At 47.0% G+C, this 70,952-nt stretch overlaps 2 protein-coding genes across 2 annotated transcripts; one reads left to right on the forward strand and one right to left on the reverse strand.

Moving 5' to 3' along the window:
* Window positions 1-18,040: 18,040 nt before the first annotated feature.
* NIM1K (NIM1 serine/threonine protein kinase) lies at window positions 18,041-31,209 on the forward strand. Its single transcript, XM_054575282.1, has 3 exons — window positions 18,041-18,335; window positions 28,152-28,420; window positions 30,460-31,209. Exons 1-3 carry the CDS (start codon window positions 18,041-18,043, stop codon window positions 31,207-31,209), a joined length of 1,314 nt encoding a protein of 437 aa, XP_054431257.1.
* A 5,763-nt stretch (window positions 31,210-36,972) lies between these two features.
* Window positions 36,973-57,098, reverse strand: HMGCS1 (3-hydroxy-3-methylglutaryl-CoA synthase 1). The gene is made up of 11 exons (XM_054575312.1): window positions 56,951-57,098; window positions 51,776-51,834; window positions 45,734-46,191; window positions 45,298-45,423; window positions 44,595-44,759; window positions 42,487-42,652; window positions 41,483-41,653; window positions 40,936-41,042; window positions 40,007-40,132; window positions 39,607-39,770; window positions 36,973-38,692 (listed from the first exon to the last, which is right to left on the reverse strand). The coding sequence occupies exons 3-11, from the start codon at window positions 46,179-46,181 to the stop codon at window positions 38,603-38,605; spliced, it is 1,563 nt and encodes a 520-aa protein (XP_054431287.1). The 5' UTR covers window positions 46,182-46,191; window positions 51,776-51,834; window positions 56,951-57,098; the 3' UTR covers window positions 36,973-38,602.
* Window positions 57,099-70,952: the final 13,854 nt, after the last annotated feature.

Genomic DNA, 70,952 nt, shown 5'->3' on the forward strand with positions numbered 1-70,952 from the left:
GATAAGACAGCTCGTCACCTGCTTTCACCTGTCTCCCTGGGGGAATATTTTTCCAGCCAGAAGTACCAGGTCCATTAGCGAGCGCCACGGAACAGTGTGTAATTCTCGGAACTGGAGCCGGCAGCCTCTCGGCTGGCAGCGGACAGCTCGTAGCCTGCCTCTCCGACGTCAGGCAGTCACGCCTTCACTCAGCCCCGGGCGGGTTCCGCGCTGGGGGAGAATGCGGCAGCTCTAATGACTTTTGCCTTTCTCTTCGGTCACAAAGGTCACCCGTGCAGATGCCCAGCAGTTCTTGGAGCAGTAAAGGCACAGCCGGACTTGGGAAGGCCCTTTCTCTTCTGCAGAAGATCAATTTCTTTGGTTTTCCCAAGGCGGGGGAGCCTGCAAGACTGTGACTCCATGACTCATGTTCTTTAAGGGATTTGTGTCATTATTTACCAGGCTGCCTTTGGATGGAAGGCCAGTTGGGTTTTGACGTATTTTCCTTCATGTACAGTCTAGAAGGATTTAATTTTCTGCCACTATTTATTGATTAAAAAAGAAAACAATTCTTCGATCCTGGTACTCCTATAGGTATAAACCCATAAGGAAAAGTAAATACCCTTTGTTACCATTTTCTCCCCTGAGAGCGTTGGAAAGTATAGAGGTGCTTTATATTATATGCGCTAAATTGCTCTTTTTCTGAACACCTGAGGAATGGTTTTCTGGGAGGTGAGTGGAGGGAAACCAGGGAGTGTGCCCCATATTTGCCCCTGGCTGGTACTAAGCCAGCCTCCTGTGAATTTTGAATTGTTTGTAACAACAGAAGAAAAGAGGAAGCAGCTGAGACACGGAGATAAAAGGGCTGCTTTTTCCCCTCCAGGATGCAAGATTTGAGTTTAAAGGTGAATAGTGTCTTTAGATCAATGCATTTGATACCTTTAAGTGCTGCAATAAAGGTACCAAAGACCGAGCAGAAACGTTGGCCCTTAATGAACGAAGGCTTTCTAGGGGAGCTCAGCAAGGACAAAGTACGACGGGACCCTGGACCAGTCGTGCAACCCCTCGGGGCCCTTGTCTCCCAGTGCGTAAGGTGAAGAGGTGGGAGGAGAGAAGAGCTGAAGTGTCTTCTATTTCTAACATTCCACGATTGTGTCATTCTTTGTTCTGGTTGTTTTAGAGAGCCTGGTTAAAGGCCAGTAGGTGAGATCCCAATCAAGGTCTGAAAGGGGAGATAGCTGGAAAGAATGTGAGCTGGATGGAAGGTGTGGGCCTCTAGGGATGTGCCTAGGAGAGCGGGAACGCACCTGGTCTAGGATGAGGTTCTACTTAACTCAAAATCACGGTTAGGTGGCAGGAGAAAGATTTGGAGGCAGTTAGCGGGGTACTTTGCATCAAGTGACCATTTTCTAGTGTAACATTTTAATTCCTTTAATGATTTTAAATGAGTTTTAACAGCTTTATTGAGAGACGATTCAAATACCAAACAGTTCATACACTTAGAGAGTACAACCCAATGCTTTTAATGTATTCACAGAGTTATACATCCTTCACCACAGTCGATTTTAGAATATACTCACTTCACTAAAGAGAAATACTTTTCTGCTGAGTCAGCATTCCCAAATGCATCACTCCTAACCCCAGTAATCTATTTTCTGTTTATATAGATTTGCCTCTTTTGAACAATTCATGGAAATGGAATCATACGACAGGCAGCCCTTTGTGACTAGTTTCTTTGACTTGGCATATTTTCAAAGTTTGTCCATGTTGCAGGGTGTATCAGTGCTTCATTTCTTCTTATTGATGAATTGAATGAATCACCACATTTTATTTATCCATTCATCAGTTGATGGGCATTTGGGTTGTTTCTACTCTCTGCTATTATGAATTATGCTGCTATGAGCATCTGTACATAAGTTTTTGAGTTGATATGTATTTTCATTGCTCTTAGGTATTTACCTAGGAGTGAAATTGTTGGGTTATTTGATGACTGTATTCAACTATTTAAAAACTGACAGATTGTTTCTCAAGGTGCTGCACCATTTTACATTCCCACCATCAGTGTAGGAGGATTCCAGTTTGTCTGCGTGCTGGCTAACCCTTGCTGTTACCTACCTTTTCTACTCTACCCGTCCTACTGGTATGTCATTGTGGTTTTGCATTCCATGATGGCTAGCGATGTTGAGCATCTTTTCACATGTTTATTTGTCATTTGTATACTTTCTTTGGAGAAATGTCTATTCAGGTACTTTGCCCATTTTAAATTGGGTTGTCTTTTTATTATGAGTTGCTTTATTTATAGATTCTAGATACAAGTCCCTTATCAGATACACGATTTACAAAAATATTTTCCCAGTCTGTAGCTTTTCACTTTCTTGATGGTGTTCTCTGGAGTATAAATGTTTTTAAATTGGTGATATCCAGTTTCTTGATTTTTTTTTTTGGTTGCCTGTACTTTTGGTGTCACATCTAAGAAATTATTGCCTAACCCAATGTCATGAAGATTTATGCCTGTGTTTTCTTCCAAGGGTTTATAGTTTTAGTTCTTCCATTTGGGTCTTTGATGCATTTTGCGTTAACCTCTGTTTATGGTGGGGGTCTAACTGCATTCTTCTGCATGTGGCCAGCCCTTTCATTACTTTTTAACTCTATATCTCTACTTATATTCTGAGTGGTTGCTCTAAGGTTTAAAATATACATTTTAACTTACCGGAACCTAGTTAGATTTCTAACTGAATTCCAATGAGATCTAGAAAGTTTACTCTCTTACAGATCCATTGTCTTCTCCCCTTACTTGTGCTCTTGTTGTAAGCATTACATCTCTATACATTAAAAATATAACATGTTGTTGTAACTACGACTTTATATAATTTTATGTCTTTTAAAGAAGATGAGATAGGAAAGGACATCAAGTATAGATAGACTTGGGTTATTATAAGCCCTGTGAGTGCAGAATGCTCCTTGCTCGGCTCAACATCACGTCCCCAGCGCCTAGCACAGTGTTTGTCACACAGTAGGCACTTACTTAGGATGCAAATAAATTGATAATGAGCTCCACACAGATAATAAGTGAACTCCCAGGTGGATAGTCCTAATAAGATGTGGCGATGAATAAAGAAGAGATTAAGACAATTAGATTGTATGAGCTGCGGTGATGTTGAGGGAGATGTACAGTGATGGTATATAGCAGATGCTCAGCAAATGTTGAGTGAATGACTGAAGCATCCTATGGCTGGTGCAGATCTTGGAGGATGAAGCCAGAGAGTCTCTGTCTTGGAAGTCCCTGTGCCCCCCAAATGGACACACCCTCTGCCTCTTCTCCGGGTCTGTGGCTCGGGGCCGGTGCTTCTCTGGGGCTCTCACCTCATGCCCCGCATCCCCACTGGACTGCCCGCTCTCTCGGTGGGATCCAAGCAGGACGTCCAATCCCTGAGGGATGAGAAGTACAAGCCTGTTGGTTAGGACTGAGCAGGGAGAAGACAGGAGAGATTTAGCATTAACCAAATTAGTGGGGTGGAGGGTGGGCGGTGAGAAGAGGAAGATGAAAACTATTGGTGATACACTGAGGCACCTGAGAGACAACCTGGGCTAGTCCACATTTACTTCCGCACTTACTCACCTGCAACGTTTATGGAAAGCCTGCTTTGTACTAGGCTAGAGATGCATAGAACAAAGTGTTCAACCTTCCTTACGCCAAATATCATATCCTAGACATAAAAAAAATCACTTCATTCTTGAAAAAATATCCTGGAAATAATTACACAGCCCTCTGTGTTTGTTAAGCAGCTCAAGGCTGGAGCCTCCCTGCCTGGGCTTGGCTCCCGGCAGGGGAGGTGCCTGACCTCCCTGGGCTCATTCAAGCTGCCCTTTCTGTAAATCTGAGTTGTTAGGACCTGCCTCCCAGAATTCTTGGAAGGATTAAATAGTTAATACACATAAAGCACCGAGAACAGTGCCTACCCTATAGTATGCACTGTTATTATTAATATAATAATAATTAGTTTAAAAGACCAGAATTGTTCATTGAGATTACCCAGTAAATGTCAATGAAGTTTTAGGCTTCCCATTTTTTCATCCTACCTGCCTGTCTAAGCATCTTTTCGGTATAGATATGTGTATATGTATGCATTTATTTATTTTAGAGCTTGAGCCTTTAAGAAGCAACAACCTTCTTTTGATGTTTGTTTCATTTTGTTAAATGATTACCGTGATGAGGAGCTGTGTTCTAGCTTTGAAAAGGCAGCCCACCCCAGTGGTTACGGGGGCCGAGGAAGGCCCTGGATGGATAGTTCTGCAGGAAGGAAAACAGTTTCTTTTCTTTCAATTTCGGTTAATATGAGTGAATTTCTGCCTGAAATATCAACGCCGTGGCAGATCAATGGGCTCAGAAATCAAAAGCCCCGCAGGTGATGTGACTGACGGAAATGGAGGAGCCATTAGAAACACGCATCAAAGACTGTTCCCAAAGAGCAGTGTCATGAAAGACTCTTCTTGAGGCTTAAGAACAAAATGTTTCGAAAGCTAGAGTGGAAAGGTTGAATGTTTATTTCCATCACTGCATGCAAGCGCCTCTCCCCACGCCTCGCCCCGGTCACAGTGTTCTGTAACCCACGTGCATTGTCCACACGACTCACCCCGAGCGCACAACTCACTTACACAGTCAAGATTTGTGTTACTGCAGCTGCAGGTCCCCTCTTAGTCAATTTTCTTAGTCAAAACATAGAACATACTTCAAACATTGAACAGAGATGGATACTTACTATTTTTTTTTAACATTCAATATTATTTTGAATCAGTTTCAGGTGTACAGCGTAGTGGTTAGACAATCATATACTTTACAAAGAGTTCGCCCCGATATTTCTAGTACCCACCTGGCACCGTACATAGTTATCACAGTATCACTGACTCTATTCCCCAGGCTGTCCTTTCCATCCCCGGGACTGTTCTGTAGCTGCCAGTTTGTGCTCCTCAGCCCCTTGCCCTTTCCACCCAGCTGCCAGGGCACCTGCTGTTCTCACCCCAGGAGCCGACCGCCTCCTTTAAGTCCTGCCTGCACAGTGAGTGTTGGGGGCATTGGTGGGGCCCTCAATAAACTCGTCAAGCAAAGAGGGAGTTGATGGCACGTGATAGGCATTTATTAAATGTTTGCCAAATGAATGAGCGATGGCAGTGATGGCGAGTGAGAATAAATTGATCGTGAACAGGAGTGTCATCCAGATTTTCTACCATGAGGAGGCTCGACTCACACAAATCCGATAGAAACGATACGAAGAGTCGGATCGGGAGACACAGACCCGAGGTGCAGCGGTGCGGTCCGGGGTAGTCTGAGAACGCTCCTAGAAGGAAAGCCATCTTCACAGGACGGGGGCCACTGTCAGAGGGACAAGGGCCACATTGTGGGAATAAGCTGGAGCCGTTTAGGACGCAGGTATCCTGGCTGGAAGTTGTTGGAAGGATTTAAAAAATTGGCTCCTGGCGCATAAAAGGCACTTGCTAAACAACAGCTTATTATATTGGGGGAATTTGATGACGACAAAACTGTAAAGCTCTCCTGGATCCATCTCCTCCCCCATGTCAATACCTACTCCTTGGATACCCTTTGCCCTTCCTCCTTTACGGGGTCCTCTTCTAATACTTTTAATACTTCTAATTCTTCTACTATCAGAAAACCTCAGACCTGGCTTTCTAAACGGTTGGTGAAGGGAAAGGACTGGGCTGTAATATTTCAGCATGTGCATGGAGGCTATGGATTTTTAATAAGCTCATTCCCGTGAACACTGCAAAGGTCCAGAAGGGGGCAATGTGACACTTGAACTTCAGGAGGAGGTTCCTCACCTCTCCCCCGCCTCCTCCCTGCCACACACACCAATGTTTTGGAATCCCCCGTGTGTCATTACCATATTTTGCTGTGTAAAATGCTCACGTTTTTGCCCAAACTTTTGAAGGAAAAACGAGGATGCGCATTATACAAGAATAGTACCTCAAATACCTTGTATCTGCTCTTGTGTTTTGTAATTATTTGTTACATAAAATTTCTTGTACCATAATATGTTCAAAAATAAATGCTAAAAATATAAAAAACAAGTACCTAAATATAAATAAATAAATAATTGAATTTAAAAATCAAAATGAAAGATTTCCCTGAAAGCTTGGGTCAAAAACGTGTGTGTGCATTATACACAGCAAAATGCAGCACACAGAGACTCTCAGGGGCCAGGGCTGATGAGGTCTTCAGATGCTGTGCTGTCTAACACGCCCACTTGCCAGTAAAGGCGCCGAAGCCCAGAGGAGGAGGGACTTGCTTCAGATCACACAGCATTTAGTGGGAAGGCCGAACACCGACCCCATCCTGACTCTAAATCCGTCCTTATCCCACACCCCTATTCGGTGGTTTAATTTGGGAGACTCTCCCAGAAAAGCAGGGTTTCTCAAAGTCATGTTGTGTACCAGTAACTTTGAAAGGAATAGAATTGTCACAACTTTCTGAATCGATACGACTGACATTATTTTATTATAGACAAATGTAAATAAAAAGTCTTCATTAAAGACACTAAAATGCATACATAGGAAACTCTATTTAAATTGTTTTTCCTTTTGCTTGTATACATCTATTAAGCAAAACAAAGTTTACCAAGTTAAATACAAACAAAACTTCAAACCAGTGATATTTAGATTGATGGTATTACTTGAAAAGGAGGGATCATATGATTTATTGAAAATAACTTTTTACTCATAAGTAAATTAAGTAAATATGGTACTTCAGAAAACAATGATATATTCATTTGTATCACCTTAGTTTCTTTTGTATGACCAGTCCTCAATAAGTATTTGTAAATATGCTTTGTATGAAGTTATAAATAATTTGAAATATTTTGATATCAGAAAACCAAAATCTGAAGTTTCTTCAATTGTTAATCAATTGTTATTCTATCCTTGACCCATGCTCGTTCTTTCGTTTGTTCTTTCTTTCTTCCTACACATTTCTAATTTTAAAGTTATTATACATAAGACATTCAAACACTACATATACATATGAAGCAAATGTTCATGGTGTAAACATTATAAGCATCAGATAACACTGTGCTGCACAAATATTAGGTTGCTATAAAAAAGTCAAAACAGAAGCTTACAAAAGGTAGAGTCTCCTTCTCTCACATCATTAATACAGGTCAGCGACCAGGCCTGACCTGGTGGCTGTGACCTAATGGGGCACAGCCTCCTCCCCTCTCCTGGCTCTGCCCCTCCCCTCTGCATTCCTGCTCGCTTCCACCCCGGGCCAGTCTCAGAGGGCTAGCTGCCTTCACACAGCCGCTCCACCCAGCACCAAGAAAGAGGAGGTGGAGGCCACGCTTCTTTCCTTCAAGGGCACGACCTGGAAGTAGCATTTATCACTCTGGCTCACAGCCTGTGACCAGGACTCAGACACACGGCCAAACTAGAAGGGCGACTGGGGAATGCAGCAGTTGGATAGCCACGTGCCCAACCTGGCTACACAACAGATCCACCTGGGACACTTAAAAACAGGCCAAAAAGCAGGCCCTCCCCAAAACCAATTCAATCGGAGTGTTTGGAGGCAGAGCCTGGGCTTCCACAAACCTTCAGAGCTCCCTGGTGAGTTGATGCAGCTCAAGTCTGAGAAACTCTGCTGCAGAGAAAGAACAGCTAGAGGGAGGTAACTCACAACTGAACCCCACTCTGCACCCCCACCGAGTGTCGTCCACAGTTCAGGATCTATGAATTCTTCCCGGCCTTTGTGTGTGAATAAACAAATAAACACAGACGTACATATGCACATGTGCCAGCATCCAACGGTGGCTCCAGAATTCCTACACGGGTGGGTCTTGGCACAGCAATGATGCTGGAAAAGCGTGAGCCTCTCTGTTTGCATGGCACCTCACATCAGTTTAAGGTACTACGACTCATCTATATCAAAGGAGAAGACTCTGAGGGAGATGTGAGGTGGGGGGAGAGCTAAGGCCTACCGAAGGGTCAGCCCTGGCAAGCGTGGTCTCTGGAATCCCTTGTCTTTTGCCAGTGGTTGGAAAGGCCGTCTCTATTACTTATTAAATTGTCCATATCTCAAAGGTCTTTAAAAAAAAACCAACGTCTCCATTCTGTTAGCCCACATTGCTGTTGCCTGCTGTCCTTTGCCCGCTTTCTCACATGGAATAACTCCTCTCCTGTCTCCCGCCACCACACCTCACTCACCTCTGCCTGGGTAAATATTTAAGAACTCTCAGCTGTGTTGCTTCTCCTGCATGAAGGGACCGCTTGTGAGGCATGAGAGGCTCTGAATAAAGGTTCCAAGTTCCACTTGAACTTTTCTTGGTAGTCAAAGCAAGAGCGTTTGTTCTGCGGCACGGCTTTCCTCCACGTGACCGTGACCGTGACCGTGGCCTCCGGCCTCCCGCCGCGAGGCTGTCTTGGGTTCTGCTTGGGTGGAAAGAATGTCTTTCTAACACCCTCTCAGGCCGGCACTCAGAGAACGCACTGCACTGGAGTTGAAGAAAATTATAAGGCAGCAAAAGAGCGGTTTCTGCTTTGACTTGCAGATATTTTTAATCTCCTAAAAATAAACCATGAGCTGCAAATAGGCAAGACTGTTCCCTAAGGGTGTTTTCTAAGTTAGTTATGTCTGAGAAAGAATGCATTCTGCCTTCCTGCTCAGGGCCACCTGCATGTGACTCGCTCCGTGATTCCCCTCTGCTTCTTAGTGCCGGTCCCTGCTGGTTTGGAGGCGGGCACAGGCCCTCAGAGAAGATGGCAAGACTGGTGTTTGGAAGAGATATATAATTGAGATTAAAATCTTAATCGGGGAGGGCCTGAGTTTCTACCACGTCTCTATTGGAACATGACTCCATTCTCTCCTCCACATGTTTGACATGCCTAGTTTCATGTTTTGTCAAGTTTACTGAAATACCCAGTCTCCACCCTCATGAGGCTAATAATGGTCAAGACATCAAGGGCAACTTTTTAAAACCCTTTATTTTTAAATTATAGTTGACATACGGTGTTATATTAGCTTCGGGCATACGACAGTGCGACTGGACATTAAACACCTTTCCAAGTGACCACAGTAAGTGCAGTTACTGCCCGTCACGGCACATAGCTCGGCGCTACTGACTGTGTTCCCCGTGCTCCGCTGCATCCGCCTGGCTGTTCTGGGACTGGCATTCGTGCCTCTTGTTCCCCTCACCTGCTTCGCCATCCCCCGCCCCTCCCGTCGGGCAGCCATTAGTTTGTTCTCTGCATGTTTCTGTTTTGATTTCACGTATATGTGGAATCTAAAAAACAAAACAAATGAACAAACAAAACAAACCAAGGGCAACGTTCTTAACCTCAGTCGGTCTTAGTTTTTGTCCTTTGTTTTAACCTCCCCTCACAGGCCAACCGGTCACTCATTCATTCAATTATTCCTCCATCCACCTATTCATCAGGCACAGTTGCCTGTTGTAAAATACCTAGCATTGTAATCTTACAAATACTGTATTTCTTGATCCAGTACATTTTAATAATCATTTTTTAAAATTGCGTTATAGAAAATTTTAAACAGATACAAAAATGGTGCAAAGAATGTTACACTATAGACCCCCACGTGCTCATCACCCAGCATCAAAAATTACCGATTGACGGTCAGCCTTGCTTCTCTGCAATTCCCCTCCTTCCCTCTACTCCTGGTTATTTTGAAGCGCAGTCCAGCCTTCTCATTTTCAAAGATTAATGCCTGATTTCATTGAAAACAATTAAACCTTTTTAGCATGTTAAACTGCATGTATAATTTATTTCATTTATTTTTAAAGTACTTTGGTTAACAAAAAAACTTCCAAAGTGCTAACAACTTTTATAAATATAATGATTTAAACACATAAACAGGGTAAAACTTAGGTTCTCTTAAATACATTCCAATGCTATTTACAAACAAAATTTCAACTTAAAACTGTAAGTCTAAGTCAATTGTTCAATTCTTCATTTTAAATTAGAATCACAAAACTATTTTGTCTCTCTGTTATACCTAATTTTCTTCACATTACAAGTTTACAAAATACCAAATTTTACAGGCTCATCAAAACAAAGTATTGTGGGATTTGAGTTCCTTAAACACTTCTGTTTTTAATGCAAATCTCCCGAGGGTTAAAAGAGGCTAAGTCACCAGGAAACTATGCTGTCACCCCAGAACTCACAGAGCGGCAGCTCCCGCCCAGCTGGCCACACCGGTGAGTTAAACTCAACTGATCTGCTTTCTGCATCATTCTGCACTGCTGTTTTTGTAATCCTCCTCTTGGGACCCAAACTCTTACAGATTCTTAACTGGGTTTGAGTATTCGATAGCTTCTGTCTAGCTCTGAGGTCAGAGTTGTAAGAAAATGCCAATGACAAAAAGGTATTCTGAGAGAATTAATTAAATGGTTAAATACACGGGGAGAACACTGAAACAAAGAGCAGATTCTGTCTGTTTACCTGTGAGTGTTTTGAACACCACAAGACTGTAAGGTGTCATGCACAGGTCTCAGAGAGGTAGAATAGGCACCGTTCCCAGGCATATTTGACCTTGGGCCTACGCACGGCCCTCCCATTTTCCTGATGAAGCATCTAAGCCAGGAGCGGAGTCTGCAAACTGGCAACTGAAGGCCAAACCTGGCCTGATGGTTCAGTTCACTGGGCCATACAATGTTTTAAAAATCTATAATCCATTATTGAAAAATTGAAAGAGCTCACCAACAATTTCTTGATTTTCAGTTGCATTTAAAGAATTAAAAGGCCTGGCAGAAGAAAGCCTGCCTTCCAGCCCGGCCACCTGGCTGGGGTGGTGGGTGGGCTGCCTCAGAGACTCCGGGCTAGACCCCAAAGAACACCTGCCGGCCCTCCTTGGCGTAGAGTCTGTGACCTTGTCGGTCCAGGGAGCCTCTGGTGCGGTAGAACTGCGTGTGGCAAGGGCCGAGGCCGGTCCATCGGATGGGGCCGACTGACTGCGGGTTCTGTGGAATGAGGGAGCCCCGGGCTGGGGTGGCCAAGAAGATAGCCTGTGAGGTCAGGAGGGACAAGAGGTGGCAACAAGGAGCAGCGCTGCTGTTCATCTCTGGCCACATCCAGTTCACACTGGTTTCCATTTGCTTCAAAATTCCCAGCTGCCCCACCTCCTCCTGTGGGGATCTGGACAGGTGCGGTGAAGAATACAGTCAAGGTCAAAAGCTGAGATGGTGTAAATGATTTTTAAATGGTAAAAGTTGATTTTCAAATGAAGCTGTTTGCTAATAACTCCCCCTGGGGATGCACCTTTGCGGAGAATTTGGCGGTCACGGCATTCTTTTGCCAGGTCGCCTGAGAGCCTAGCCTGGAAGTTTTGTAATATAAACTCAGACAAAGAGAACAAAGGCGAGGTGGTTTTCTTTAATATTATTTTCACAGTGGGTTGCAAGTCAAGAAAATAAATTACCAAGCAAGCTCTGTGTTCTTTAATCTTATTTAATGCATTGCTATGCAGCAGCAGCAAGTTAATAATTAAGGGCTGCTTCGCCTCCGCGAGAGGTTTTGACCTACAGTGACCGGACTGCATAGTTTTGGCTGGCTGGGTCCCTGCGTTCTCATTAATGTCCGTAAACACTGATCAAAATCAAAGGGGCAAATGGCAACATGACAAGAAACCCCGCTTGCCTCTAAGAAACGGGGATTTCATCTGCAATTAGGTATCTCGTAATTTCCATTTTTTGCTTATTTTTCAGCCTGATGTATCTAGAACAGAAACAAAACATAAAAGTTTTATAGTACCTCTGCAACCCATAATCAAGGTTTCTATTTCCAGACATCCAAGAAAACTCTTTAGGAAAAAAAATGTGTTTTTTCCCCTAAAAATGAGTGTTTATACACCCACACAGGACTTATCTTTCCTGTTAGGATTTTTTTCATCTACTTTTTTAATTCTATTGGAATATGTGAGAACCCAGAGTCTTTCTTCACTTATTGTTGTTTTTGAAATCTCTGAGATCTGTTGGCAGTTCAAATACAATAGACAGTACCCGTCTTACTTTGTTGGGAGGACAGTAGTGTCACACTAGAAATCCTGATAATTAGATGTTGACTTTTTGAATTGATTACCTGGTTGTCTTTTTTTCCTCTCTCCTATTGTTTATCTCTTCTGGAATTTTTTTACAACCCTTCAATAAGTTCTTTAATTTCAATTTCCAAGACAGCTCTTTCTCCCTCCCTCTCTCGGTCAGGTTGCATTTTGTTCTGGCTTCCTGGATACACTATCTTATCATTGCCTCTGCTTCCTGCATTGCTGTTGTTTTAGTTGGGTGCGGTTTCTTTCTCTCATTTTGGAGGCTTCGCTCAGGAATCTGGTGCATCTTGACTGGCCGTTCCTTCTAAGTTGGGGGCACTAAACTCTGACTGGAAGCTCCCAGACTGCAGGTGAACCCGGCACCTGGAGGACCGGACAGTAGGTGAGCAGGCGGTTTTTGTGTTGGAGAACCTCCAACTGCTGGTTGCAGGAGGTCTTTTCTTGTTAGCTATCTAGTTTATCCGAAAGAGGAATCCCCCTCCTGGAAGATCAGATGCTGGTTTCCCTCCATTCTGGAAGGTCAGGGAACAGGGCTGCCGGCAAAAGCAGGCAAGGGGGTCCTGACACACTTCGAGCTCAGGTGGGGGTGGCAGAGAGAGGGACAGTCTGGCTTTGAGGAGGGACTGCTTCACCGTCAGGCGGTCCCCATGTTTCTGGTTGGCTTCATTCCTGCAGACTTTGAGGTCCTCAGTCTCCTGTGGTGTGAAATCTGGAGTGTGCGGGAAGGTGCGCGTCAGTGGCAGGCCGGCCCGCGGGAACGAGCTTGTAGTTCTCCTCGCTGACCCAGTCCCCACCCTCTGCTTCCCACCTTCCCCCAGTGTGCGGACTTCTTGCGTCTGCTGCTATGTCCTCTCTTGTTCTCTTTGTCCTGTGGGTTTATGCATTTTTTCCCCTCCTGTTCCTTTGGTGGATTTTTGGAAGGAAGTAGAGATAAATCAAAGTTAAAAATTCTCTAGTTAACTGAAGTTCCTAATTACCTTTTGATTTTAAAAACAACCCATTAGATATTAGAGAATCAGATGTGCTAACTTTCCTGGACCACCCAAAGTAAAACAAGCATAATATTGTGCACCAACTGGGTAAGAGGTGACACGTGACACATTTTTGTTTTCTTTCTTTAAGGTAAATACAAGTGTCGGGGGGAGGGGGATAAAACTCAGGTAAAAGTCAATAGTGAAAAATACACTTTTCACTCCAACGTCCAGTCCAGCAACTCTCCTGTCCCCAGATACAACAACTGTTGCCAGTTTCTTAGGTATACTGTCCGTTTTCTTACACTTCTGAGATCACATTATATATACTCTTCTGTTCTCTTAACAGTATATCTTGCATATTGTAACTCATTCTTTTTCAGAAGTGCATAGTAATTCATGATACACCATGCCCGTCCAGAAAAAATCAAGCCATTGTTAATATAACAAGAATGGTTTGTGACATTGATGTACCCTGGCAGCCAAGGAGAGGGGACTGGAATGCGCATCTGTGAACAATGAAGACTTCACTCTACTAGTCAGTGGGGGCGGTGGACGCCATTGAGTGAGCGCGTGTACTGTGTGGCCGTCTCATTCAAAATGACTGAGCCAGTAGAGCAACGAATCTGCATCAGATTTTGTTAAGCTTGACCATTTCTCCATGGAAACTATTTGGGTGATTCCGAAGGCTGCAGCTATGGGCAACTGGTGATTGGCAGCTTCATCATGACAATGTGCCTGCTCATGCATCATGTCTTATGCAGAATTTTTTGTGAAACGTCAAATTGCCGAGGTGACTCAGCTCTGCCACAACCCGATTTGGCACCCTGTGACTTGTGGCTTTTCCCAAAACTAAAATCACCTTTGAAAGGGGAGAGACTTCAGACCATTGATGAGATTCAGGAAAATACGACAGGGCAGCTGATGGCAATTGGGAGAACTATGTGAGGTCCCAAGGTGCCTATTTTGAAGGGGACAGAGGTGTCATTGTCCTATGTACAATGTTTCTTGTATCTTCTTCAACAACCCAATTTTTCATAGTACATGAACGGATACTTTCTGAGGGACCACATTTCGTGTGTGTGTATATACATATAGTAATTTATTTAACCGGTTTCCTACTTATGGGGAATTAAACAATTTCTAGTTTTTTTGCTACAAAACAAGGCAGCAGTGAATATCTATCTATCCATTTTTACATTAGAAATAGGTATATCTTTGTGCGTGCACGAGTCCCATAATTCCAGATGTGAAATCGCTGCGGCAAAGGCTGTGTGCACTTGCTCTTTGGGGGCCGCCACAGCCGAGCGCCCGCCAGGCCGCTGTGCTGATGCTGACTCTCAGTGACCGTGAGTGAGCATTCCCGTTCCCCGAACCCTCCGCATTATCACCAGTGCATTATCATTCTTTTGTAGTTTGCAAATCTGTTTGTAAAAACTCTAATTTCAGTGTAGTTTTTGTGTGTATTTTTTTTTCAGTTGTTAATGAGACTGAGCATCTTTTTATATAGTGTAGAGCCATTTGTACTTTCTGTGAAATGTCTACTCCTGTTCTTTAATTTTTCTTTTAAGAAATCGGTATTTTTCTCTGCGACTTGTGACAATTCTTTATCCAGGAGATTAACCCTTTTTCTGCCACGTTTATTGGAAATCTGTCTCTACCTGTTTACCGTTAAATTCTTTCATTTGTTTATGATATTTGTGGCAAACAGAAAGTTACTATTTTATGTAGTCAAATTTAATGTTTCCTTTTATGGCCTTCTCTGAGATCATTTTCAAAACCTGAGTTTTTCTAGTATTTTATGTCTTCACTTATTTTGCATTTCATTAGGTGATCTATTTGGCATTTATTTTGGAGTAGGCAGGAGAGAGAGGTTCAGTTTTTTCCAGTTGGCTGGTGAGCTTCCCAGAATTGCAGTTCTTTCTCAATCCAAACCCACAGCAACATTTTCAAAACTGTAAAAACTGCCTTATCTGATCTAGCCAGATTAACTGCCTCCCTGGTCATTAAGGCCAGACAATTGGTTTCAAAGCCACTGCACAGGAAATTTAATCTGTGGGTGTCAGGTGTGTAATCCAAGCACACCTAGCAGCCGTGCCTGACCCCCTCCTTCTGGAATTGGGAGGGGAGAGCAGGGTTCCTGGGGTGCCTGCAGATAGTCAGGGTAGCAAGTCCAAAACCTGATCGTGAACCGCAGGCTAGAGTGGAGCTGAAGACACAGAGCCCAGGACAGGAAGGGGGAGCCAGGAAAGCAGAGAAACAGTCCTGGCCGACCACTGCGCGGAGTCGGAGATTCCAGGACGCCGGAGGCCTGCGTGCCTGGGGGGGGGGGGGGGGGGGGGGGCGCCGGCCTTTCAGAAGCGACAAGGTCAAGGCCAGGGGAGACTTTGCTTTTCTGTCCTGTGTGAGCAGCCCCAGAGCAGTGCTCAGTCTGATGGTGGGATGTGGACTCAGCTGTCACCTGCACAGGAGGTGGGACCAGGAAACCTGATGGCCAGGAGAAGGTAGCCCACGCTGGGGACATGTGAACTGAAATAAGCTTTCTGAAAGAATTCGAGTAAATGCTGGGACAGTGTTATTAGTTTATCAATAAAGATATTTACATCGACTAAATCATGCCTCAGTGTAATGATCAATAAATTGCTAAGTTAATTCATTCCATCTTCACAAACTTCTGTTGACCGAGGGCCTGGTGCGGTGCTGAGTTCCAGGGGATAAAGGAGGAAGGGGCAGCTTCCTGCCCTCCAGGTGCTTCTCCCGTGGGGAGCAGGTGGGTCAGCGGCACAGGCCGCATGGCGCTGAGAGGCTCTGAGAGAGTCACGCCCGTGTCCTGTGAAAGGCCAGCAAAGACTCAGAGTCACGCAGCTCTTCACAGAGGCTGCTAGAGCAGGTGGTCCGCCCGCGTGTCCTGTCTAGCGTCCTTACTCTCCTTGCAGAGGTTAAGCTCAAGTTTCAGAATTACAAGTAAAGCTACCCTGCTTCTTATCTGCGCGGCCTCTTTCTGCCCAGGATCTGAGATCTAGGGCCAGAGAGATTCTTAATCTGAGGGACAGGACAGGGTTCCAGAGGGTCCGGGAACCCCTTAAAACTGTACACAAATGACATGCGCGTGCCTTTTTCCTGGGGGTGGGGTCATAGATTTCATTAGAATCTCAAAGGAGTCTGGGAACCTGGAAAGCTTAAGAACCCAACTTAGATTTCCCTCAACCTAATTAAGGCTCTTTTATCTTAAGAACAGCTTTTAAGACATCCTAAGCAGACTGCAACCTAGAGATATGTGTGGTTACTAACACCTGGTTCCTTTAAACCTCCTTTCTCCTCCCAGCCCCACAGGTCCCTCTTCCTGCCCTCGCTAGTCTTTACTCGACTCCCCGGTACTAATCACCACAACACAGGCCGCCGTGTGCGCAACCGTGATCTTGTGATCTTGTCAGATGGAATCGGTTCACATTTCCATGGCAGTCTCTCCTGTTTTGCTTTAGGTTTTTGGTTCAGAATGCTCAAATCCAAAAAGCCATTCAACACACAGTCTGCAAACACTTTCTTTATGCAGGACGCTGTGCTCCCAGTCGAGGGAGACAGGCAGGGAGCGGGACACGCAGACAAAGTCAACCCCGTTCCCATCTTCGGGAGATGAGACAGCTTGGAAAATGCTCCACACGCCGCGGGGACTTAGAGAGGAAGTGATTATTTCTCACCCTAGGGTGCAGGACAAAATGTCATGAAGATGGCCTCGCTGGGCAGTGTTTCTTATCACTTGTACCCTTGGTAACATTACCCTCTGTTTCTGCACCTTCAAAACGAGCTGCTGGGCCTGGAGGCTGACACATGATCAGAGACACCCAGGACGCAAGGCTGGGAGGAAAACAAGCCTTTGTCATAGAATGACAACAGCAAGGAAGGGTAGGGGCACAAAGTATAGAAAACGTTGTAGGAGAACATGCAACTGGAACTACATTGGAAATGTAACATTGTTATTCGAATTGATGTTAAGAACTTTTGAAAACTGATATTAAGAGAAAATCTTGATCATCATTACTATCAAGATTATAATATTAAAAGTCTGGCTTTAAAGCAAGCCAAGGCAATGTCTGTATTTTCCTAAACCTCGAAAATAGAAACACTGATTTGCTAGAAGTGTCTACAGGCTGTGAGGGCTTTTCTAAAACGTCGATTGAGGAACGTGCGTATGCACATTTTCTTCTTACTAGGTCACATATAATCAAGCATTTACTACTGGTGTGAGTCATAGCTGAAAATCGCGTGGTGCTTTCAGATCAGTGCTTACAAAGCAGTCCCGCCTCCGTTCCACATCCTGTGCAGTTCATTGGCCTTGCTGATGCATTTTCTTCCTCTTTGTTCTTAGGACAGACCAGCACCTGCCAAATTTTTGAGACAGCTCGCGGCTTAGAGGGAGGCTCATCTAAATAAAGGCCGGCTAAAGTGACATCGCAGGGATTTAATCCTTCTCCGGCTGCCGTGGGAGCATCAGGCTGACTTGCCGGTTTCTGCTTTCCTGGGTCCAGATGAGTAGGTCCCGGCGGCCCTGCCACTAGTGCCACCAAGGAAGGTCAGAGCCGATTGCCCGCCGCAGCGGGGGCCCGGGGCCTGCAGAGTGGACCAGCCGCTGACCATCAGAGGAAATAGCAACCTGGAGCCTCTGTCCTGGGACCCGGCCGCCTACCACAGAGCATCGGAGCACGCGGCCGGCCAGGAGGACCCTGCAGCCTGTCACGGAAGTGCCTATGGTGGCTGGCTGTGGGCCAATTGCACAGTGAGAGCCGGAACGTCCACCTTCAGGGAAGGTGTGAAATGTCTCGGGGAGGCAGGCCGCGGTGGGCGGGGCCGGGTGAGCTCCGCCGGCTCCGCTGACGGCCTCGGGCCGGCCCTGGGCTCTCCGGGCGGACGCGCGGCTCTGGCAGTCCCTACCTCCCATCTCCCGCCCGCCTGGCCTCTTCCGCTCCTCCCCACCCTGCCCTTGATCGGCGCCTCTGTGCTGAGATGGAGACGTGAGCCAGCAGTGACGGTGACGATGACAGCAGTGTACGTGAATGGAGGCGGCCTGGGGACCCCCCACTATGCCAGGTGGGATCGACGGGACAGCGTGGAAAGTGGCGGTCAGACAGAGTGCAACCAGGAGGAAGAGGAGGCGGGGCAGGCGCGCCAGCTGACCCCCTTTGAGAAGCTGACCCAGGACATGTCCCAAGATGAGAAGGTGGTGAGAGAGATCACGCTGGGGAAGCGGGTCGGCTTCTACCGAATCCGGGGCGAAATCGGCAGCGGCAACTTTTCCCAAGTCAAGCTTGGGATTCACTCCCTAACCAAAGGTAGGACCTGACCGCCCAAAGATGACCGGACCCCCCTCCCCTGCTGTGCGATCGGGACCCAGTGCAGGGTGGGTTGGGGTCCAGGACAAGGAAGCAAGTGAAGCGTTGTCACATAGGCCCTGTCCTGCCCTTGGCTATTTCAGTTAATCTTCACAGTAATGGGGTGAGGGTGCTGTTTTTATTTCCACTTTGCAGATAGGGAAACTATGATCCAAAGAAGTTAAGCGTGGCTTCGGCAGTTCAACCCTGGATCGTTCCGACTCCAAAAGCTCTCCCCCTGCACCATGTGGATGAACTCAGACACTGAGGGGCCTCTGTCTTGGAGAAGTGGACTGTGGCTTGGTTCCAAGGCAACTCATAGTCCAAGTCCTTGTTTATACTGCCTGTTTGGGTTTGTGTGTCAACACCAATGGCCCAGAATGGCCCAGGAGACCTCCCAGATCGCGCCGGTCAGTGGACAGCAGGTTCTAGTCTCCCCTCCTTACCCGAGGCTGCTGCTTCTGTTACATTTGGGGGAAAAGAGTTTGATCTCAGGACCTCCTGTGCGTCGGCCTCCCCTGCAGAGTTCTCGCTGTTGCTAGGTTCCTTGCTGCCTGTCGAAGCCCACACTGCTGGACGCCCGCCCCTCTGGGCTCTAGAGCGGCGACGCCCAGCATGCTGGCCGTGGGGAGGAGCTCTGCCGAGGGCCCAGCAGTGCGGGCACGTCCCCGGGTTACCTCTCACTGAGCTGAAGCCTGGACATTATCAAAGAGTTAAAAAAAAAAACCCCAAAAGGAACGCTTGCAACTCAGTACAGTTCTACGGACTTCCAAAGCCCATGGGCTCTGCCCGCTCCCTGGGAGCCCTGTTCTGACATGTTCTCTCCTAGGACCCGCCTGCCACGGTGCCTCCACGGCCTCTCTTTTCTTATACACATTGTCTTTCACTCATGTTTCTTTTCCAGCCCCGAGTCTCACGTTTCTCCCACCCCTGTGTTTGACCCCTATAGGAAAAATACCATAGCCCCTTACACCCATGTACACACACATGCGTTTACACACACACTCTCACGTCACTGGAGCTCCAGTTCCCCTTCCACGCAGCTCTGAGCCCACGTGCGTGGGTCCATGTCTTCATGTCTCGGCTGCTCACCTGCCTTAGCTGGGTGCATTACAGCCCTCCCGTGGGCCTCAGGTCCCTCACTTGTAAAATGCAGCCAATGACAGCGCTTACTCTGCTCAGAAAAGGGGATCTCGCACTGTAGCTCCTATCCTATCAGGGACAGGCGTCGCTTTTCAATGGTCTAGAACAACAATGAGAGAAAAAAGGTTGAACGTGGCGGGCGGGGGGGGGGGGGAACAGAGAGGGGCCAGAGAGTGAGACAGGAGACATGGTTAGGAAGCAGTGAGACGCTGGGTAAAGGCGAACCAGGAGAGGACTCTGGGAGGGGACGGTGTCCAGGATGGCGGAGAGGTCACCGAGGCAGCAGTCCGAGCAAGGCCTGCGGGACCGGGCCAGCTCCAAGCGTGGGTTCAGGTGGTAGAATCCAGGGCACAGACAGTGGGGACAGGGGGACGGTGGGAAGGACATGGGCTCGAGAATCAGACAAATTCGTGGCAAATCCTCGTTTGGTCACTTCGTAGACATCAGACTTTGTGCGTGTTCCTTAGGCTCTTTGGCCCTCGGTTGCCTCAGCTGTCAGGTGGAGATAATTCCTCCAAGTGTGGGAACATCAGAAATAACATATATGAAGTCCATGGCATGTGCTAGCCACTCAGTAGCTAGTAGCTCGCATTGGTGCAACTCTGCTTTTTACTTAACCTTATTTCAAAAGGAAGTTTAATGTTATGAAAACCCAAAATCACTTGCACTCTGAATAGAAGCTAATGGCAAAAATAAATACAATGCAAACACATTTAAACATTTTATTTATTTGTTTATTTATTTTCCCAGCTTTATTAAGATACAAGTGACATAGAACACCGTGTACATTCAGGGTGTACAACACAGTGATTTTATGTATGTATCTATTGTAAAACGATGACAGGAAGGTTAGCACGTCTATTCCCCTCGCACAGTTACAATATTTTTTACGTGTGGTGAGCTATTTTAAAATCTACTCTCTTAGCAACTTTCAAAAAGTTTTAAAGAAAAATGACCAAGTAATAGAAAGCAATTTAGGACAGGTCAACAACCAACCTGAGGCTTCCTCTTCGCCTCGATCGGAGAACCGCAGAGAGCCGACGTGTTGGCGGCCGCGAGCAGCACTATTTAAGGCCGCTCCCATGCACTAAAGTCATTTTGCGCCCCGAGTGTTAAAGGTTCCGCTTTGGGAAACGCTGACCTCATCCAGTCCTCCTGCATTTTATGGAGGGGCAAACAGGGGCCCAGAGGTGGCTGTCCTGGGGCACCACAGAGACGGGTCTAGAACTCAGCTTTTCTTTTCACCCTCTCACCCCGCCAAGCGAGCTCCAGCGCCGGTGCGCTGGGGAGGGGCACCTCTCATGCAGCGGCCCGGACGGCTGGCCCCACGGACCGCTGCCCTCCCCGGCACCAGACCCAGCCAGGCCCCCGCGCTCAGGGACCGTCCCTCTCCCGGTGGCAACACTCCAGAGAGGGGGCCTGCCCCCGAAGTGCCTGCAGAAGAGCCGAGGGAACAGGGGACAGTTAGGGAGAAACAGAGCGCACGGCCAGGACTCAGAGGAAGGCCGCTTCCCGCTTGCCCTTCTCTTGCCCAGACACAGTCTGAGGGAGACCTGCCACCATGTCTTTCAGTGGCAGAAGGTCATGCAATATTGTGGAAAGAGATTGGCTCTGAAGTCAGCCAGACCTGGGTGGAATTCCAGCTCTTTTTTCTCTAGCTGTGGGGCCTGAACAAGTTATTTTGCCATTCTGGCCCTCAGTGTCCTCGCGTACAAATGAGGGAAATATATCAGCTGCACAGGATTGTTAGGAGGGGGACTATTTTTAAATATAATATATTGACTCCCTGCCATGTGCCGGGACAGGGCCCACAGTAAGTGTTCATGGGAAGCTGTTATCGGTTTGCTTCGGCTGAAATCCTGCATCATTCCGTTCCCAGAGCGGAAGCCTAGTCAACCAGCTCACAGGGCAAGCGTGCCTCGTGTCCAGTGGACCCGCAGCAGGGCCGGGGGCCGGGTTTCAGCACGCGACTGTCTTTGCCCCTTCTCCTTCTCGGGGCCACACGGCTTCTCATCCCCACTTCCCTTGACGAACGTGTGCCGTCGTCCTTTCCTCTGCAGGGTGTCCTCTGCTCGCTTGTCAGGAGGCACGTGGCCAAAGCTGGCTGTGTTGGGTCCCGCAGCTGCATAGCCTCTGTGCTTTCTTGTCCATCTCCAGCGGCTGCTTGTTTCGTTCTATCTCAGCTCAGATGTGAAAGAAAGAGAATACAGGGGAGGGCACAAGAAGGTCTACAGGCGTGAGTATGTGAAACGCAGAGTTTATTCTTATTATTTATTTATTAATTATTGTAGTATTCATTATCAACCTACTCTTGCCTGCCCTTGTACGATTTCTCACTGGCCAGCTGATGACGGGCCACCCTTGAGTCAGGGCACGCCTGTGGCAAGTCAGCGGTCGCCCTTAGGGTCATCGGTCCTGTGACTCTCCCAGCAGAGCCCTCAGTCCAAACATGTGTCTTTGGGAAGGCGAGTAGAGAGCACAGCGAAGTGACTGGGACATATGCACTGTAGAGACAGGAGCCAGGTGAGCAAGCAATCTCCACAAGACAGCATCCAGTTCTGTAGGCAAGCTATGCGGTGGGGTGCGCAGAGACAGAGAAGCAACAACTATGGATATGTCTATAATGACTTCCTTCCTGAATTCTGAGGGTTTCTGTTGTATTACGAAATTAAGTCAATTCTAGTCCCTTGATGTTCAGAGAACGTGGCATTTTCCTGCTGTGCACTTGGGCACTTTGGTGGCTTCATTGACGTGAGATCCTCACTGCTAACCTGCCCTATTGTCAAGGGTTCAAGCCACCTTCTGTTTACCGGGTCCATGTGCTGAAGGGGAGGAAGGTCAAAGCAAGCCAGAAAATGTGCCGGCAGGTAACTGACCACATTAGACTAACGCAACAGAAAGAAGAAATCCCTGACCTCAGCCCATGACCGTAGGCCCTCCCATTAGGGCCTAAGCCTGACCTCGTGCCTCATCTCTCTTCTGGGGTTCTACCCTCCCGTAAGCCCCCGAGTGGAGGAAAGAGTAGGAAAATGAGAACAATGGGCCCCGAAAAGGGCCACAGTGGGGGACACCCAGTGCAAATCCATGTGAGGCAACACAGACAGCGAGGGCGTGCCGGTACCGGGAACCGAATCTCGGGGCAGTACGACAGAGTCAGGACGAAAAGACTGGCTTGTAAATAGAAAGGGGACATGTGGCTACTCTGAGCAGATGGGCATAGCAAGAAAGGGGAAATATTTCTCTGAGATCTTTACCTTTAAAAGAGGAAGCAGATCCATTCGCGAGTGGCTTAGGAGGCCTCCTTGGGCCTTCAAACACCCTGACCCATGGCCAGGCCATGTCAGATTACGTAATGTGGGAAGCGATTTCTATCAGTGTGGTCCCCATCCAAAGCCACCCTGACCAGGACTGTCATGAGGCTTTCCAGGAAACACAGGCAGCCTGGATAAGAGAAGGGAACAGTGTCCCAGGAAAGCGAGGGTTTTGGCGCTGGGGCAGCTTCCAGCACAGCAGTTCTACAAAGGGGCCAGCTTGCCCTGATCTCTAGAAAAAAGACTCCGATGCAGGCCCCCGCTGGCTGGAGTTTATTTTTATAACTAACAGCTCAAATTCCCTCGGGCCTTGCAAGATGATAGGGCAGGCTGAAGCCAACATGATTAGAAATTAGGCTGATTAGAAATTTCTCAAAAGCGATGAGGCACTCGGCTTCTGCATATTTTATGTCCCATCTGTTGTCACAAACAAAAGTAAAAGAGGCAGCACGTCTGTCCCTTTCTCTGTTGCTGCCCTCCCTGACCTCTTCTTCCCTGGTCTTCCTCTCTGTTACTCTAGTTTCTTGTTTCTGGAACCCTTTCTTTTCACCTCTCAACTTATTTATTCATCAGTTCATTTATTTCTCTCTTTAAAGAATATAATAAACTCTCCCGTGCCCATAGTGTGCCCTGGGCCCTTGCCAAGATGAACGTGATACAGTTCTAGCTTGATAAGGACTCACACTACTCAATGGAGACAGACAGGAAACAATTGATAAGCGTTGTCACCCAGTAAGTTACAAAGGGTGGGCTCACCTGGGCCAAGGGTGTCAGGAACGGGTCAGTTGACTGGGAAGGGCTGTGTTGGGTCTTGAGGTTTGAGGAGAAATCATACAAGACTCGGGGCAAAGGGAGTTCTAGGCAGGGAGAAGATGGGAAGTGCGTGGAGGGGTGAACCGTCTGGGGAGTATTTGGAGATCGGAACGTAGATCGCGAGGCTGGAGCCGGGATGCACCCGCAGAGGAGCGGGAGGTACAGTGGGCGCTGTAGGCAGGGGCTGACCGTGGAGAGTCTTCTTGCATATTTGGATTTCATCCTTTGGTATCGGGGACCCATTGAAGAGCTTAAAGCAAGCAATTAACACAAGTGACTAAGAGCATTTGATCTCAATGAGGAAGGTGAACTTGAAGTTGGGGTGTGACAGGAGTCAGGGACATCAGAATAATATGCTAGGCTAATGGTTCAGATGAATGTGACGTCCATTTCGACTCAGGGGGTGGCTGTGAGGATGGAGAGAAGGGGGTGCATTTGAGAATATGTTAGGATATTGGAAACCCTTGTGGTCAGTTGGATGGGGGAGGAGAGAGGAAGACAAGGGAGAGGAGGAATTGGGGCTGACTCCCAGTTTCCAGCCTCAATGACAAGCAGTCCGTAGTGAACACAGGGGAACAAATGGGTGTGAGGGTGAAGGTGCGGAGGCACTGACCTGGAAGTACATGGAAGTCAGGGGCTAATGAGTCCAAAGTCCTCTTCGAGCCCAAGAGAAAAATGTACAAATAAAAAATCAAGATTTGGAGCCTAACAAATCCAGGGCATGGTAAAAGTCTTGGGTGTCCTGGTCACAAGTTCGTAGGTGCCAGACCTGGTATCATATTGATCCTTGGACTTTACCCACAAGCCTTATAAATAAGAAACAGTGAAAAAATGTTTGGTGAATTAAGTTAGCGTACTAACTTCTCACGAACAGTAAGCAGGGGTGGGAGGCCCTCCGTGCTTAACCTCCCAGGCTGCCCCGACTGGGGAACTGAATCCGTCTCTACAAAAGCTTAACAGAGAAGACCCACTGATTCTAAAAAAGTGATCTCTCTTCTTGAAAACTTGTTTAAAAACAGCAATGAAAAGTCATGTCTTCTTATTTTAAAAAGTGACTTTTGTGAATCCATCCTAAAAGTAAGTCCAGTATTAGAAATATGACAACCAAAAAAATGTTCATTACAGCATTATTTGTAGTACAATAACTTGTATGGCCCGACGATATAGAAATGGTCCCGTAAATGAAAGTGTGCATACCGGGTGTAAGGTTACACAGCCGTTAAAAATCATGACAATGCAGAGTGCGTGGCCACATGGAAGAGACGCGAGGCCCCACAGTAAACGAAGAAGCAAGACACAAAATCGAGTGTGCACCGTGGTGCTCCTGAGGTCCTCCCAGGGTCCTTGTGAGGGCTAAATGAGATCGTTTGCTGAGTGTCTACTGTGTAACAGGCCCGCCTCTGGGGACCCGGCAGTGAACAAAACAGACAATTGCTGGCGAATGCAGCGTCTATCCTGGTGGGGAAGTCAGCCAGCCAGTGACGCGTTAGGTTAGGTAGGGGTAGTGACCGGCAGGAAAGCAGGGCGGGGAGCGGCCAGGCGCACAGGGCTGCGTCCTGGGTAGGCCGACCCGGCAGCCTGACCGAGGAGGGGATAACGGAGCAGAAGGACTAAGGGACCTGGCCGCAGGCGCACACGAGGGAGAGTGGTCTGCAGAGGGAGCGGCAAGCTAAGGGCGCGGCCTGGGAGCGTGCCCGCCATACCGCGGGGTGAGCGCAACGAGGAGCGGGCACCGGGTCCGGCAGGCCAGCGTGTCACAGCAAGGACAGGGCTTTACCTACACCTGAAACCAGAGCCCTCAGAGGGAGTGAGGAAGCGACGCGATCTGCCTTGTGCCTTAACAGGATCGCCTTGACTGTTCGGTTGAAAACAGCCTGCCGGGGTCAAAGGCAGAAAAGGAGAGATCACTAAGGATGTGGCAATAACCCAGGCACAGGCTGAGGGTGCCGTCAGCCAGCACAGTGGCCGTGGGCTGCCGAGGCGAGGCTGGATGGCGGCTCGGTTTAGAAGGCAGACGTATCGGGATTTGCCGATGGACTGAAAATGGAGTATGAAGAAGAATCAAATGCTCAAGGCTTTTGTCTGCACTGTGGCAAAAATAGCACTTCCATTTACTGAAGCTGGGATGAGTGTAGGCGGAGCAGGTTTGGGGTTGGGGGTCATCGTGTGCTCGTATTGACCATGTATGTTGGACATGCTTATTACACACCTATCACACACACGTGGCAGCTGTGGTCAGTGCCTCACTGTCTCCTTGGGCCTTACCATTTCCATGCATGCAGGTCCGACCTGCAAACGCCAGTCTCTCTCTCTGTTGGCCTCTGGGCTTTCTCCTCCTACCTGTATGAGAGGCCACAGGTACAGGGCAAGTGACATCCCTCAGGAGCGGCCAGTGACCAGTGGCCGGTGTAGTGGATGGAGAAGTACCCCAGCTCTCTCGCTCTTCTCGCGATAAAACTTAGGCATCCTAAGTCTCAGCAGGACTCCCTGGTAACCTAGTAACACACCCTTTATTGGCCGCCTTTCCTTTCTATCTCACTTCCTCATCCTTCTACCAGTGTTTCTTGGGGTCTCCTCCCTCACTCCACTTGCACTTGACTCTCTGCCTCAGGATCTGCTTCTGGCAGAACCTGAACTAGGACAAACGACCACGCGGAGGGGTCGTGTAGGCAGGTGAATGCGTGGATGCATCTGGAGTCATGGAGGAAATACTTGTAGAGAAGAGGGAGGTGAGTGGTCCGGATCTTGAGCCGCCATAATGTGGGGAGCAGTGGTCAGCGGGGAGAGGCCACGCTTTATCAGAAGCCTGGGCCAGAGCAGGGGGAGGGTCCAGGTCAAACAGAAGCTTCTTCTCTGGGAAATCTGCCCATAGAAGAACCGTGCACCCAGCAGGCTCCACAAAACCAGGAGTCCCTGTGTCAGGTGACGGTGGTGGGGGTCCCTCACTGGGGCCGGGGGCCTGCCCAGGTCACAGACGGAGGGTCTGCCTAGTTACGGCTGCCTCCTCCCCTCAGCGTCCCCCCCCCAGGCCCCGCGGAACCCTGCCTCTTTCCATTCTGGAAGTCCTACTTTAATCAGCAATAACACTATTTTAAACTGGCAGTGTTTATTTTCATGCAGGTAAACACTGTGCCAAAGTTCTTCGAAAAAGTTATTTTGCAAACAGGTCCAAGAGGCATGGTGCAATTTTGTTCTCCCTGGTTACTTGCCTGGAAAATCTTTCCGGTCTAATAGAAAGTCAGGTCCACTTTGAACCAAAAAAACAAATGAAGGTTTACCTTGGAGTAGAGATGCAGTCATTTTCAAACATCATCCATTTTTATTACACACTTAATCTATATTAACTGTATATCTAGATTGCATAATTAACATATGGAAATTAGAAAATATAAATGAGCAAGAACAATTTAAAGGAAAACCATTCATGATCCTATTAATAAAATAATTATTCTAAACATTTTGATGAATATCTCACTAGCATTTTTTTTGTGCAACTGTGTATTTGTATTTTTCCTCCCTTGTTCCATATTGAATGTCTTCTCCTGTAACTATTTTGATAGCTGCACGGTGTACCACTGTGCAGCTAACTAAGCCACATGCTGTGTTAACCACCTCTCTTGCTGGATGCTTAAGCTATTCTGAATATCCCGGGAGTCTTCTCATGCACACATGCAACCTTGTGCCGATGTCAGATTATTTCTTTAAGATTAAATGCCCACACTGGAATGGCTGGGTCAAAGTGTGCGACCATTTTTAAGGCTCTCAATACATGAGCACCAAGTTATCATGAATTGGTATGATAGTCCAGGAATTGTACCGATGAATCCTTCCCCACACACTGCGTACCGGCGGGTGGGTCCAGGCACTGAGGAAGGGCAGAGCCCACACGGGGCGGGGTAGGCGGAGACCAGCAAGGAGTCAGTGTGTATAGGCCAGAGAGCTGAGATCGTAGTTCAGAGAAACGCAGACTCCGAGCATCATGACCCGCATAAGACAGGTGCCACAGAAGGCTTCCTGGAAGGGGCTGTTTCTGAGGCTCGCCTTGCGGGACCACCAGGGGTCAGCTGAGTAAACAACAGGAGAGGGGTCCTGAACCAGATCAGTGAAATGATTCAGGTGGAAGAAAGGTTCCAGGCATAAAAATCCTAGTCCCTTTTCAAGGAACCACGAAAGGTTCTGTGGCAGTTGGCCCAGCGCTGCGCACGGGGACGTAGGATGGCAGTCAGGAGTGATGGATGTTGAGGCTGAAGGCATGAGCGGGGTTTTCTCTGCTACACAAAGGAGCTTGAACTGCACCCAGAAAACTGGGTAGAGATCATCAAACTAAAACCTCCTTGGGAGCCAGGCATTGGCATCAAAACACACTGATGATCAAGGATGCGCTCTGTTAGCTTGGAAACACCTATTTCACCTCTGTGTCTCATAAAACAAAGGGGCCGATGTAGTTCCCTTTTGGCTCTGAATTTTTGTAAGCCTATCAACTCTGGCTTTGATGCTTTCTTTTTTCCAGAAAAGGTGGCCATTAAGATCCTGGACAAGACCAAGTTAGACCAGAAAACCCAGCGGCTCTTGTCCCGTGAGATCTCCAGCATGGAAAAGCTGCACCACCCCAACATCATCCGCCTTTATGAAGTGGTGGAGACGCTCTCCAAGCTCCACTTGGTGATGGAGTATGCAGGGGGTGGGGAGCTCTTTGGGAAAATCAGCACCGAAGGGAAGCTCTCCGAACCGGAAAGCAAGCTCATCTTCTCCCAGATTGTGTCTGCCGTGAAGCACATGGTGAGTGGGGCGTGGAAGGGGAGTCCTGCTCCATTCTACCCACAGCGGGAATGTGGGGCCTCAGGTTACCAGCATCCCAGCGTCCCAGAGGGCTTTAGACCCACAGGGCAGACAGCAGTCCCTCCTGTGAGGGTCGGGAGCCTGACTGCGCCCATGCTCATTCCTCTAAAGCAACACCCAGGAATCTCTGGTCACAGGGCAGCACCCTGGCTTCTGGATGTTAGCAGGAGTCACTCTGAGCAGCCCGATGACAGTCACTCCCCTGCCGGTCACATCCATCCCTTCAGCTCCACCTTCCACCACCTAGAGGGCTAGCTCCTCGCTGCTTCCTGGCCTTGCCCTCTGGCCCCGTGTCGAGGGCGCCCTCTGCCCCGTTACCACACCTCACACTCCAAACCCTGTCCACTTCCTGGCCCAGCTCCAGCCTGTCTCTCTGAGACTCTCCTCGGTCTCATGTTGGCTCACACGCCCGTCTTCCTTGACTTCAGAGAACGCCTCCAGCTCTTGCTGCCTCTGCTCAGGCTTGATCGTGGCATTCTTAGTTCAGTTCTCTGATTATTCCTTCAGCTAAGTCTGGACTCCTAAAGCACACGCCCTAGACCGTTCAGGAGCTGGTGCCTCTGTGCCCTGTCTACCGTTGGCCGTGTTTCCGGGCACCCCAGAGCACTGGACGGCAGGCCCCACACACTTCGATGACTCATTTAGGGCAGAAGCTTGAGCTGCCCTCTTTTCCAGATCTCAGTCGGTCCAATGGGCAGAGAACAGGTCCTTGTCTGGGGCCTGTGTTAGTTGAGACACTCTTTCTACCTTATTTTTCTGCCTGGATGTTGGAGGTCAAGGCCTAGGATCAGTGACCTTCTGGCCAAATTATTGGCAGGGGAATCAGTGATCTGCAGGCCCAAGGTAACAGATGGGAGGGAGGGAGGGGGAGGAAGGAGAGGCGAGCCAGAGAGCAGAGCCCTGTCCTGACGGCGGGGGGTGTTTCAGTCCTGGAGGTGGCCACTTCAGTGGCCTTTACTGTGGGGAACCTGCCCAGGGCCTGGGAGCAGGCCAGGCCGGCCTCTCGCACCAGAACAGCTGGGTGCAGACTGAGTCCTCCGAGCTCCGAGCCCTGACATTTCTCCCAGCTGTCTCATCCCAGAAAAGAGGAAGGATGAACCAAAGACATAGTTCCAAACTTCACTGGGCGCGTGTGCTCCATGCTGGCACCATGCTGAACACGACAGACACAGCATCATGCGCAGTTCTCTCGAGGCCCTTACGAGGTGCCTTGCCCACGTCCCATTTGACAAGGAAGAGAACTGACGCAGCTGGGATCATTGAACCCCAACTTAGTTAACCGAGCTGTCCCGGCTCCAAAGCCTGGATTCTTAGCCCAGGAGGCACGTCAGCAAGAGGACCAAGAGAGAACCATGTCCTAAGAGCCCTGGGGCCTGAACAGGTCCAGGTTGTCAGGAGTTAAAACACAAGGGTCGGGGCCACGAGGTGGGGCATGGCTCACAGTGGGCAGTGGCACAGGCGGCCGGAACCTGCCGCAGCAGCCTCGTCCCTTCTCCGGAATCCTGGAAAGACAAAGGAGCACACCCGCGGGAGCATGGCTGGGGGGCTGGGAGGCTGGGAGGCTGGGGAGGGCCCCAGGCTTTCCTGGACTTGACCCTAGTCAGGAGATAGCTCGCCCGAAAAGCCCCCCTCCAGCCTCGCACGCGCGGGATTACTGTCCCATCGTGTCGACAGGGAGTTGGTAAGATCTGGGTCTTATTTCTGGCACTAGCTCGCGAGGTGACACGCAGGGACAGGCTCCAGCCCTCACCCCCCAGGAAGAGAAAACTGTCCATCCCTTTGTGGCCTGCGGGTGGCTAAACGTGCCGTGTGTGGCTGGAAGTTTCGGCGGGGCAGCCCTCAGGGCCTGTGGGCACGATTAGCCTCCCTCGAATGTCTGCTTTGATGGCATCTCACTGTTCCCGAGGAACTGCTGCCTTTTTTTTATGTTGGTATATTACTTTGGAAATGATCCTTTCGCCCTCTGTCTTCTCCCACAGCACGAAAACCAAATTATCCACAGAGACCTGAAAGCAGAGAACGTATTCTACACCAGTACCACCTGCGTGAAGGTGGGTGATTTCGGCTTCAGCACAGTGAGCAAAAAAGGGGAGATGCTGAACACCTTCTGCGGGTCGCCGCCCTATGCGGCGCCCGAGCTCTTCCGCGACGAGCACTACGTGGGCGTGTCTGTGGACATCTGGGCCTTGGGGGTGCTCCTGTACTTCATGGTCACGGGCACCATGCCCTTCCGGGCGGAGACTGTGGCCAAACTGAAGAGGAGCATCCTGGAGGGCGCGTACAGCACGCCCGCACACGTGTCGGAGCCCTGCCTCCGGCTCATCCAGGGCGTCCTGCGGCCCGGACCCGCCGAGCGCCTGGGGATCGACTCTATCATGAGCCACGAGTGGCTGCAAGGGGTGCCGTACCCCACGCCTCTGGAGCCTTTCCGGCTGGACCCCAGACATTTGTCGGAAACCAGCGCCCTCCGAGAAGAAGAGCACGAGGTCAAGAGCACGTTGGAGCATTTGGGTATCACGGAGGAACATATTCGAAACAACCAAGGACGAGACGCACGGAGCTCCGTCACCGGCGTGTACCGCATCATTTTGCATCGGGTCCAGAGGAAGAAGGCTCTGGAAAGTGTCCCTGTCATGACGCTACCAGGCCCTCAAGACAGGGACTTAAAGAAAGGGTCCCGTGTCTACAGGGGCATACGACACACGTCCAAATTTTGTTCAATTTTATAAATTGCGTTAGACTGTTGGTAATTAACCAAGATCATTGTTGCTGCTTTTAAATTTTTTCATGGACAACCTGGTGGGGACTTTTTTTGTAATTTTTAAATAAATTTAAATTTAAGGTATGCGGGGGTTTTTTTTTTTCCACAAAATGAATGTATTAGATCAGATTCTGGCTTGGTTTACAATCTTTGCCTGTTCTCAAACTCTAGCATTTGTTCATTTAATTGAGAAGTACTTATTTGGTGCCTGCTCTATGCCAGACACTGTTTAACGTGCTGGGAGATATAGCAAAAAAAAAAAAAAAAAAAAAAGAAGAAGAAGAAGAAGAAGAAGTACACCAGGTTCTTCCCGTTTTATGCAGGATATTCCAGTGCTGGACCAAAGCGCTTACGAAAGGATTTTTTTTTTTTAAGAGAACTGTCGTAGTGATAGAGTATTCAAATAGGGCGGTTGATAGGAGAGGCTTGCTCCTTTGGATTCGATCATTGGCAAAGGCCGCTTTGAGTGGACAATTGGATCTGAATGGGAGAAGCAGGAGTAACTTGAAAAGCAGACCAAGCGCACTCCAGGCAGCCAGAGGCCTTAGACAGGGCCCCTCCCAAACAGAGGCCCGACTAAGGCTCCCACGCAGAGGCTTTGTCTGAGGAGTAACCTAGGGAGCAGGAGCGAGGGGCTGGGGAGGGAAGGGAGGCCAGCGCAGGGGCCGGAGCTCAGTCTGCAGGCTCCTCTGGGGAGCCTTAGGAAGCCCATCCCGGGCGTGTGCCCGGAGCGCAAAGGGGAAACTGTTGACCCTTCGGCTCCAGAGCGGCCCCACGGTGCCGCCTGCCCTGAGCTCTCAGCTGATGCTGTGTGACAGCCAGGTAGGTTCCCAGTGCCCCGCACGCCCCGGAAAAGAGAAGCCCTGGGAAGTACAAGGTCCTCACCACTGGCCAAGTAGGACCTGCGGGAAGCTGCCTGGATGTGCCCAGGAACGGTCCCTGCATCAGTGGCTGGAGGCAGAAGTGTGGCCCAAAGGGTCTGAGGGCACACAGGAACTGTCCTACCCAGCCCAGCCCCACCCCGGCTCTGCGCACTTTCACCCTTTGCAGAGTCGCCGCCTTGGAGGGGGTGGGCCCGGAAGACTTAGCAGCCCATTAGCAGAGGAAGCCGCAGCAGGGGCGCTCGCCGTGGGGAGCCTGGGAGGCCCCAGCCCCAGGCAGCGTTTCTGCTTCAGTACAGCTTGGGCGGGGCCTGCGCATCTGCATTTCTCCAGTTCTTGGGCGAGGATGGTGCTGCTGTTCAGGGACTGCACTCTGACCACGCGGAGGCCGCAACCTTACGGCAGCTGCCCCCGAGGCTATGATTGGACTCACCCCGCTCTAAATTTCCTGCACATCCTCCAGCATTTCACTGGTCTGGGCTGGGCGGTAGGACCCAGACCTCTGTCATCACAGCTTTTGAGCCTTCAGCCCCCTGCTTGGCTTGTCAGCCCGCGGTTGCCGCCGCCGCCCGCTCACTGTTACCGGGAGGCCCAGAAGTGACACTTGAGTGACTCTCGTGGGTTCTGGACATGCTCTTCTTTAACTCCGTGTAATAATCACGGCCAAGCGTCTAGGCTCTTTTCTTAACCTCCTTGTTAACTGGCACGGAGATCCCAAAGGGACCCTGTGACAGTCATAGATTTCAGTTTGCCGGGCCCTTATTGGGCGCCCTGCTGAAAGCATCCCTCTGCCCCTGGGAACGAAAACCTCTAACCTAGCAGTGCCTAGGTTGCAGGAGAGAGAAGTAGCAATTCTTCACATGGGTCCCGGCTCGTGATGGTGAGAAAAGGCAACCCGACATCTACCCATGGGTTCCAGGCCTGTGCCCGTTAACCAGAGCGTGGTGCGATCTGTCAGCCACTGTTAACCAACGTGTGCTAAGTCCTGGAGGGCGGTGCCTCGACCCTGCAGGGTGCTGTCCTGCAGCCGGGGCCTTCACTGACCCCTCCGTTGTTCTGTTGGTGTTGGCTGCGCCTGGGGCTCGGGCGTGTATTAAAATGAGCAGGTCCTGTGGTCGGGTGCCCATCGCCCACTGCCTTTGCAAAAAAAAGTGGTGCTTGAGGCGACGTTATGTGAGACGCCGCAGCAATGGATCGGACAGTCTCCGCTGTAGCTTGGCTGCGTTGGAGAATAACTGTAGGCAGGAAAGGCAAGCCATGCCCTGAGTAGATTCAAATCCAGTGAGGACACATCGTGCCTGTCGGCATTTATGACTGTGGGTCTGGTGATGTCCAGCTCAGGAGACGGCAGCCCCACTGCTTGGTCCCTAAGTGTCCCAGAATCAGGTGCCCAGTCACACGCCAGGGGTCTGAGTGCTTCTTTGCTGCAGAAAGCATAGCCTCCTGCCAGGACCCTCCAGGGCTGAGCTGCCACCTCCTGGGGCTGCCAGCGCCCCCACGCAGTGTCCTTCACTGCCATGCGCATGGCCGGAGTAGCAGCGCAGTTTCCATCACAGCCTGAGATGGGACCTTTGTGTGTTGGGGAGGCCCACTTGAAACCGGCAGCTCTGATAAATGGGTTTGAGGGAAAAACCAAGGACAACGTACGGGCTTGCAAAACCCAGAGAGGCCCGCCAACCCTGTGCCTGTATCCCAGTGCCCAGGGGTGCGAGGTGCGACGCGGGGCCTCCCCTGCCGAACGGGTGCGCGGGCCTGCCCTGGCCGCCCGCCCTGCAGCGCTCGGTCTGCGCGGCAGGCCCCGATTCCTCACGTGGTCTACCACACCCCCTCCGGCTCTCAAGCCCTTGGTAGGGCCTCTGCAGCACTTGCCGCTTTCTGAGGCTGAGTCTGCCCGACACAGTGGGCAAGCAGGACGTTCTGCAAGGACGTCATCGTAACCAGGGTCCTTTCCAACTATATTAACATAGCGCAGGTTTGTCACCACCTACCTAGAGACGACTGCTGTCTGTCCCGGGGAAGTGTGAACCGCTCTTGATCCTCCATTCCCTCGCATGTCTCAGTTTAGACTTTTATCCAAGACTCCTCACAAATTCTGGGTGAATATGCTGCATGCACTTGTGGCTGCAAAGACCCCCCCGCCCCCCACTGTGCGCCAGATCTGTAAACGGACTTGATCTGGGACCGTGATTTTCTCACGGTGACAGGACACACCAGGCTTCTGCTCACCAGTCTGCCTCTTTTATTTTATTTTTTTTTGGTCATGCAAGTCAAGGCACACTCTAGCCAGCTGTCACGCAGAACCCTGAGATCTGCTAGCCATTGTCACAGACCCCTGCGGGTCGAGACACCCTGATTTCCCCTCCAACCTTCCCCTCCATTATATCACGCCCACCTCACCTCTGACACTTAACAACACATGGCTCCTGCCACCCCCACTTACAAGCACGCCCAGTGCCCTGGCAGATGTCCTACCACCAACCCCTGGGCGGCCGCCACCCAAGTCCCCACAGGTGCTAAGCGTTCCTACGGCCTCAGGGAAGGGACGTCAGGGAAACACAGGCAGCTCTTCAGTCTCACGTAATGAATCTATCCTAACACTCACACCTCCTGGAACTTTCCGTCCCTTTCCTGAAAGCTATGCCACAGCAGTGTCACCGTGCCCACCTCATTCACTGTGAGCCAAACTCGCCTCCAAGTTCCACCGCCATCCCACAGTGTGTGAGGGCCTGCTCCGATGTCCTTCACTCCACATCCCATGTAAATGTTCCCATGATAATAAGCTGTCCTTTTTCCTGCCTTCTATCCTCCCCTCGGCCTCCCCTGCCCCGGGCGCATTTCCCGCGGGAGCCACTCACCCACACTGCCCCTTGGCTCCTGGCAGCACGCACCTGCCAGGGTCTCAGCTACGTGCTCCTCGGCCCAGGTTGTATTTCTCTGCTCGGCCTGTGCTGGGGCCTGACCCAGTTCTCCAGCCGGAGAATAACAAAGGCATTGGCGGAGGATCGCGAGGAGGTGAAGCGTCGTCTTGTGGTCACTTGCCTCCCTGGAGGCCTCGGCGGGGTCTTCAAGCAAGGGAGACGCACAGGACGGGGAGCCCGGCGTGCAACATCTTCAGGCCCGTCCGGCCTCGTGTTGCTGAGACCCCAGCCTCCCAGTCTCTCCCTATCCAGGCCCAGACTTTGATCAAGGAGAGCTGTCGAGACTGAGTCTTTTACCGCCTCCACAGCTCAGCCTCCATTACCGTTAGACCCTGGGCCTCTCTCAGATAGTGTCCTCTGCTGCAGGGACAAGGCTCTCCCTAACCTGCCCCAAAGGCCTGAGGCTTTCACAGCAGGCCTTAAGTTGGTAGTTGGCTGGTAAGCCTCTTAGTCCACCCCCGCCGCTCCCTGCCGAGGCTTCCAAAGCAGTTAATAAAAGCTGGCCAGGCCCTGGTTGGTGTGGCTCAGTGGACTGAGTGCTGGCCTGCGAACCAAAAGGTCACTGCTTTGATTCCCGGTCAGGGCACATGTCTGGGTCCCAGACCAGATCTCCAAGTGGGCGGGTGCGAGAAGCAACTGATCGATGTGTCTCTCGCTCTTCCTTGTTTCTCTCCCCTTCTTCCCCCTCTCTAAAAATACACAAAATCTTTTTAAAAAAGACTTAGGTATATAGTTCTTCCTGAGAGTAGAGAGATCAGTTTGTTAAAAAACAAACAAAACACCAGCTGGCCAAACCCAGCCCTTATCATCACCCTGTGCGGTCCTAGCACCGCAGGCACACACGGTCCGATGCTCCCGGTCCACCCGCACCTGGCGGTGAGCCTTGGCCCTAAGCGTGCTGCTCGGGCGTGCCAGGGGCGGTCGGCGCCCTGCTACCGACAAAGCATGTGTCCTCTCCATGCTGTGATGCTTTCGTGGCATCAAACACAAATTTATCGACTTCGTTTGTTCTGTGAGAGAGTTATTTATCGTGGGCCTCGCTGCACTAAAATCAGGGTGTTAGGCCTGGGTTCCTTCCTGGAGGCTCTGAATACCTATCTCCTGGCTTTTTCCTGCCTCTAGACACATCCCACAATCCTTGGACCATGGTCCCCTTCCCCCAGCCTCAAAGCCAGCCAGCCATGTGCATCTCTGACCATCCTTCCACGGCCACAGCTGACCGCAGCCCAGAAGGGTTCCCTGCTTCTAAGGACCCATGTGATTAGGTTGGCTTGTCCAGACCATCTAGGATAACCTCCCACCTGAAGGTCCTTAACCATACCTGCTCTGGCCATGCAGGGTAACATCCTCAGGTGTTACATTCTTTGGAGACCAGTTTGCTAAAATACAAACGGCTGGCCTTAGCATCACCCTGCGCTGTCCTGGCGCCACGGGCCGCAGGATCCGATGCTCACTGTCCCCCTGCGCCTAGCGGGGGGCCTTGGCTGGTGGTAGGCAGTTCTACGCGGGCTGTAAAGTTGCTTTTAATCTTCAATTGCCAATTCATAATCTTAGGTTGTTTTTAGGAAAACAAAGGAACTCTCTTCATAAAAATTTATAGAAAACTTCACACATTTACCACCCAGTTTGGGACTGACTTTGTCTAAAGTATAGTAGTAAGTTATCAGTATGAATTCCTCCACACTAGACGAACAGTTCTTGCAAGGCAAGAATTACCATGTCTGGTAAATCTTTATTTCTGACTTAATGAATGCCTTGCTGGTATCATGTTTTCAAATGTTTGTTGACAGATGACTGAATGGATTGGTGAATGAAGCAGCTGAAATTATATGAATGCCCATATTTAACAAGAGTATTAGCTGATTTCCTGCCTAAATGTTAGTTCAAGAGGAAAAAAGAATACTCAAATAACGGAAATAGTTCTTGAAAAGTTTATTCAGAGTTATTCACCTCACTGTTGGTAAGGTGTCCAGTTCATTCTCTGTGCCAGTATTTCCAGGTCTGCCCATTGCTGGCGATAGGCTTTGGGAAAACCAGTTTTCTGACACCCAAAGGTTAAATTACTCTTTTCAAAACATACCAAACTCCCAACGTTTGTAAAAGTATTGCATGCACCATTTTGCCATCAATCTTTAAATCTGAACCTTCATTATTAATCTGTATCAGTGGATGTTAAAATGAAATCATTTTAACAAATTATGACTGTACAAATCAAAATACCACTAGTTAATATTAGACAAGAGTATTTTACAAACACTACATTACATATTATCTTGCAATCTGAAACATTACATTTCATACTTGTGTAAGTTTAGATAACTGAGACTTCACAGAATTTAACAGCAAATGAAGTTTCAAAAATTTAATTCTGTACATTAGTTCCAACGATCTCTATTTTACAATCTGTAAGGCTCATGTCCTAGGTCAGCACCAAAAATATCTACAGAACTGTCTAACCAGTGTCATTCACACCATGTGATAGTGTTTTCAAGGTGAAAGTCTGAGAAAACGCTTTATTGATCCTACTTGCAGATCTTGAAGTGGAATACTTGTTTTGGCTGGTCAAAGTATGTAAAAACATGGGTGCTACCTTTTTATTTTCACTAAACAATTTTTTTTAAAAAAAGGAAAAAAATACTTCTATCATGAATTTAGGTTGTCAGTCTTTAGGTTGAATTCGTAACACTGAAGCATCAGAAGTAACCTAATAAGGCCTTGTCCCATCCTTCCTTTTTAAAATTTTTAAAAGGCAGCCAGAAAAATGGTTTATTTATTTTTCAAAATAAAGTACAAAGGATTGCGGCCACAAACCCCCTCTTACCCAGCCTCCCACAGCGCAGCTAACCCGGCGCACGGGCTCCGGGGCAGGCCCACGCTCCACCCACAGCCCGCGCACCCAGCGCCCGCTCGGCGCCCGCCTCTCTGCGCACAGGCCGCGCACAGGCCACACCGACCCCTCGTCGCACGGGCCGGGGTCTGAGGCCGCGCTCCCATGTCCAGGACCAGTGCTATCGCCCCAACTCTTCTCTCTCTTCAGAATGTACAAAGTTCAGAAAAAGAACGCTTGTCTTGCCATTTTCAAATGGGGTTTGTTCATGTCACACGTTAGAACACATTCCTAAACTAGAAACTTTCTTCAAAAACCACAGGTACCTTCAGTAATCTTGTTTGTTCAAAGTATAAAATTCTTAACATGTTCAAAACAATTAAAATTAAAGACCAGTATCTCTGCTCTTTCCTGCCAAAAGCACACGATCCATTGAACCACATTTAAAAACTAAGCTCATGCACATGAACGGCCAGAGGTATGAAGTTTCACAGAGCCCTTAACATCCTTTGAGTACATTGAGCATTGGCTAGATCACAACAGGAAGTACATCAGCAAACTGAGCGAAGAGACTTCCCCAAGAACACGACAGTTTTCCAGGTTCTGTGTCAGTCATATAAAATTTTAAGCGACATGTAATCCTTTAATATTGCCCCCAGACACCCCGGTCCCAGCAGTTCCCACACACACCCAGCCCCACCCAACCCACAGCGGAGTCTCCCCACACAGAAGTCCTCAGTGCTCCCCGTTGCTAATGACAGCTGCCTCCGGGTCTGCCGCCGTTCCCGGGAGCCTTGGCACTTTCTTAGCAGGACTTGGAATGTGCTAAAATCAAAGGGAAAAAAGTTGTCTCATGGTTTTTTTCTTCCTTTTTTTTTTTGAGTTGTGATACTAATTAAAGTTTCAATAGAAAAACAACTTCGGATAGGTTTATGTTAAATATATGCTCTATATAACTCTTCATAGTGGGAACTAAATATTCATTCTTTACCTTATAGTGGATTTATTATATAATTATCCATACAGTAAGACACAAGGAAGGCCCAAGATCCACCACAGTATTTTACTTGTCACATTTTACATGCACAACTCAAACACTAGGAGCTTGACCTGCTACCTAATGTGTGTAACGGCAGAAGCAAGGCTGCCTTCACCAAATTTGTGACAAGCAGGTAAAATGAAAAACTTCAAAGGCAAAGTCCTCAGTTTAAAGCCTGGCTGTGACCCTGGTTGAGTCATTTGACAACCTGCAGCCTCATCTCTAGATGGACGTAAGATCATTGACCTCAAGGTAATTTTTATAAGGATTAAATTAGAAAATACAAGTACCGGGCATAGTAGGAATTCAAAGCACAGCTATTATTGTCACTGCTTGACAATTCTGGGGACCGGTCTGACAACGGCCCAAGAGGAGGGAGGTGAGCGCCTCCACACCCTGCCCCTGCATCCTCTCTCCCCAAGACGCACCACAAACGGGCCCCCCTTTTGGTCTGTCTTCCTTTAAATCCTGGTATTATTAAAACCTAGTATTTTCAAAATGCTGATAATTTAAGAGCAAGGACTTTATAAACGGGAAAGTGGCACAGCTGGAATTCAACCCTAGAGTCCTGCTCTGAATTTCTTTGCTTTCTGGACATTCCTTTAAGTTCCTAAATCTGTATGGTCCCCCAAGGCCGGTGACCTGGGGATGGAAACGGTTCCACGCCCGGCCCAGGGGCGAGCCCAAGGAGCCGGCTCACCTCGGCCGCTGCGCTGGAATGCACAAGCCCCGCTCCTTCACCCAACGTGTCGGCGCTGGGAGAGGGGCGCCGGGCGTACGTCCTCCTGTGCTTTTCATCCACTCTGGCCAGGTACCACGTTCCTTCGAAGAGTGAATCGATCGAACTCTGGGGAATATAGTTGGCTAAAGGAAAGGCAGAGGATGTGACAAATTATTTACAACATACAACTATCTGGTAATAAACTAAAGAAGTTGCACATTTTCCTGTAATTTTTATCAACATCAAATTAGGGCTGAGTACAGTCTAGGTAAGTGGATATTCTTATCTTAGATGGAACATGTTTAATGTTGTTATAGCCTTCCAATAGGCTTCTGGGTGTATGTTTACATATATTAACAACTTAATTTAATATTTTTACCCAGGTGATGAGTATCCTCTCTGAGCTTCATGCTTTCAGCAAAGACAGCTGGTGTCACACAAGTTCTTGAGTCAAGCCTTGATTTAAGATCACATAAACTTGCTGTTATTTTATCAAGAGCAGACCCTAAAATAGTAAATAATTCCAACGTTAAAAGACTAAAAATAACATGCCCAAAAGCCTAAACAAAATGTTGCCAAATGGGAAAAAAAAATCTTCTCAATTCCGTTACAAATGCTGGCTATTTAGTAAAAAGATAAGATGGTGTCTATCTATCTGACACAGCTTCCTAGGACCTCTGACTATACACCTGCTGGGTGTCAGCAGATGTACAAGGTAGGAAGAGGGCAGGTGGGATTTGAAAACACAAATAAGTTGTGTATAGGCAATCCATGACACAGATTTTGAAGCAACCCTAACTCCACCATCGCTTTTTCTCTGTTTTTGCTCCTTCCAGCTCAGAAAAGGCACAAAAAGTTTTCTTTAATACAGCCAAGACCACAAAGCTATAAAAACTAGATAACTTAGATATTAGCGAACAATAAGAAATGATTCACTCACGTGTCAGACTCAATCATTAAACACTTAAAAGCTGCCTGTGTTCAGTTGACGTACTTCCTGTTCCCCTGACTACATGATTGAAACATGAGATAAAAGGAAAACTCAAAAACACTACACTATAAAATGTCTTTAAACTGGTATTTTTTTCCTGACTTGGAAAGAAGGAAAGATGATATCATCGCTCAGTTTACCCAGTTCAGGGAGATTTTTAGAGAGAGTGAACATCGGGCTATGTTCAAAGAGGTAACGAGGACAGGAACGCAGTAACGACCTAGGTGGCAGACCCCAGTGCCCGCAGAGACGCTTGCGGCATCACCTTTACCGCAGCAGGGCCACAGCACCTTCGTGGAGAGAGCCTCAGTGTTTACCTGGTGTGGCATCTTGTGTGACTCTCAGGGAATACAGGGTGGCGGCCAAGCCAGAACCGTAAGAGAACACGCCGATCCTCTTTCCTGCCAGCTGCTGCGGCGAGTACCTGCGCAGGGGAAAATTAGCAGGATGTTCAATGGGCCCAGCACAGCACTGCGCAGGAGCTGTGAGTGGGAATAACTCCTGCAGCCTCGAGGACCTGACCTGAAGCTTCACCCTCACTGTAAGCGGCAGAAACGAGCGTTTTCATCTCTTGGAGAATGATGGGGCTCATGAAAGTTCTTTTACCATAACGTAAGGTACTTTGTCAACGGGGATTGATGGTTTGGAATAATAAAACCATGAGATGAGGAGCCAGAAAAGGCAGGGCGACACTAAATACTCTGGAATAACTGAGCCTCGCCCCATATAGCCTTTCCAGTCAATGGACAAGGGGTCAGAGAGCCTGGAAATAAAATATCACCTTGGGACTGGGTACCGCATCTGGCCTTGGAATTCTAACACTCCCCACGCGAGGGGAGGTGAGCAGCAGAAACAGATACTCACTGTGCTAGGACAGAGGCAAGGGAGCCGTACACAGAGGACGTGTACATATTTCCGTTTTGATTCGATACGAGCAAAGATGCCTTTGTTTTCTGATGAAAGAGTTCAGAACTAGCCTTCATGAATGCCTTTTCAACATCTCTATCAAAGTAGGTATCTTCTAATTTAACATCTCTGAAAAATTTGTAAAAAAGACAGTTTTAGTGTTCAAAGACACCATTTTTATTGTATTAAATAGTATATCCAATTAATATTCTAATCTGCAAGTGGATATCATTTTGTTTTTTTATGATTCCATTTGTTGAAAGCCAAGTAGCAGCATACTAACCGCTATGGAAGACACAGCAGTTGTAGACGGACAATCCTTTTTATCAAAGTTTTTTAATAATCAAGTTAAGAAAACTTGATTTTAATGGATTAATAACCCACTAAAGCATCGTTGCCAACACAAAAAATATGCTATTTTAAGTCCATAATGTCTACTCAGTTAGAAGAGTTACTGTTTTACAGGAGCTAAGTCTTAAAAGTGGAGTAGAATTTTATCCGCTGGAGAAGGGACACAGGCCAGGAGACACAGCGAGTTCAGAGCACAGCAGGCTAGGGAGCCTTCCAAGTGGGAGGGACATGGGAGCAGGCTCTGATGGTGGCAGTGCGGGGGGCGGGGGGTGGCAGGGGGCGCAGATCTGGGGCATGGGCTAGAGAGGCAGGGAGGCCAGGAAGAGGCTGTTGTAAGCGTGGCACTTGGGAGCACATCATCGTGGCGACAACAGGAAGCTACCAGGAGGAAAACAGAAAAATCTGGGTCGAAGGTTTAAAGAATTCCTATAGCTAAAAGTCACCACTTCTCTGGGACTCAGTTTCTTCACGGATGACACAAATAGGTTAGACTAGATTACTCCTAGTAATCTAGATCCTTTTGACTCTGAAATTTTCAGGACTGTACAAATCACAGTTTTACAGATATAAAAGGTATTCTCATACAGAAGGGAAAAGTCATGACCTCTTACCCAAAGGCTTCCAGGCCACTATAGATACTGTTTTTATCTCTGTTCTGGTCATTTAGAAAGTCATTCAGCATCATCCGGGCTAGAGACTTCTGAACCAGCTTGCAGTAGGGGGAGTGGAAGATCACAAAGCCAAAATCGTTCAAGGTGAAATCTTGATCAATTCCCTCTGAAAAAAAAAATCCAAAGATATTATGGAACTCACATAAGCCATTAACTTTTGACTTTTTATTTCTAAACAGGGCTAGGGTGTTTTTATATCTTTAAATTGCAACTGAAAATATACTGTACAATGAAAAATCTCTATGGTTTAAAATGCATGTCAAAAAGACATCCAGAGAGAGAACAGAGATTACTGGTTTTCAGAGGTAAGTTACAACCCATTAGTGGACTGTGTAATCAATTTAGTTGAGTCAGGGCCAGTGTTTTGTTTCTTTTCTTTTTTTTTTAATTAGAGGTTTTGTGTTTTGTTTTGTTTTTTTAACTGCACACACAAACAATTGAAAGCGTGTTTTTTACTCCGGGTCCTAATAAAGTTACAAAATCATGCCCTGGCTGGGTGGCTCAGTTGGTTGGAGTGTCATCCCTTACACCAAAAAGTTGTGGGTTCAATCCCTGTTCAGGGAGCTTATATAGGAGGTAACCTATTGATGCGTCTCTCTCCCCCTCCTTTCCTCTCTCTAAAATCAATAAGCATATCCTCAGGTGACATATACTGTGTTAAACAGTATGATATTTTACATACTGCAAGAATGCTTCTTATCCAGATCCACTAGGCTTCTGAATATTGGTTTACTCCTGTCTCACAACCTCTATAAAGCAAAACAGGACTATGGGAAAAGCACACTTTATATGATACTGTGTTTTAACAGCACTGACTCAAACTTTGTTGTCTTCTGTACCTCAACTAACTTTTTCAGGGGAGCCAGTTTCATTCTGGAAAAGATATGTTGTATCCAGAAGAACTAAGTAACTATGTCTATTTTTACCCCCAGTCAAATTACGATTTCTAGGCAGTTTTTACTTGGTTAGAAAGCAGTGCTTAAATCCTTGAGGCTGTGCGCTGTGTTCTACTCAAGTTGTGACTATCAGAATGTTGTTTTGTAGACACCACACCATGATGTGACTGTCTATGTCCATGTCTGTAATCAAGTTACACTGTGAAGTATGCCAGTCTTTTGAGTGGCAAAAGACACAGACTGCTTGTTGTTTAACCAAGTGCCCTAAAGCATGTACCTAATATTGTATCATTATGTTAATTCTAAAAAGCTAAGCAACATAGATTTTGAAAACTATTAAAAAAATATACCACTACAAGGGGCAGAGAGGTAGTGATGAACTTTTTCAGGGTCAAAAACGGAGATAATGATGATAACTAAAAAAGCAAATATGGGGACTTCCAGTCAAGATGGAGGTGTAGGCAGTCAGCTTCGCCTCCTGGAGCAACCATAGAGAGGATTACACTAGAGCTCAAAACAAGTCACACCCCAAACTGTCAGAAAATCAAGCTGCATGAAGTCTGACAACCAAGGATTTAGAAAAACCACATTGACCCAGATGGGGAGGAGGAGAGGAGCTCCGAAGCGGGGGTGGAATGGGCGGCCCCGCATTCACATGTGGTGGATAAAAATCAGGGGCGGGACGTTGCGGGCGAGTGACCCCAGCCCCAGGCCAGGTCACACAGCCCAGGTATGTTCCAGTACCGGGAAGATAAACCCCCGTAACTGCTGGCTGTAAAAACAGTGGGGGTCTGGGTAGTGCAGGAAGCTGCCAGATTTTCAGGAGACTCGAATTAAAGGGCCTGCACGGTGGTCTTAGAACGTACCCAAACCCACCCGCTCCAGGATGTGCACTAGGGCAACAGCTGGAAGGGTGGCAGTCACATCCGGGAAGTGGGTGAAGTGGCTGGAACTGGGGCAAGTGCCACGCAAACCTCCAGAAGCCAGGCAGTGGCACTGTCCCCTCTCCGAGCCCGACTCCTCCCCCCACCGCAACAGAAGAAATAGTTAAAGGACACTAAGGAAGGACACCCGCAAAACAGGTTCTCACTGAAGACATCCAGTGCCTCGTCCTCCCCAGAGACCAAGTCAAGGAAAATGGGTAAAACCTACCTTTCTGCCACTGGGCACGGATCTTTTTGCGGTAGACAGAGTAGCAGCGGTCTAAGGCACTGAGGTAGCACTGGATGGAGAGTTTCCCATCTACTGTGGGATATTCCGAAAGCATGTCTGGCTTGTAAAAGTCATAGGCATGTTGCATGTGTGTCCCACGAAGTCCTATTAGAACCAAAAAGGCAGATGTCCATGGATTTCTGCTTCTTGATGCCTGTAGGTCAGTAAGCATTATCGGGGGGCCTTCCTTGACCAGTCACCTCCCGCCACTTGCGATATAAAAGTCACAAGGCGGAGCCAATATGGAATCGAAAAGAAACAACAGTGTCCATGACTGGCCTAAGATTCCTTGGACAGACATGTTCGTGCAAGCTTCATAAATCTAACTGGGAGACTGCAATTGTTTACTGAACTGAAATCAAACCTGCCACTGACTTTGTAACCATGGTTAAGTTACTCCTTTCAGGGATTCCTTAAATGCACTTTCCTTCTCTGTAAAATGGGGATGGCATCACTTGCCTTGTATAACTGCTATGAACACTAAATTTGATAACACACATACAGCGCTTAGCAGGCAGTGAATGCCTGCACTGAATGAACACTGAGTTAGTACTAGCTTCTGTTTTCAAATTTCTCAGCATATTATGCTAAAACAACAACAACAACAACAACAACAACAACAAAACCAACCTTTCCCACTCACCTCGGTCAAAAATTAAAGGAGCATTTGGCCCAATGAGCATAGCAACGGCTCCGACTCCACCGGTAGGTCTAGCGTTTCCTGTGGCATATACAGCAATATCTCCTGTAACCACCAGGGCATACCGTCCTGAAAAATATCATTAGCGCAAAAGAAGGTGATCCATACTATAAGTATTATACATGGAAACTGAAGTGTCGCCTTTTCCCCAGACTATGCTTTCCATCTTTGGCAAAGAAAGAAAATGGCTGACTAAATTTTGATAATTATGCTACACGATAAAGACAACCAATTCATAATTCAGGTAGGCTGAAAGTCACAGCTATCTTCCCGAATGCATTCCAACAGCCTAAGTGGGAATGTCTGTACACAGCGTAGATTAAAAGGCCACCTGGGCCTATTCGTCTTCCAGGACTGCTTCTGTGGGACAGAGACATACCATCCCATGAGCTGGACTCGATCCAGTTCACGGCGTTGAAGAGGGCGGCCGTGCCGCCATAGCAGGCATTCGTGGTGTCTATGCCTTCTATGTCCGTGTTCCCCGACTCCTCGAAGAGCTGCATCAGATTGGTCTTCACCGACTTTGATTTGTCGATGATTGTCTCTGTTCCTACTTCGAGCCGCCCGATGCACTCATAGGAAAGGTTATTTCTCTCCATCAGATTCTGAACCACAGTCAGGCAAAGGGAGTTGATATCTTCTCTATCCGTGCAGAAGCCCATCTTGGCCTGGCCCAAGCCAATAGTATACTTTCCAGCATCTACACCATCGTACTTTTCCAACTCGACTTGATCAACATATTGAGAAGGAAAATAGATCTCCAGGGCAACAATTCCCACATCTTTTGGCCAGCAGGCTTCTGCATTCAAAGGAAGTGACCCAGGCATGGTGAAAGAGCTTTAGAAAGAAAAACAGAAAAACACAATTTTGTTATATACTGTCAAGTTCCAACTTGAGAAACTGACACTAAGAGTTCAACTATCACCTAAAATATTAGTTTACCTTCTAAGTTTAGTATATTTTACTCAGGGCAGTCAAAAAAAATTTTTTTTTAAAGATTCTATTTATTTTTAGACAGAGGGAGAAAGAGGGAGAGGAACATCAATGTTTAGGGTGCTTCAAATCAGTGGGCTTCAATCAGTGGTTGCCTCTTGCACACGCCTTACTGGGGACCTGGCTGGCAACCCAGGCATGTGCCCTGACTGGGAATCGAACCAGTGACCCTTTGGTTCACAGGCTGGCACTGAGTCCACTGAGCCACACTGGCCAGGGCTCAGGGCACTCGAATTTAAATATGTGGAAGTAGCAACTATAGCAAGAATGAAATACTATTATTTAAAATTATCTTTCAGAAAGGCTTGAATTTTATTCAAAACTAGATAAATTTATAGATTTACAATATGATTATTAGAAGTAAAGGAAACTCAAATAAGATTCTCCCATGTTGTAAAGAACCAGAAGATGAAATACAATGACAATTTAGTAATATGGCTCACAAATCAGAATTCAAGTACCTGATCTATTTCTGGCCACCCAAAGTTTAAATAAGTCAGTCAGTCAGTCATCATAGACACATTGGTTATTCACAGCTAATGACTTTATAGGACTTTACAAATTGTTAGATCAAACAATACTACATTCTCTATTAATCTAAGCAAGTAGAGAAGCCACACTACAGAAGTCTACTAGGCTGATCTATACACAGCCCCTGATACATGATCCTTCCTTCCAAAGAAGCCCTCCTCCCCCGAAACCCAAATGATTACAATTTTAAGCAAAGACAAGTTCCAGAACCTATCAAGGGTCAGATGCCAATATTCTATACTTTCCACAGCTGGTGTATAGGTGCTAAAATGATTATAAAACTACAAGGTATCACTTAGCTTCTAAACAGGAAAAAGAAAAACATTAAATTTGAAAACAGGTAATTCACACATTATTAGTATGGCAACTGACTCTTAGATAACATCTCTTAAAACCACCCCTTCTCTTTTCAAAAGGGCACTAAAAGGTTGGACACACTGTCAATACTTAGTTGTATCTTAGATATACTTATCAAAAGTAATAAGAAAAAGAAAACAAAACTGCACTAGCCACTCAAGGCCCTTGCTGGGTGCCTAATGGCAAGTCACATAAACTATCAGGGCCTCAATTTCTTCAGGGGTTGTATTAATCAGGAAAACAGAAACTATTCCATATACTTCAAACAGCGAGGCCTGAACACCGGGAAATGGCGACAAGCTCGCTGGCCAAGCTCCAGGAGCAAAGTGACAGTGGACCTGAGAGCCACCGCCATGCCCTGCCCCAGGCTGCTGAGGCTACCAGAACCGGTCCCTCTGCACTGAGCTAGAGCCAGAGACCCAGGCCAGGCTCCCGCCACCCACAAGGACATGTGGGTACCTTCTCCCACCTTCTGGTCTCACTGGAGCCCAACTGCCATGAGGGGGGCGGAGAGCTGTAGGTGTCAGGCTGGAAGGAGTGGCACCGTCCTTATTTTTAGAGAAAAAATTCTTTCCATAGCTAACCTTCTGAGACTCAATTTCCTTTTTAAGTATCACATCACAGGACAGGGTCACTTAAGTGGCAGATTCTCAGCTCCTCCATGACACCAAAGTCCTGGCTTTTGAGTTACCCGGGCCACACTGCCTCCTAACCTTCCATAGCATTTGCCAACTCTCCACTCATTTGACTCCTGAAAATGGAAAGTCAATTCCTGTATTTGTGTCACTTGTCCTCTGCCACTCTTCAAACTCTAGAACGGTATTGGGTAAAATGAAATTACAGACTACTGCCACAGTGAGTTAGCTGTTGAAATCTTGAGAGTATCAGAAGTAGAAAGACTGTCTTTAGATCATGATATCTACCCTTAGCCCGTAAGTCACCAAATTGTAGTATATTAAAACCTAAAAAATAAGCACCCTAAATATTATCACATAATCTAAGTTAAGGGCCTTAAGGGGTATCTGTTGAATCTTCCTTCTAAATATTAGAATCTTATTCATATTTTTTTTTCATTCAACAAAACAATGACAACATGTTCCATGCCAAAGACCGGGGGCAAGTTTCAGAGCAGAGGGCCCTGCCCTTTCAAGCAGTTCCTATCTCATGGGGTAGTAAGATACAGGCGAACAGTAGCACACGGCAGGGCCGGTCGCATTACAGTTTGGGGGATTACGTAACCTGCCCGGTGGCGGGGGCAGCGGGAAGCGAGGCCGCCCGGGGCCTGGAGCCCGGCTTGGGTCTCGGGAACGAGGAGTGACAGCAGGGCGCTGCAGGAGCTGACGTGGGCAGGCGGGCGTGGGTTCTCGACAGCGCGGACAGCACACACAAAGGCACACTCTAAGGGACTGTACAATGTCTGAGTGACTTACGGAAGTGCAATGTGAGGCCCAGGGAGTAGATCAGAGTTAACAGGTCAGGCCATAAAGGTTCTGGCCTGCTGACATAAGGGGGCGTCAATGCTGTGGAGAAGGCACTAAGAAGCCATCCGAGAACTGAAAGCAGGAATAACGTGGTCATATTTAGTGCTTAGATGAGTGTTTTTCCAACTCTAGAATCAAGTCTCTGGGTGACAAACAACACTTTTTTAAATTTAAAAGACAAAGAGAAAATATCAGATTGTATAGCACGTAGTAAATGTAAGCATTTTTTTCATGAAATTTTTGTTTCAATTATTCACACATATGTAGAGTGTGCTCCTTACTGAGGGTCCCATTTTCCAGCCACAGGTACTGTGCAGAAAACGGACTTGAGTCAGGAAGCTGGTGCAGCAGCCCCCAGAAGACGCAGGACATGCATGAGCCTAAGTGGCGAAGGAGAAACAAACAGCTTCCGAAAATACAAAGCATAAAACTGGCAAAACTGTGACTGACGAGACATTAGGAAAAAGAAATGTTTAGGATAATTCCCAGACATGCCGCCTCTACTGTCTGGGCTCTACGGGCTCACTGTTTGACACTCTAACTGAATGTAGAGAGAGAAGCGACCTTCCACCTTATTCTACCTTTCTCCTCTCCCACGCAAACAGGTCAATTCGTAATCTAAACTCTGCTACGCTGAAGTTGAAATGAAGATATAAAGGACTACATAACGTGTCACTCGGCAGATTCTAAGTTTAGAGAAAAATAAAAATAAGATTAAGTCTTCTGCACAGTCCACAGAAAAGAGCTCTACAACTAGTGCTGAAAAAAAAAAAAAATTCAGTCCTGGATTTTGGCACCAAATAAATAAATAAATAAATAAATAAATAAATAAATAAATAAATAAACGAAAAACAGACAGACCAGTCTGTATACTTACAAGAGGAACCTCTGCTATTGGCCACCTTCTAAGTCACTAGGGCAGAAGCAGGAGGATTAACCCACCTTCTCAGCCTGTCCCACAAGGTCACCCTTCAGATTCTTTTCAGGTCTTCAGTCCACGTTCAATGTCCGGGTGACAGTGTAACCTCCCCCGCCCAGCCCCACAGCTTGCAGTGCTTTTGGAAATAAAATGGGCAGGTATCTATCATCTTCTGAAGGTGTAAACAACTCTATAAAAAGCCATTAATACCAGGCTTTAATGCCAGAATCAATGCGTATGTCCCTTATTTATGATGACTGACTAGCTTTGATTAATTCTTATATTATGGCACTTAGAGAATAAGCCATTATTCTTAAACTTCCTAGGGGTCACATAAGTGACTTGCTTCATTTGGAAAAACAAACGTAGCTTAACTAAATAACCCACACACGTCAAGTTGAATCATGACTCTGATCTTGCTATGGAAAAAATTTTTACATTGTCTAACGCAGTCGATATTGCTCATTCTCTTGGCTAAGTTTTCGTTACACCCTTGGTAAACAGCCATCTAATGTGAAATATTTAGATTCTGGTTAAAGTTAAGGAAGAATAAGATTAAGACAGGAAAGAGGGAAAATACAAGGAATTGCTTCCATGGAATTTCAAACAACAAAGTTTGATATCATTTCTGGTCTGTAGTGTTTACCTTTAACTATCCTATCAGGTGTATGCTCTTAGGTTGCCTTCTCAAATGTTCTCTGAAGTAGGCCAGATAGAAATTAGAAAAAGAGGGAAAAAAGCCTAGCTTAAGGTCTCAGACGTGCACATTATGGTGTTAACCCCATAGAGAGTAGGGTATTTCTGGTTAATTCACTATTCTGTATTTATCACAAAATTTAAAAAACAGAATACAGTTTTAAAATCTGACAGTCTAAAAAATTACCTGCATATCTTTTTAATCTTTTTCTGCTAAAAAGGTACTTCATTATTTTTCAAGGCACTGTATACATATTTAAAAAAAAATCTACACAGGATAATCAGGATTCTGTTTTTATAATATGTAAATTCTTTTAAATATGAGGGAGAAGGTACACTTTTACCACAACTCTTGAAAGGGTAAACCTTTCAAAACTACCTTCCAACAAGGAAATACCACTGAAGACTCAAGTCTGTTCTGAAGTGAAGGTCCACCCCTTGGTGTGGACAAAAGGAGCTCTGGGTCTTATTGCCTAGGAGGACACAGTAGGGACTAATACGATCCACTGAGAAACTTAAAATCTGTGCGTGAAGGGGAACTGGGAGAGGCAGGGAAATGAGCCTCGCACGCAGATGAGAGGGCAGCGCCCACCCAGCTCAGCGGCTGGGCACGGGGGGCTTCAGCATCTATCCCCGGGGCATCTGACGCCAGCCTCCTCGGTGAGCTCCCCGCCTTCACTCTCCCCACAGCCTGGGCTGATCTTTCCAAAACACATCTGACTATCGTCAAGATGCTGCTGGCAACTTTTCCAAGTTTCTTCTCTATTATTTAGGGTCAGCCTCTTTGCACTAGACAAGAAGCTTCTGGAGAGCAGGAATTGTATCTTCTTCATCTTTGTGTCCCTGGTACCCACCCCAGCATTTGGCATATGGTGGAAGCTGAATGTTGAATAAATGCATTTCTATTAGCCTTCTGAAGTCAGCAATAATCGTGGGGAAGTGTAACACTGAAGCACGCACACACACAAAAAGCGGAATCGTAAGAGAGGTGCTCCATGGCGATACAGGAAAACAACGGCCGCAGATAATCAGATTATTGCTCAAACAAATGTACATTCACTGTCCGATCTCACATAATGGTGAACCTCCATCCAAAGCCCAGCCATGTATCGTTTGAGGATGTAATCTATACAGCTCTGTAGGCATGCATGCTTACCTGTGATTCTTTGTGATTAAACAATACACATGGTTATAGATTATTTTATGAGTGAACACTAATTTTAAAAATTAGTTCTAGATTTTAACCATTAGTCAACTAAACACAAAAGCAGATAGTCTCCTGAAGCATCGTTGCATTCACCGATATTTGAAGCTACAGTGTAACTCCATAAAGGGCTTGCAGGATGTGCGGTGCATGCGGATGGTTACTTGCCCTGGAAAAAAGTTAAATTCCCCCTTCCATTCAGAGGAACACCTTCCTTCAGCAGCACCAAGGGCACCATACCTGTGTGAGGGACAAGGAACTTCAGTCTCCAGGTCTGTCACTGTTTCCTCTTTCAGGCACTAGAAATTTCAAATGAGAACTTCGTTTAAAGTCAAAAATTACCACAGAGTCAAATAATGACTACAATTCAAAATGAGTTAAACATTTCCTGGCGCAATTACATTATGCAGTACAGAATTTCACTTGGCTTAGAAAAAATGGTATTTAAAGCTTACAAATGAAACTTTCCCCCTTTCTTTTATTAGCTCTTCTAGGAGGAGGTTCAGTTCTGGTAATGAATTGACACATGTCCATGTTCAGGCTTTTAAACAAGTCTGATGCTGGGAGGGTTGTAGTCTTTACTAAATTTGGGCTTTCAAGTATTGGGAGAAAGAAATATAAATAAGTTGAACTGAGCTAGCAAAGTAAAGAGACCAGAGTCCAGAAAAAGAGATTTACACATTCAAGGGCTTACTCAGTCAGCACTTAGGGGTTTGTAGCTTTAACAGTAAGTTGTGACTCTTTGAGCCTCAATTCCCGCATCTGTAAAATGGAGCTAGTACCAGCCTTCCCAGCTCACTGTGAGGGATTGTGGAGAAAGTATGTGAATAATGCTTTGTAACATAAAGGACCAATACAATTTTTTTTTTTTGAGAGGGAAAGAAACATCAATTTGTTGTTCCACTTGTTTATACATTCATCAGTTGATTCTTGTATGTGCCCTGCCCGGGATGGAACCCAAACCTTGGTGTATCTGGATGATGCCTTAACTAAGCCAAGGCCAACCAGACCAATACATTGACTATTATCCTAGTTCTCAGTAGTTTTCAAACAAAATGCCTATCTTCCTACCAAGACATAAATACCTTCATTTGTTTACTTTTATGCTTCTAGTTTTCAGCTCAGCCACCGTTACCCTCTGCAACCTCTCAGTGATTTACCCCTTAAGCGCTTGCATTAAAAAGACAAGCATTTGCTACGTCAAGAGAAGAAACATCAAGCTTTATCAATATCTCTACTAGTGGTGACCTGCAGCCCTTTTCTGTAGTCGGTCTATTTCACCGGATTGTTACTTGAGAGGACAGTTCCTATGTTTAACAGGAACCCAATTTCCTTTGCGCTCTAATTACTGGCCAATTTGGCACTGGCCCAGAGACTACATTGAGATGCTGTTTAGTTAAAGCTTTATTTCCTTTACATCATTAGATGATTTAAGAGCTCTTTACAGACTTAGTACCTTTTACTTAATCAAGTTTACCCTTGCCTCCCAAAATAAATAAATCCTGAGTTTTACATGAAAAAAATAAGACTACTACATTCCAAAAACACCTCTTTGATGAAAGCATTACATATAAACTTTGAAAATATAAACTTTTTTCTTCTTTATTATCTCAAGTTACACTTTGGCTTTTGTAATCTGCAAATTAAGCAGATCATGAAGACCAGTTGTCACTGGTGCGGAAAAACACCATTCCCTTTGCATGTTGAGACTATTTCAGTAACAGGAATATTTGTTCTTGAAGCCATGTGTGTATATGCATTGGACACTATTAATGCCAAGGGAGCTTCACCCTAACAGCCAATATTTCCTCTTTCACAACTGATTATTTTAATTGGGGAAGAAGGAACGCATTTGAGATCTTGCTCCCTAGCTTATGTCATCAGTTTGGCTCAAACAAACTCTTATAAAAATTCAAAAAAGAATAATTAAACAAACTGGGAAGGAGGCTGGAGGAGGGGGAAGGAAAGAGGCGGGAGGCGGGGGACGGGGAGGGGGGGGGGCGGGCAGGCACTAGGGCAAAAAAAAGGGAGGATGGAAAGCGAGCTCCAGAGGGCTGCTGTGCTCCTCGCCTGCCCGGGAAAGGGGTCCAGAGACCCAGGGGAGGCGGGCCCGACCCTGCGGGAGAGTCTGTCAGAAAGGGGTCAGGCGTCCCATCTTCTGCTCCGGCTGGATGGGCTCTCCACTCTGACTACAAAGCTTCCAGCAGGCCAGCTTGGTCCCCCCTGGAGTGTCTGCAGAGCACGTGGCACAGCGGAGCGAGTGAATCACAATCACAGGCAGTAGGCTGTTCAGCAGGTTGCCATAGCCCGTGTTTGGAGATTCCTTAGGCAGTGAGTTTGGCAAAGGCGAAAACTGAAGGAGGCTGGGCCTGCCCCTGGCCAGCCCGGTGCCTGCACAGATGGCCGGGGTTGCTGGGGTCGAGTCGGTGCTCCGCACTCCTCAGGCTCCCCTCTGGCCTTGACTCAAGCAGGTGGGCAGAGAAGTCGCTCCAGTACACGAATCGATACAAGGTAAACTATAAGCAGTTACCTGGAGGTCTTTTTCACTATTACAGGAGAGAAATCCAGGAAACTGAGAATAAGCAGCCTTTCCACCTTAGGAGCCAGGAGGCAAAACCACGGCTAAGAAAGCCTTGCCTACACCGCACAGGGTGGTCTAGTTCTTTGAGCAGAAAACATGGATTTCCCTGCCTATCCCCCTCCTGCCCCCCACCCCCGGTTACTGCTCTGCTTATCAGAGAGTCTACTGATATTTCAAGACCCTCTTCTAAGCTGCCTCTTTCAGGAAGGTTTCCTAGATTTTTCTAATCAGGGCCCTGCACTCCTACGGCAGGCTTGTCATTCACATCAATGCTCTGAGAAGAAAACTACCGGCGATCTTATCCACACTGGGTTCCTAGACTCCTGTTGGGGAGGGACTGTATTTTGATTCTTTTGAAATTCCTCTGAGACCTTGGAGCAAAGGGCACCCAACTGCCATTTTTTAAGCAGCTGAATGCAGAGTTATAACAACTAGAGGACAAATCTGGAAGTACTTGTAGCAGCCCTTACTAGTACATTCTTTTTGCTATCATTTTTAAGATAGGCTATAGCACCAGTGTCCAGAAAATTGGCTTTCTACTCTTGTTGTTCAAAGCAAACGATAGGTTTCAACTGTTCCCAGAACCTAATCTGAAAAATGTAAGGAGTCAAAATAGAATCAGAAGAGACCACTTGTGGTTCTTAAAATCACTTCCACATGTACACATCTTCAACCACAAACCCTACAAAAATGAAGACTGGGATCTTGAGAGATTAGCTTCTCCTCTACTGCTCTAACTATTTTCAGTCTATAGACAGCAAGTGAGCATCATCACGAGCCAAGCATTAGGATGAACAGATTATTAATAATTGAGGAGTCCAACCACGCTCCCATTAGGCTGGGTAATATGCTTCCCAACTTTTTTAACCTATGCTACCTTCTTGAGAAATATAAAAATACTACACCCCTTCTATAATTGGTGTTTTTGCAACCCAGCATAAAATTATAAGACCTTTTATTCATTTCTAATTGAAATGAAAGAGATTCTGATATATAGCCCAACAAGCTCCTCTATCTACAACCAACTCTGTCTCCCCACATTCTGTTCCACTGGATTATGGTTTTAAATTATTCTAGGCTTCCCAGGAAATACATTATATCAAGATCAGCACTTTGCATTTCCTGTGAGAAAAGCTATCTAAATTCTTGATCAAAAATTCTCAAAATCAATCCTACTTAAGAGAAACAGGATGCAAAAGCATTTTGGAGGAATATTTATGTAAACAAGATCAAAACCAAGATCCAGAATAGCCTAACAGATGACATGGCCTTCTATGGCTTCCAACATAACATCCATATAACTCTCCCCGTTGGAAACACCTACTGGGGTTTCCAATGGAGTTACTGACTAAAGTAGAACTGAACTGAAGTAGAATTGAAAATAGGGCAAACATAAACTTGAAAGAGAAACCTACGAAGGATAGACACAAAGAAAGGAATGTCTTACTCCTCTCCCATAAGACCTGCTATTCTTGCTCTTCTTATCCATACAAGAATAACTGAAACTAAAAAAAAAAAAAAAGGTTTGATCAAAAAAGAACACAAACTGCTTAGATGTCTCAAGCTACAGGGAATCTTTTGGCACAGACATGTGTTAAGGACTTTCAATCTCCCTTCCAACAGAATCTGCACTAAAAGTCCACACTCCATCTCAGAAGGAAAAATCTGTCAACTATTCGAGCACTTCCGTTTGTGATAATTTTGTCCTTTTTTTGCCATCCTCTTTCCTGATTCATCCCTGAAACACAGCGAACGTTACTCTCAGTTACTCTCAGCAGCAGCGGAGCCGCCACCCTGCCGCCGCAGGCTGGCCAGGGCATCGGAGGCACGCGCTGCAGCAGGTGGAGCATCCGATGGAGCCCGTGAGGCCCTAAGACCCGGCCACAGGGCAAGCACGACAAGCAGGGGCAGCCGCGTATTACCTGTGGTCCAGTCCCTCCTCTACCGTGGCTCTGAGCATCTCTCTCTCGACCACCGGACATGGTTTTTTTTCAAAGACTCCATACACCTGGCTTTCAAACGTCCTTGTGTTTGAGGGCCCTGTGGGCGCCTGCTCTCTAAATCATCCTGGCAGGTCAGGCTAATCCTGGAGCTGTCAGTAGGAGGCAGGGACAGGATTTCAGAACACCGAGGAACCTTTTTTTTTTTTCCTTTTTGAATGGGCATAAAAAATATGGAGGCGGGAAGGTGGGAGGCAGGAACCTGCGGTGGCTGAGGCAAGCACAGTGAGAGCAGTCAAGAGCCCCAGCACTCAACCGGGCTAGGTCAAGGCTGCGATGCTTTCTTGCACCTGGCACCAGGGAGTCGCGCTGCCCACCTTCCTTCCAGCCCGCCCCTCCGTCAGGGGCGGCACGAGGACACACCCCCTGCCACCTGCCTCCTACCACCTTAGCGTGATCTTCCCCAGCCTTCGGCGTCCACCTTTATTTACCCCCGGGTCCGGAACACCCTGGAGGCCCAGCTCCTTTCTCGCCCCTCCTGATGCACTGCCCTCCCCATCCCCTCGGTGGTCACCGCCACTGCCCTGGCACCGCCAGCTCCCGGCTGACTGAGTCACTAGAACTGTAACCTTCAACGCCCTTTCGCCTTCTCCCCTCCGCAGCGCGCCAGCCCGCACCAGGGTCGCGGCCCTTCCTCCCCCCGGGTCCCAGCGGGGAGCCCTGCACAGCCCGGACTCTCGGCGGGCCGCCCCCGGGGCCAGGTCCCCCTCTGCCCTGAGCCGGACCGAGCCCGAGCTCCTTCGGGCCTAGTCAAGGGCACCGCCTCCACCCGGCCCTCAGCCCGCCCGCGGCCCCTCAGCAGCCCAGCTCCGGTCCCCCTAGCAGGGTACTCACCCAAAGGTGACCAGGCGACGGCAGAAGGAAGGAAGAGAGCCACGAAGGCGCAGGGTGCGGCGCCTACCCTCGCCACCAGCTTTATAGTCGTCCAGCCTCCCGACTCCGGCATCGCCGGGAGGCGGTGGGAGGCGTGGCAGGGGCTCGAGCAGCCAATCGCGGCCGGCAGACTAGCCCGGCAGTGCCCGCCCCACAGTCCGGCTCCTACCAGTCAGAAGGAAGGTGGAGGCGGGCGCTCGCACAGGTTTTCCCTCGTGGCTGGAAGGGCGGGAGGAGGGGCGGTGTCCAAGCCTGAGGGCAGAGGAAGTGGGGTGAGAGAGTGACGTCGAGTGGCCCGAGAACAGGCCGGCCAATGACAGAGCGGCGCGAGACGGCGAGAGCCAACGGGAGCGGACTGAGAGGTTCTCCGACCAATTAGAGCTGAACGAGAGGAGACGGGGGCCAATGGGGTCGGCGCGTCCCACCGCTGGGGAGAGATGGTCCAGTGTGGGAGACAAGTTGGTCCTCGCTTGAGAGTTTGTCAGGTTGCCTAGCAACCAGAGCTCGGCTTCATCTTTAAAATTTGTGAAATACTTGCTTTAGATTCAGTCTTAAGGTTTTCTAGTTTCCAGAGCTGCCAAGTGCAACTGCCTTACAAGTTGCAGCCGAATACGCCACCCAGAATTTGTAAATCTGTAAATATTCCAAATATCCGATTTGCAAATTCCCAGTTTTGCCACCTCTATTCAAAACTACCTTGCCTTTTTAAGAGACTGCTCTTGGTGCAGTTCTTCCTAACTAAACCCAAAACAAAGTAGTTTGGGGTTAGATACTAGCAAGGAGAGTAGGGGCCGTGCCTGAGCAGGGAAGTTGATCCTGGTTCTGGGATTTTTGCTGGCCCATGCACTCTGAGAAAGGGGCTCCACGGGGCCGATTCCCCCATGTGTCTTCTGAGCCTGAGATGTCGCAGGTGCCAGATAAAAGGCTGTTGAAAAAAGGAAGACACACCATAATTCTCAGCGTGGGGAATCCACAGGCTAGGGACTGCCTAGCTCGCTCAGAAAGCAGAGAGGAGCAATTCAGCCCCGGGGAAATCATTGGAATACTATTCGGGAGAAGCCAAAGGAGGACGGTTAGGGCCTTAAATCAGACTCTGCCTCCTCTGCTCCTCGGGTAGGGAAATTCTAACGATTAGCTTTGGTCGCGGACCATGAGAGATTCAGAGCGTTTTGTATCGCTCACACTCTGAGTTTGGAATCTGCTGCTTAAGTGGCCACTGATGATTCTTTGCATCACATAACTCCTGTTATATGAGAAAATGTACTATCTACTATAGATACTAATCTAGTAAGAGACACCCTCAGCAGCAAAGTAGCAGAATACATCGACAAAAGAACAAGTGGTGGCATTAGATTTTTCGGGGAAGAAGATCACTTGATAATGGTTTTCTCTCCACAATATTGCCCATGACATTCATTCTGTTCCAGAATCAATGCCATTTCACATTTTCTGATAGTAACTAGGTGATAATGGGAGAGACACAGCCCAACTGTGATCAATAGCAATTTTGAGAGGGGGATCAAACATTCTTGGCATCTTAGAAAGCACTGAAAGGCAGTTAAGGACAAACATAGAAGATAAAGCTTTGTTTTTAGAAAGGGAGGGCAAAGAGTTCCAACTCCAAGAATACACAGTAGGAAATGATTAGCCAGATAGTCATGAGGACAATTCTCTTGTGCAACAGGAAATTTCCAACAGGCACAGACTGTCTTTTTGACCAAATCCATCTTCATTTAAACAAAGCAAGCATGGTTGTTGATTGATTGGGAAGCCAAGCAATGGATAACAAAATAGGTTAGTAATTAAATACAGAACATCTCAATTGAATTTTAAAAAACAAGCTTCTGAGATTCTGTGAAATATCATAGGAGATTATATGAAGCCCCACAAAGATTAGGTATGGCCTAATTGAGGACAAAGTATACATACTTCTATTCTTGTTCTGCAAGGTTCTACAATTTGACACAAGCAGAGTGAAGTCAACGTAATACTTGAATGTGCATTAAGACATGGTAAAATATATGTTTTATTACATTGTTTCTAAATATCCTGCCAAGTATTATTGGTTAAGCCCTGCTATATATCAATTTATTTTTCTGCACTACTTCGAAAGGAACAAAAGTTCCTCAAGAGTCAGGAAGATGTAATGGTAACATTTAGTATTATAAGTTCATCCGGTGAATAAATATTTACTTTTTACCTGCTCTGTGGCAGGGATTGTGCTAAACCTGTGCTGCCCAGTAAGGCAAAACACTAGCTACCTGTGTCTCTTGGGCGTATGAAGGGTGGCTAGTCCAAAGTGAGATGTGCTATAAGTGTAAAATAATACACCAAATTTTAAAGACCGAGTGCAAAAAAAAAAAAAGGAAATATCTCATAAATAATTCTATATTGATTACATGTAAAGATATTTTTGTTATATTGGGTTAAATAAAATACACTATTAAAACTAATTTTACTTGTTTCTTTTCAGTTTTTAATGTAGCTGCTAGAAAATGTAAAACTACATAAGCAGTTTTCATTTGTGCTGGACAATTGGAAGACAGGTTCTGTCCTTTAAAGAGTTCATAGTCTAAAGAGTGGAGGAGAGAAAAATAAATACAGCAAAGGGCTGGGTTTCCAGCCTCTAACTCACTAGCTAAAGAGTAGGAGAGGGTGGGAGGAACCTTCAAAGTTGCCAACAAAGTTATCTCCATCTCTTCAGATTTAAATAGCTTTATTTGCCTAAATATTCCGTCCATTCAAGGTAGAATTGCCAGTCAGGACTATTTCTCTGCAAGCCTTCCACTTGGCAAGATGGCATCGGGTTTTGCGAGCTTCCTGTGCTGTGTTTATACCAGAGGCGGGGTTCAGCCCTCCTGGGGGGTTCCGGTACTGGCCTCCTGTGCTGTCCAGGCCCCCCCAGGACAGGGCCGTCGTGTCAGGTGCTCTGTCCAGCAGTCTGCCCTCAGCGGCAGGCTCACCCAGCCCTGCTTGCCCCAGACCCCCCAGCATTTCAGCTATCTCCTTCCCCTTGCGTGAAGGGGGAGCTTCCATAACCCCTCCGCAGGACTCGGGAATGGGGTGCAGGCAGGGGTGAGGTGGATGACCTGTCCCTACCTGAGTGCACAGTGACACATTCTACTCTCCTGCCACACTCCAAAGCGGTGTGAGGGCCCAGGGAGATATTCTCCTCTCTCCAGGACATGCCCCCCTCGAAAGTTCTGAATGGGAACTTCATTGAAGACCCTACTGATTTAACACCCCCAGGCCAGCAATCCAGAGTGTTTCCCAACACTGCTCCCTTCCAGGGTTTATCTCTTGCCTTTCCTCTTGCCCATCTCTCACTCCTGAAATTGTTACTACTATGGGAGCGTGCATGAAAGGCAGTTTTTATTGAAAAAAATTTTTTTCATCACCCGAGGACATGCATAGTGATTTTAGACAGGGGAAGGAAGGGAAAAAGAGAGGAAGAGAAATATCAATGTGAGAGAGAAACATTCATTGGTTGCTTTCATAGAAGCCCCAGTCAGGGACCAAACCCTCAACACAGGTATGTGCCCTGACTGGGAATTGAACCCGTGACCTTTCGGTTTGTAGGACGACGCCCAACCAATGAAACCACACTGACCAGGGTAAGAGGCAATTTTTAAATAGCACAGTTAGTGGTTTTAATATAGTTCAAGTGCAACACAAAGAAACATGTCCAAAGGAGAATCCAAGTTTAAAGGGTATCTAAGCCATCCTGGCAGTCAAGGAAGGCTTTTCAGAGCATGTGATACTCATTCATGTATCACATTCTGACATCTGGATTGAGTACTACTATGTACCAGGCACTGCCCTAGGCTCAGGGGCTCTGTGTCATCCATAAGAGAGACGCAATTTCTCACCCAGTCAAGCTTAGTGGAGGAAAACACTGTGTAAGAAAACTGGTAAATTGAGTTATCTTCAGACAGTGACAACTCAACGAAGAAAATAATGCAGGGTAATGAGACAGCAGATGATTGTGGGGTGGGTAAGTGCGTGGTGTGGTTAGGAGAGGCCTCTCTGACACAATGGCACTTGAGGATAAGAAAGAGCCAATCGGCAGAACTCTGGGAGCCCAGCAATGCAAGGGGAGAGCCAGCAGGGGCCAAGGCTTGCCTGCTTGAAGAACAGGAAACAAAAGGCCCATGTGTCTGAGCTGAGTTTGGGAGGACCACCTGGAGTTCTCTGGGTCAGACCCAGAGGGGTGAAGAAGAGGCAGGGCCAGGGGAGTCATTTCAGGGAAAGGGATCCATCAAGTGTGCAATGCGGCAACTGTGCCTTTAATCACGAGTGAAGTCGAAGCTGTGACCAGTAACTGTGACGTCTCCCTGGGGCTGGGTGTTTCAGGTAAAAGTGGTGTTAATGGAGCCAGTGCCGTATTTTCTCTTCTCCATCCGGAGGGAAAGGGCTAGTTCCAGGAAATGCCCTTCCCACGCTGTGACCCTCAGAGTAACATATCACTCACGTGGCAACATCTGTCATGAGAGTTTGCTGAGTATCTGCTCTTTTCCAGAGACTCTAATATGTGTCTTCTCTTTACATTATCCCTTCGGTCAACCCCACTGTACCAACTCCACTTGACAAATGAGGATGCGGAGGCACAGAGAGGTTGGATAACTTGTTCCAAGTTACTCAATTGCAAAGTGCACAAGCTGGAACTCGAACCCAGGTCTTCTGAGGTCAGAACCCATGTTCCTTCCACTATTCCATAGACAAAATTACAGTTATGCTCAAAGAACCAGAGAGGCAAGGTGGGTAATAAGAAGCCAGCACTTATTACCCTGCGGAATCTTACCACAGAACAGGTTTGGTGCTCGGCTTGTGGGTGCCCCAGGCTTCTTTGATGTATGGTTTGGTTTGGTTTGGAACATTTTAATGTTTACTTTGTTACAGTTGTCCCAATGTTTTCCCCTTTGCCTCCCTCCCCCGGCGCACCCGCCAATCCCACAGGCAATCCCCACACCATTGTTCATGCCCATGGGTCATGCATACATGGGGGGACCCCCCAAAATGGAATTCATTGATAAAAATTGTGTATTTATTCTTACATGTTTAAATTTCAAAGTACTCTCCATTTGACGCAATATACCTATTGAGACTTTTTTCTTACTGATCAAAACAGGTTTTGAAAGCGTCAATTTTGATGCCTTTTAGTGCTTTTCCTTTTTTTTTTTTTTTTGTTTCTCCTCTTCCACATTAGCAAAATGTGGAAGAGGACTTTTTTCATCTGGGGAAACAAGAAGAAGCTGCTCAGGCTGAGATCGGGTGAATAGAGAGGGTGGGGCACAGGGCCCAGGCCGTGTTTGGTCAAAAACTGTTGAGCACTCAGTGCAGCGTGGGCAGGTGCACTCATGGATTACCCATGATGAAATGGGCAAATGCGTTAAAAGAGTCTTCGAAAAATATTCACTGAAGCTGAATGCAGCCTCTCACAACAATGCCAACTGGTCCACTTATACAGAGGGTTTCTAGAACACTCACCCAGCGGGGGAAGCCTATACTATATGATACCTGTTCTCCAGAAGATAATCTTGTTTTTTGAGGGGTCCCCCCTTGTAGGTCCTTTGTCTAATCCCTTCACCCTTTTTTAACCAGTCCCTACTTCCCCCTCCCTTTTGACAGCTGTCAGTTTGTTCTATGTTTCTGTGCCTCTGGTTCTATCTTGCTTGTTAGTTTAGATGGTATTTGCCTTTTTCCGACCGCCTTATTTCACTTGGCAGAATAGTCTCCATTTCCATTCATGCTGTTGCAAAAGGTAAGAATTCCTTCTTTTTTACTGCCGTGTATCTGTACCATCCCTTTTTTATCCACTCATCTACTGATGGGCACTTAGGCCGTTTCCACCTCTTGGCTATTGTAAATAACACTGCTATTCTTTAGAATTGATATTTAGGGATTCTTTGGATGTACTCGTATTACCAGAAGTAGAATCATGGGGTCAAAAGGCAGTTCCATTTTTAATTTTGAGAGGAAACGCCATTCTGTTTTCCATAGTGGCTGCACCAGTCTGCATTCCTACCAATAGTGCACTAGGGTTCCCTTTTCTCCACATCCTCACCAGCACTTGCAGTTTGTTGATTTACTAATGAAGGCCATTTTGGCAGGTGTATGGTGATATCTCATTGTGATTTTTGTATCTCTCTGATGGCTAGTGCTGTTGAACATTTTTTTCATATATCTATGGACCATCCATATGTCCTCCTTGGGGAACTGTCTGTTTAGGTCCTTTGCCCATTTTTTAAATTGGATTATTTGTCTTCCTGATGTTGAGTAGCATGAGTTCTTTATATATTTTGGGGATTAAACCCTTGTCTAATATATCATTAGCAAATATGTTCTCTCATACTGCAGGCTCCCTTTTTATTTTAATCATGGTTACTTTAGTCATGCGAAAGCTTTTTAAGTTGATATAGTCCCATTTGTTTATTTTTCCCTTTGCTCTAGGAGATATATCAGCAAAAATATTGCTACATGAGATATCTGAAATTATACTGCATATTTTTTCCTCTAGTATTTTTATGGTATTGTGACTTACATTTGTCTTTTATCCGTTTTGAATTTATTCTGGTGTATGGTGTAAATTGGTGGTCTAGTGTCACTTTTTTGCAAGTACTAGTCAAGTTCTGACAACATCATTTATTGAAAAGACTGTCTTTACTTCATTTAAGTGTAGGCTTTGACTGTTTATTTGAGATTTTTTATTTTTTTGACATAGGCCTCTAACACCATGGATTTCCCTCTTACGATTGTTTTCACTGGGTCCCGTAGGTTTTGGGTTGTTGTGTGTTTATTTTCATTTGTTTCTAGGTACTTTTGATTTCTTCTTTGATGTCATTGATGACCCATTCATTATGTTATTTAGCCTCCATGTATTTGAATAATTTTGAATTTTTTTTTACTGAGGTTGATTCTAGTTTCATGCCATTGTGATCCAAGAACATTTTTGATATGATTTCAATTTCCTTAAATTTGTTAAGACTTATTTTGTGTCCTAACATGTGGTCTATCTTTGAGACTGTTCTATGTGCACTCGAGAAGAATGTGTATTCTGTTGCTTTGCCATGAAATGTTCTGTAAATATCAATTAAATCTATTCAATCTAGTGTGTCATTTAAGGTAGCTGTTTTCTTGTTGATTTTTTGTCTGGAAGATATATCCATTGGTGACAGTGGGGTGTTAAAATCTCCTACAATGACTGTATTGCTGTCTATCTCTTCCTTAAAATCCACCAAGATTTTCTTTATATATTAAAGTGCTCCTATATTGGACACATAATATGTTTATAAGGGTTATATCCTCTTGTTGGAACTATTCCTTGAGTATTATGTAGTGACCTTTGTCTCTTGTCATGGCTATTATTTAGAACTCTATTTTATCAGATATAAGTATTGTTACCCCAGCTTTTTTTGTCTCTATTAGCATGAAATATTTTTTTCCCATCCCTTCACTTTCATCCTGTGCAAATCTTTTGTTCTGAGGTGGTTCTCTTGGAGACAGCATACACATGGAAAATATTTGTTATCCATTCAGCTACCCTATCTTTTGATTGGAGCATTTAATCCATTTACATTTAAGGTTATTTATTGATAGGTACTTGTTCATTGCCATTTTATTTTTTTATACCTGTGTTCCTCTCTTTCTCCCCCTTCCTCCCTCTATTTCTTCTTCAAGCAGTCCCCTTAACATCTCTTGCGATGCTGGTTTGCTGTTCATGAACTCCTTTAGCCTTTTTTTTGGGGGGGGGGGTCTGGGGAGCTCTTTATTTCACCTTCAATTTGAAATGATAGCTTTGCTGGTTAGAGTAATCTTGGTTGCAGATCCTTGCTTTTCATTACTTTGAATACTTCATGCCAATCCTTTCTGGCCTGAAGTGTTTCTTTGAGAAATCAACTGACAGTCTTACTGGAGCTCCTTTGTAGGTAACTGATTGTTTCTGCTGCTTTTAAGATTCTCTCTTTGTCTTCAAACTTTGCCATTTTAATTATGACGTGTCTTGGTGTGGGTCTCTTTGAGTTCATCTTGATTGGGATTCTCTGTGCTTCTTGAACTTGTATGACTTTTTCCTTCACCGGGTTAGGGAAGTGTTCTGTCATTATTCCATCAAACAGGTTTTCTATCCTTTGCTCACTTTCTTCTCCTTCTGGTATCCCTATGCTGTGGATATTGTTACATTTCATGTTGTCCCAAAGTTCCCTTAAACCTTCCTTGTTCTTTTTAAGTCTTTTTTCTTTCTGTTGCTCTGATTGGGTATTTTTTCTACCTTGTCTTCCAAATCACTGATTCCATCCTTTGCTTCATCTAGCCTGTCTTTAATTCCTTTTAGTGTATTCTTCATTTCAGATTTTGCATTCTTCATTCCCAACAGGTTCTTAAATATAGTTTCTATGTCCTTTTACATGCTGATGTAGTTTCCACTAAGTTTCTTACAGTTTTCATTAAGTTTCTTGAGCATCCTTATAATTATTACTTTGAACTCTGTGTTTGATAAATTGCTTGCCTCAATTTCTTTTAGGTCTTTTTCTGGAGATTCCTCCTGTTCTTTTATTTGAGAGTTGTTTCTTTGTTCCCCATTTTGGCTGACTCTTTTTGTTGGTTTCTATGTATTCAATAGGTAGATCTGCTTTGACTTCATGTTTTAGTTGAGTGGCCTTATGGGATAGGAGTCCCGTGGGGCTCAGTGTGCAGTCTCCTGGATCTCCTCATTTGGATGCTCTAGGAATGACTCTGTGTAGGTTAGGTTGGCTCTCCCTGCTGTATTTGGGTCTTGATTGTTGTTGGCCCATTCATTCATTGGTGAGATCCCCCCTCTGGCTGGTGGACTGAGCAGCTCAACTCCCACCATGTCTGTACACTGCATAGGTGCTAACATAACAAAACACAACCAAGACAAGCCAATAAACAAATGAGCAAACAAACAAACAAATAAATAAACCAACCCAACAACAGCAAAATCAATGACAAAAGAACAAAGAATAATAAAAGTGGAAAGAGAAATATGCTGTTATAAGAAAAAAAGAATATGAGAAGACCAAAGGGAAGAAAAATAATTATGAGCAGATAGAAAGAAGTGAAACAATGAGAGTAAAGAATAGAAAGAGGAAATCATCACAAAAGAACCAAGGGAAAAAATAAAATAAAAAAATAAGAAAAGAAAGGAAGAAACAAAATGGAGTAAGAAAAGGGAAGGTTAAAATACGAGATATAAAAAAATAGTGGAAAATTTGAAGAAAATGAAAAAATGATGAAAAGTTATGTGAAAGAAAAAAATAAGAAACATAATGAAAAAGAATGAAGTGGAATTTGTCTCAGCAGAGGTTAGTGGTTGCCTGCAGGGCTCTCCCTTTGGATACAACTCTGCTGTTACCTGAGGCTGGAGTAAGCCAAGGTCAGGTGCTGTCCACGTCTAGCCCTAGATGGTCTGTTTGAAGCTACAAGTGATTCAGTTTGTGGCTCTCTTCTCTGGGCTTGGCTGCACTGGGAAGGGGTCTTGCTGCTCTACAAGGCTGGTTTTAATCAGCACAGGGCCCAGCAGGGGGTCAGCCAATGACCAAAGGCACCGCAGGATCTGCCTCTGCCTGCTGTCCTGCCATGAGTTTCAGTCTAGCTGACCCATCTGTTTCTGGGAGGGCTTCTGGCAGAATCGGGAGGATTCGACCTCTGGCTGTCCTATGGGAGGCAGCATTCGGATTTCAGGGAAGACGGTGGGTGTGTTCCTCCACCCCTGATCCACACGCCTGAGTCTGTCCTGGATTATTTCCCTGAATTTGGCATGGCAAAGCCGCTAGTAGGAAAGTGCGTGGGGCTTCAAGAGCCCAGAGTTTGGGCCAGCTGGAAACCAGAAGGGAATTTCTATGGCTCTCCCATGAGGGGGCAGCGCCAGCTTGGTTCCCGGCAAAGCGTATGGAGTGGCTATGCCCTAAAGCCAGTCTCTGGCACCCCTGAGTCTGCCTACATTGTTGTCTTCTTGTCAGGGGTTAAGATGCAGGTCATGGGGGAAGAAACAAAAGAGAGAAAAAGATGCAGGGTGGGACTGACTAGTAGGATTCCAGAGGGTGGGGTGAGTCGATTCCCACAGGGTGGGGCTATTGTTTTTGGCCTGGGAGGGATTTGCTCTTCTCAGGAAAAATGGCTGTGACTGTAAGGAGGTACGTGCCAGCACCAGCAGCCGACCCCCGTGCCTCTCCCCAAAGCCTCCCCCTCCAGGCTCTCCTCAGGCGACTCCAGATCATGCTGCCTTCCTTTCACTCAAGTCCATGGTAAGTAGCTATGAATGAGGCACCTATGCTTTTGTCCCAGGTGGGCACAGACAATCAGGTTCTTGGTGATCACGGACAAAAAATTGAACCAAACACGCAGAGAGTTTGTATCAGACAGAGAGAGAGCAAATTGATTAAGCGATAGTACACCCCACAGAATGTGGGAGCGGGCCAACTCGGAGCAGAGACTGACCTCAGGGGCTGGAGGGCTTCTACTCTTATAGGGCGGATATTTCCTGGCTAGATTTGGCGGGCTTTTATTGTACACATACAAGTATTTACATCACCTTAAAGCTACTGCACATGTGGTCTCCCACGATTTTCCTTGATTGGCCACCTGGGAAGGCGGTCCCCCAGTGCTAAGTTATTTTAATGCTATTATGATGAAGCAGGGGTCACGTAGCATGTTCTGCACAGGTGCGTTCCTGATTCACCACGTTTCAGAGCTTTTCTAGAAAGCAAGAAAAACCAGTCTTAGAACAGTTTCTCTCTCCTGTATCTATGTCCTTTGTCTTCTCCCTGAGTCTCCTCTGGAATTTCCTCCTTCCTTAGTCTCTCCTGTCTTGCATTGGCCCCTTGGGAGGAAAAGAAAAAAAAAATGGCTTTGTCTCCAGTGGGCTCTGTCTCTAGCCTGTCTCTGTCTGGGGACCGGGCTGCAGTCCTTTCAGGGGGGAAGCTTTCCCAGCTGTGCTGCCACCTCGACCCACCGCCCGTGAACGCAGTGCCAGCCTCCCTCCCGCCCCGCCCTTCCTAGTGGTCTCAAGGTGGCTTCCGCCCATCCTTGGTTAAGTGTCTCCTCTTCAGGTAGTCTTCAGTTATTTATTATGGGTGACTGTTGGCCTTTTTTTTTTTTCCAGCTTGTTTCTGAGAGGCAGTGCGAGACAGATCCTCCTATTCCACCACCATCTTGCCCTTGCTCATCAGACTTCTTTCCTCAGCTTGCTAAGAACAAGTTCATCTCTGAGGGGCACACTACACTAACCGAGTTTATGATGCATAAAATCAGATCGCCATTTCACTATGTATAGTTCAAAAGGACCACACCCCTCAAAATCTATATCACTTACCCTTTAGGTCAACCTACACAGGAACCAGTTATCCTCAGGACTCTGATGGGCAAACATGAAATTGGAAAACAAAAGTTAAACACAGCACTTTCAAGCTATGAGGTTAAGAGAACATGATGTATCCATTGGTCAATAGGACAGTCTTCCCAATAGGGGTGGAAATGTCGCAGGTGGGCACAGATAACCAGGTTCTTGGTGACCGCGGACAAAAAAGTACACCGAACATGGAGAGTTTATAGCAGAAAGCGAGAGAAAGCACATTTATTAAGCCATATAGAACATGGGAGCTGGCCAACTCTGAGCAGAGCGGAGCTGAGCAGAGCGGAGCAGAGCCCCACAGCAGCCCTGAACTCAGGGGCTAGAGGGCTTTTATTTCTTAGGGCGAGTCTCCCACAGTGCTCATTTATTATAATGCTATTATAGTGAAGCAGGGGTCAGGTAGCATCTTCTGCACAGGTGCATTCCTGGTCCACTAGGATTCAATGCTTTTCCAGATGCAGACTCCACCAGCCTTAGAACAGGGTCTCCACCCTTTATCCATGTTCTTTATCTCAGCCCTGGGGCACCTCTGGAGTTTCCTGCTTCCTGACTATCTCCTCCCCAGAGATAGGCGAGGCCTTAAAGCAAGTAATTGCCTTTCCCCGTGCCACTTAAAGACTGGCTTTGCTAATGAGACTAGAATCCTTGAAGTCCACTCTCAAGCTCTCTTCTTCTGTGGGTTGTCCTTAATTGGACACTGTTCGCATTTGCAGCTACAACTCCCCTTATTTTATGAGCTCGCAGCTAACCATCTCTACTTTCTACTTCCAACTGTCAATTCTTTAAACAAATCAGCATGATCCATCAGGTTAGAGTCTAGTCTTAACTGCCTGATGGATACTTGGTTGCTTTAGACTGACTTCTCTCTCTGTTCCAGTATGTGGCAACTTTTTATAGCTTATTCCTCTGCAGATGATCTTGTTCCAAGGCCCCGAGGGAGGGCCCCAGGGCAGACTCCACCCACTGAAAACCCACACTGCCCTCACTCCCCCTCACCGTAGTGTGTGGAAGGAATGTCCTAGGACAGGGTCCAGGCCCCAGATTGCTGCAGAGCCTCCACGCTCGCCCCACCGCTGCCTTCAAAGCCCTGCGGGGCCTGGAGAGCGCATCCTTGGAAGAGCTTCACATATATCCCCTGGGGCGGCGGTGGGGGCGAGGAGGAGCACGAGGAAACCGCTTGGTGCCTGCTTTTGGTCTGCAGATTTTTTGAAGGAAAACTTGTTGGAATGGTCCTTTGAGGAAAGTAAGGGTGGACTGTAGTGTGTTCTTCCATTGCTTGGGAAGGAAATGGAGGAACACCCCTGTCCCAGGACACCACCACCCTGAGAGAGCAGGAAAGTCCCGGGGCTCTTTGGTCTCAGCCATCGAGAGAAGCGAGAGCTGTCTGGCTGCTGTGTACAGACCTTGCTATGGCTTTGCTTTTTTGTTTACCTTTTGTCTTCAGGTTTATTTCCTCACAGTGTATCCCACCCCATTTTAGCATCATTTCTGTAAATGATGACTTGTTAACTACTATGTGACTATAGATAAACAACCTGTTTGCCTAAGAACGCTAGGAACTGACTTCCAAAGGAACAGACTGCGACCTTCAGGCAGCTCCGGGAGATTTGCTGACCATCGGCCTCAAAACCAGGATGACGAAAATCAGGATGGTGAGAACCAGGATGGTGCAAGCCAAACCGTTGCTTGACCAACTCCGAGATGGCTATCAGAGCTGGCTCTGTTCTCACACACAGCACCTTCAACGGGGCTCACAGCCCCATCTGGTTTCCCCTCCTCTGCTCATAAGAACTGCTGCCTGCGCTGAGAGGTTAAGATAGTCTTTAAGACGAGAGTCCGCCGCCTTCCCAGGCTGCCTGCTCTTCTCTCCACCAGCCCACCGCTTGAGTATCGGCTTTCGGGCAGCAGGCCCCGGAACCTGGGTTCGGTATCAACAGCACGAGATGGTGGCACCAGGTCTAAGCATCACGTCCGCAGGACAACATTCAGGCGTGGAAGAGGGGAAAAGGGCATTCTTTTCCAAACCCTTTGGAAGAGTAAAGACAACTTTTCCAGAAGTCCCCCGTGCACTTCCTCTCACAGTTGCTTGGGCAGAATCACACCACGTGCTCATTCCTACATCAGTCCTTAGAGAGGAACTATCATAGCTCCAGCCTTTCCTTTAGAAAAATCCAAATTCTGTTCACAAGGAAGAGTGAGCCAAGGGCTGAAAGATAGGCAGGAACCATGTCCCCAGGATAGGGGGTTCCACTTGACCCCCCCCATTTCCTACGCATGGGTCTGGTGCCCGCGTGCTGCATGCAGCTGAGCCACCGCAAGACTCCTGCCAGCCTGCGGGTTTAGGATAACTGGTTGCTGCTTGATTTAATCTGAAGATTCCGTCTACTGGTATATTAGCCAATACTCTTTTGGTTTCAGAGAACAAAAACCAACCCCAAGTAGTCGAATCACTTGGTTCCCATAATGAAAAATGTGGAGAGCTGATTTCGTTTCAGGATCATTGGATCCCAGAAGTCAGTGGGTGTCTTTCACTATCACCGTGTTCTTCGTCGTTCAGAAATCCTTTCCTCGGTGTTGGCATTTCTGTCGGGAAGG

The sequence above is a fragment of the Pteronotus mesoamericanus genome, unplaced genomic scaffold (assembly GCF_021234165.1).
Source record: "Pteronotus mesoamericanus isolate MK-2021 breed Mesoamerican mustached bat unplaced genomic scaffold, CSHL_Meso_final contig_29, whole genome shotgun sequence".
Classification (NCBI taxonomy): Eukaryota; Metazoa; Chordata; class Mammalia; order Chiroptera; family Mormoopidae; genus Pteronotus; species Pteronotus mesoamericanus.

What these genes read in the sequence shown, in the direction of transcription:
- NIM1K (XM_054575282.1), top strand. Translation starts at nt 18,041, where the DNA reads ATGACAGCAGTGTACGTGAATGGAGGCGGCCTGGGGACCCCCCACTAT. An exon ending in GATTCACTCCCTAACCAAAG is followed by an intron (nt 18,336 to 28,151) that starts GTAGGACCTGAC and finishes TCTTTTTTCCAG; the next exon opens with AAAAGGTGGCCATTAAGATC. An exon ending in TGTCTGCCGTGAAGCACATG is followed by an intron (nt 28,421 to 30,459) that starts GTGAGTGGGGCG and finishes CTTCTCCCACAG; the next exon opens with CACGAAAACCAAATTATCCA.
- HMGCS1 (XM_054575312.1), bottom strand. Translation starts at nt 46,181, where the DNA reads ATGCCTGGGTCACTTCCTTTGAATGCAGAAGCCTGCTGGCCAAAAGAT. An exon ending in CTTGCCTCTGTCCTAGCACA is followed by an intron (nt 41,043 to 41,482) that starts GTGAGTATCTGT and finishes TCCCCTGCGCAG; the next exon opens with GTACTCGCCGCAGCAGCTGG. An exon ending in CACACAAGATGCCACACCAG is followed by an intron (nt 40,133 to 40,935) that starts GTAAACACTGAG and finishes TTACTATTTTAG; the next exon opens with GGTCTGCTCTTGATAAAATA.